The sequence below is a fragment of the Ambystoma mexicanum genome, chromosome 13 (assembly GCF_040938575.1).
Source record: "Ambystoma mexicanum isolate Mex_15411 chromosome 13, UKY_AmexF1_1, whole genome shotgun sequence".
Classification (NCBI taxonomy): Eukaryota; Metazoa; Chordata; class Amphibia; order Caudata; family Ambystomatidae; genus Ambystoma; species Ambystoma mexicanum.
Genome location: NC_090938.1, coordinates 300092581 through 300164669, shown reverse-complemented (window position 1 = coordinate 300164669; position 72089 = coordinate 300092581).

Genomic DNA, 72089 nt, shown 5'->3' with positions numbered 1-72089 from the left:
TGAGATGGGATATCCAACTCCTTCCCATTCCAATCCTGAGCCACTTCCGATAGCAGAGATGTGATATCTCAATGCTTATACCAAACCTGAGACCCTTCCTATAACATGAGATGTGATATCCAAATCATTCCCATTCCAATCCTGAGACCCTTCCGATAGCATGAGATGTGATATCTCAATGCTTCTAATACCAAACCTGAGATCCTTCCTATAGCATATGTGATATCCAACTCCTTCCCATTCCAAACATGAGACCCTTCCTATAGCAAGAATGTAATATCCAACTCCTACTCATTCCAATCCTGAGACCATTCCTATAGCATGAGATGTGATATATCAATGCTTCTAATACCAAACCTGAGATCCTTCCTATGACATGAGATGTGATATCCAAATCCTTCCCATTCCAATCCTGAGACCCTTCCGATAGCATGAGATGTGATATCTCAATGCTTCTAATACCAAATCTGAGATCCTTCCTATAGCATGAGATGTGATATCCAACTTCTTCCCATTCCAATCCTGAGACCCTTCCTATAGCATGAGATGTGATAACTCAATGCTTATACCAAACCTGAGACCCTTCCTATAGCATGAGATGTGATATCCAACTTCTTCCCATTCCAATCCTGAGACCCTTCTTATAACATGAGATGTGATGTCTCAATGCTTCTAATACCAAACCTGAGATCTTTCCTATAACATGAGATGTGATATCCAACTCCTTCCCATTCCAATTCTGAGACCCTTCCTATAGCATGAGATATGATATCCAAGTCCTTCCCATTCCAATCCTGAGACCCTTCCTATAACATGAGATGTGATATCCAACTCCTTCCCATTCCAACCTGAGACCCTTCCTATAGCATGAGATGGGATATCCAACTCCTTCCAAATCCAATACTGATACCCTTCCGATAGCATGAGATGTGATATCCCAAAGCTTCTACCAAACCTGAGACCCATACTATGGCATGAGATGTGATATCAAACTCCTTCCCCTTCCAAACCTGAGACCCTCCCTTTAGCATGAGATGTGATATCCAACTCCTTCCCATTCCAATCCTGAGACCCTTCTGATAGCATGAGATGTGATATCTCAATGCCTCTAATACCAAACCTGAGATCCTACCTCTAACATGAAATGTGATATCCAACTCCTTCCCTTTACAAACCTGAGACCCTGCCTATAGCATGAGATGTGATATCCAAGTCCTTCCCATTCCAATCCTGAGACCCTTCCTATAGCATGTGATGTGATATCTCAATGCTTATACCAAACCTGAGACCCTTCCTATGGCATGAGATGTCATATACAACTCCTTCCCATTCCAATCCTGAGACCCTTCCTATAGTATGAGATGTGATATCTCAATGCTTATACCAAACCTGAGACCCTTCCTATAGCATGAGATGTGATATCCAACTTATTCCCATTCCAATCCTGAGACCCTTCCTATAACATGAGATTTGATGTCTCAATGCTTCTAATACCAAACCTGAGATCTTTCCTATAACATGAGATGTGATATCCAACTCCTTCCTATTCCAATTCTGAGACCCTTCCTATAGCATGAGATATGATATCCAAGTCCTTCCCATTCCAATCCTGAAACCCTTCCTATAACATGAGATGTGATATCCAACTCCTTCCCATTCCAACCTGAGACCCTTCCTATAGCATGAGATGGGATATCCAACTCCTTCCAAATCCAATACTGATACCCTTCCGATAGCATGAGATGTGATATCCCAATGCTTCTACCAAACCTGAGACCCATACTATGGCATGAGATGTGATATCAAACTCCTTCCCCTTCCAAACCTGAGACCCTCCCTTTAGCACGAGATGTGATATCCAACTCCTTCCCATTCCAATCCTGAGACCCTTCTGATAGCATGAGATGTGATATCTCAATGCCTCTAATACCAAAACTGAGATCCTACCTCTAACATGAAATGTGATATCCAACTCCTTCCCTTTCCAAACCTGAGACCCTGCCTATAGCATGAGATGTGATATCCAAATCCTTCCCATTCCAATCCTGAGACCCTTCCTATAGCATGTGATGTGATATCTCAATGCTTATACCAAACCTGAGACCCTTCCTATGGCATGAGACGTCATATACAACTCCTTCCCATTCCAATCCTGAGACCCTTCCTATAGCATGAGATGTGATATCCAACTTCTTCCCATTCCAATCCTGAGACCCTTCCTATAACATGAGATTTGATGTCTCAATGCTTCTAATACCAAACCTGAGATCTTTCCTATAACATGAGATGTGATATCCAACTCCTTCCCATTCTAATTCTGACACCCTTCCTATAGCATGAGATGTGATATCTCAATGCTTATACCAAACCTGAGACCCTTCCTATAGCTTGAGATGTGATATCCAACTCCTTCCCATTCCAATCCTGAGACCCTTCCTATAGCATGAGATGTGATATCTCAATGCTTCTAATACCAAACCTGAGACCCTTCCTATAGCTTGAGATGTGATATCCAACTCCTTCCCCTTCCAAACCTGAGAGCCTTCCCATAGCATGAGATATGATATCCAAGTCCTTCCCATTCCAATCCTGAGACCCTTCCTATAACATGAGATGTGATATCCAACTCCTTCCCATTCCAACCTGAGACCCTTCCTATAGCATGATGGGATATCCAACTCCTTCCAAATCCAATACTGATACCCTTCCGATAGCATGAGATGTGATATCCCAATGCTTCTACCAAACATGAGACCCATACTATGGCATGAGATGTGATATCAAACTTCTTCCCATTCCAATCCTGAGACCCTTGCTATAGCTTGAGATGTGTTATCCAACTCCTTCCCATTCCAATTCTGAGACCCTTCCTATACCATGAGACTTGATATCTCAATGCTTCTAATACCAAACCTGAGACCCGTCCTATAACATGAGATGTGATATCCAAATCCTTCCCCTTCCAAACCTGAGACCCTTCATATATCATGAGATGTGATATCCAACTCCTTCCCATTCCAATCCTGAGACCCTTCCGATATCATGAGATTTGTTATCTCAATGCTTCTAATATCAAACTTGAGACCCTCCCTATAGCATGAGATTTGACATCCAAGTCCTTCCCATTCCAATCCTGAGACCCTTCCGATAGCAGAGATGTGATATCTCAATGCTTATACCAAACCTGAGACCCTTCCTATGGCCTGAGATGTCATATACAACTCCTTCCCATTCCAATCCTGAGACCCTTCCTATAGCATGAGATGTGATATCTCAATGCTTATACCAAATCTGAGACCCTTCCTATAGCATGAGATGTGTTATCCAACTCCTTCTCATTCCAATCCTGAGACCCTTCCTATAGCATGAGAAGTGATATCTCCATGCGTATACCAAACCTGAGACCCTTCCTATAGCATGAGATGTGATATCCAAATCCGTCCCATTCCAATCTTGAGACCCTTCCTATAGCATGAGATGTGATATCTCAATGCTTATACCAAACCTGAGAGCCTACCTATAGCATGAGATGTGATGTCCAAGTCCATCCCATTCCAATCCTTAGACCCTTCCTACAGCATGCGATGTGATATCTCAATGATTCTAATACCAAATCAGAGACCCGTCCTATAACATGAGATGGGATATCCAACTCCTTCCCATTCCAATCCGGAGCCACTTCCGATAGCAGAGATGTGATATCTCAATGCTATACCAAACCTGAGACCCTTCCTATAACATGAGATGTGATATCCAAATCATTCCCATTCCAATCCTGAGACCCTTCCGATAGCATGAGATGTGACATCTCAATGCTTCTAATACCAAACCTGAGATCCTTCCTATAGCATATGTGATATCCAACTCCTTCCCATTCCAAACATGAGACCCTTCCTATAGCAAGAATGTAATATCCAACTCCTACCCATTCCAATCCTGAGACCATTCCTATAGCATGAGATGTGATATCTCAATGCTTATACCAAACCTGAGACTCTTCCTATAGCATGAGATGTGATATCCAACTCCTTCCCCTTCCAAACCTGAGAGCCTTCCTATAGCATGAGATATGATATCCAAGTCCTTCCCATTCCAATCCTGAGACCCTTCCTATAACATGAGATGTGATATCCAACTCCTTTCCCTTCCAAACCTGAGAGCCTTCCTATAGCATGAGATATGATATCCAAGGCCTTCCCATTCCAATCCTGAGACCCTTCCTATAACATGAGATGGGATATCCAACTCCTTCCAAATCCAATACTGATACCCTTCCGATAGCATGAGATGTGATATCCCAATGCTTCTACCAAACCTGAGACCCATACTATGGCATGAGATGTGATATCCAACTCCTTCCCATTCCAATCCTGAGACACTTCCTATAGCATGAGATGTGATATCTCACTGCTTATACCAAACCTGAGACCCTTCCTATAGCATGAGATGTGATATCTCAATGCCTCTTATACCAAACCTGAGATCCTTCCTCTAACATGAAATGTGATATCCAACTCCTTCCCCTTCCAAACCTGAGAGCCTTCCTATAGCATGAGATATGATATCCAAGTCCTTCCCATTCCAATCCTGAGACCCTTCCTATAACATGAGATGTGATATCCAACTCCTTCCCATTCCAACCTGAGACCCTTCCTATAGCATGAGATGGGATATCCAACTCCTTCCAAATCCAATACTGATACCCTTCCGATAGCATGAGATGTGATATCCCAATGCTTCTACCAAACCTGAGACCCATACTATGGCATGAGATGTGATATCAAACTCCTTCCCATTCCAATCCTGAGACCCTTACTATAGCTTGAGTTGTGATATCCAACTCCTTCCCATTCCAATTCTGAGACCCTTCCTATACCATGAGACTTGATATCTCAATGCTTCTAATACCAAACCTGAGACCCGTCCTATAACATGAGATGTGATATCCAAATCCTTCCCCTTCCAAACCTTAGACCCTTCCTTTATCATGAGATGTGATATCCAACTCCTTCCCATTCCAATCCTGAGACCCTTCCGATATCATGAGATGTCATATCTCAATGCGTCTAATATCAAACTTCAGACCCTCCCTATAGCATGAGATGTGATATCCAAGTCCTTCCCATTCCAATCCTGAGACCCTTCCTATAGCATGAGAAGTGATATCTCAATGCTTCTAATACCAAACCTGAGACCCGTCCTATAACATGAGATGTGATATCCAACTCCTTCCCATTCCAACCTGAGACCCTTCCTATAGCATGATGGGATATCCAACTCCTTCCAAATCCAATACTGATACCCTTCCGATAGTATGAGATGTGATATCCCAATGCTTCTACCAAACATGAGACCCATACTATGGCATGAGATGTGATATCAAACTTCTTCCCATTCCAATCCTGAGACCCTTGCTATAGCTTGAGATGTGTTATCCAACTCCTTCCCATTCCAATTCTGAGACCCTTCCTATACCATGAGACTTGATATCTCAATGCTTCTAATACCAAACCTGAGACCCGTCCTATAACATGAGATGTGATATCCAAATCCTTCCCCTTCCAAACCTGAGACCCTTCATATATCATGAGATGTGATATCCAACTCCTTCCCATTCCAATCCTGAGACCCTTCCGATATCATGAGATTTGTTATCTCAATGCTTCTAATATCAAACTTGAGACCCTCCCTATAGCATGAGATTTGACATCCAAGTCCTTCCCATTCCAATCCTGAGACCCTTCCGATAGCAGAGATGTGATATCTCAATGCTTATACCAAACCTGAGACCCTTCCTATGGCCTGAGATGTCATATACAACTCCTTCCCATTCCAATCCTGAGACCCTTCCTATAGCATGAGATGTGATATCTCAATGCTTATACCAAATCTGAGACCCTTCCTATAGCATGAGATGTGATATCCAACTCCTTCTCATTCCAATCCTGAGACCCTTCCTATAGCATGAGAAGTGATATCTCCGTGCGTATACCAAACCTGAGACCCTTCCTATAGCATGAGATGTGATATCCAAATCCGTCCCATTCCAATCTTGAGACCCTTCCTATAGCATGAGATGTGATATCTCAATGCTTATACCAAACCTGAGAGCCTACCTATAGCATGAGATGTGATGTCCAAGTCCATTCCATTCCAATCCTTAGACCCTTCCTACAGCATGCGATGTGATATCTCAATGATTCTAATACCAAACCAGAGACCCGTCCTATAACATGAGATGGGATATCCAACTCCTTCCCATTCCAATCCTGAGCCACTTCCGATAGCAGAGATGTGATATCTCAATGCTTATACCAAACCTGAGACCCTTCCTATGGCCTGAGATGTCATATACAACTCCTTCCCATTCCAATCCTGAGACCCTTCCTATAGCATGAGATGTGATATCTCAATGCTTATACCAAATCTGAGACCCTTCCTATAGCATGAGATGTGATATCCAACTCCTTCTCATTCCAATCCTGAGACCCTTCCTATAGCTTGAGATGTGTTATCCAACTCCTTCCCATTTCAATTCTGAGACCCTTCCTATACCATGAGACTTGATATCTCAATGCTTCTAATACCAAACCCGAGACCCGTCCTATAACATGAGATGTGATATCCAAATCCTTCCCCTTCCAAACCTTAGACCCTTCCTATATCATGAGATGTGATATCCAACTCCTTCCCATTCCAATGTGAGACTATTCCGATATCATGAGATTTGTTATCTCAATGCTTCTAATATCAAACTTGAGACCCTCCCTTATAGCATGAGATGTGACATCCAAGTCCTTCCCATTCCAATCCTGAGACCCTTCCGATAGCAGAGATGTGATATCTCAATGCTTATACCAAACCTGAGACCCTTCCTATGGCCTGAGATGTCATATACAACTCCTTCCCATTCCAATCCTGAGACCCTTCCTATAGCATGAGATGTGATATCTCAATGCTTATACCAAATCTGAGACCCTTCCTATAGCATGAGATGTGATATCCAACTCCTTCCCATTCCAATCCTGAGACCCTTCCTATGGCATGAGAAGTGATATCTCCATGCGTATACAAAACCTGAGACCCTTCCTATAGCATGAGATGTGATATCCAAATCCGTCCCATTCCAATCCTGAGACCCTTCCTATAGCATGAGATGTGATATCTCAATGCTTATACCAAACCTGAAAGCCTACCTATAGCATGAGATGTGATGTCCAAGTCCATCCCATTCCAATCCTTAGACCCTTCCTACAGCATGCGATGTGATCTCTCAATGATTCTAATACCAAACCAGAGACCCGTCCTATAACATGAGATGGGATATCCAACTCCTTCCCATTCCAATCCTGAGCCACTTCCGATAGCAGAGATGTGATATCTCAATGCTTATACCAAACCTGAGACCCTTCCTATAACATGAGATGTGATATCCAAATCATTCCCATTCCAATCCTGAGACCCTTCCGATAGCATGAGATGTGATATCTCAATGCTTCTAATACCAAACCTGAGATCCTTCCTATAACATGAGATGTGATATCCAAATCCTTCCCCTTCCAAACCTGAGACCCTCCCTTTAGCATGAGATGTGAAATCCAACTCCTTCCCATTCCAATCCTGAGACCCTTCTGATAGCATGAGATGTGATATCTCAATGCCTCTAAAACGAATCCTGAGACCCTTCCTATAACATGAGATGTGATATCCAACTCCTTCCCATTTCAACCTGAGACCCTTCCTATAGCATGAGATGGGATATCCAACTCCTTCCAAATCCAATTCTGATACCCTTCCGATAGCATGAGATGTGATATCCCAATGCTTCTACCAAACCTGAGACCCTTCCTTTAGCATGAGATGTGATATCCAACTCCATCCCATTCCAATCCTGAGACCCTTCTTATAGCATGAGATGTGATATCTCAATGCTTCTAATAACAAGGCTGAGATCCTTCCTATAACATGTGATGTGATATCCAAATCCTTCCCCTTCCAAACCTGAGACCCTCCCTTTAGCATGAGATGTGAAATCCAACTCCTTCCCATTCCAATCCTGAGACTCTTATGATAGCATGAGATGTGATATCTCAATGCCTCTAATACCAAACCTGAGATACTTCCGATAGCATGAGATGTGATATCTCAATGCTTCTAATACCAAACCTGAGATCCTTCCTATAACATGAGATGTGATATCCAAATCCTTCCCCTTCCAAACCTGAGACCCTCCCTTTAGCATGAGATGTGATATCCAACTCCTTCCCATTCCAATCCTGAGACCCTTCTGATAGCATGAGATGTGATATCTCAATGCCTCTAATACCAAACCTGAGATCCTACCTCTAACATGAAATGTGATATCCAACTCCTTCCCTTTCCAAACCTGAGACCCTGCCTATAGCATGAGATGTGATATCCAAGTCCTTCCCATTCCAATCCTGAGACCCTTCCTATAGCATGTGATGTGATATCTCAATGCTTATACCAAACCTGAGACCCTTCCTATGGCATGAGATTTCATATACAACTCCTTCCCATTCCAATGCTGAGAGCCTTCCTATAGCATGAGATGTGATATGTCAATGCTTATACCAAACCTGAGACCCTTCATATAGCATGAGATGTGATATCCAACTTCTTCCCATTCCAATCCTGAGACCCTTCCTATAACATGAGATTTGATGTCTCAATGCTTCTAATACCAAACCTGAGATCTTTCCTATAACATGAGATGTGATATCCAACTCCTTCCCATTCCAATTCTGAGACCCTTCCTATAGCATGAGATGTGATATCTCAATGCTTATACCAAACCTGAGACCCTTCCTATAGCTTGAGATGTGATATCCAACTCCTTCCCATTCCAATCCTGAGACCCTTCCTATAGCATGAGATGTGATATCTCAATGCTTCTAATACCAAACCTGAGACCCTTCCTATAGCTTGAGATGTGATATCCAACTCCTTCCCCTTCCAAACCTGAGAGCCTTCCCATAGCATGAGATATGATATCCAAGTCCTTCCCATTCCAATCCTGAGACCCTTCCTATAACATGAGATGTGATATCCAACTCCTTCCCATTCCAACCTGAGACCCTTCCTATAGCATGATGGGATATCCAACTCCTTCCAAATCCAATACTGATACCCTTCCGATAGCATGAGATGTGATATCCCAATGCTTCTACCAAACCTGAGACCCATACTATGGCATGAGATGTGATATCAAACTTCTTCCCATTCCAATCCTGAGACCCTTCCTATAGCTTGAGATGTGTTATCCAACTCCTTCCCATTTCAATTCTGAGACCCTTCCTATACCATGAGACTTGATATCTCAATGCTTCTAATACCAAACCCGAGACCCGTCCTATAACATGAGATGTGATATCCAAATCCTTCCCCTTCCAAACCTTAGACCCTTCCTATATCATGAGATGTGATATCCAACTCCTTCCCATTCCAATGTGAGACTATTCTGATATCATGAGATTTGTTATCTCAATGCTTCTAATATCAAACTTGAGACCCTCCCTTATAGCATGAGATGTGACATCCAAGTCCTTCCCATTCCAATCCTGAGACCCTTCCGATAGCAGAGATGTGATATCTCAATGCTTATACCAAACCTGAGACCATTCCTATGGCCTGAGATGTCATATACAACTCCTTCCCATTCCAATCCTGAGACCCTTCCTATAGCATGAGATGTGATATCTCAATGCTTATACCAAATCTGAGACCCTTCCTATAGCATGAGATGTGATATCCAACTCCTTCCCATTCCAATCCTGAGACCCTTCCCATGGCATGAGAAGTGATATCTCCATGCGTATACAAAACCTGAGACCCTTCCTATAGCATGAGATGTGATATCCAAATCCGTCCCATTCCAATCCTGAGACCCTTCCTATAGCATGAGATGTGATATCTCAATGCTTATACCAAACCTGAAAGCCTACCTATAGCATGAGATGTGATGTCCAAGTCCATCCCATTCCAATCCTTAGACCCTTCCTACAGCATGCGATGTGATCTCTCAATGATTCTAATACCAAACCAGAGACCCGTCCTATAACATGAGATGGGATATCCAACTCCTTCCCATTCCAATCCTGAGCCACCTCCGATAGCAGAGATGTGATATCTCAATGCTTATACCAAACCTGAGACCCTTCCTATAACATGAGATGTGATATCCAAATCATTCCCATTCCAATCCTGAGACCCTTCCGATAGCATGAGATGTGATATCTCAATGCTTCTAATACCAAACCTGAGATCCTTCCTATAGCATATGTGATATCCAACTCCTTCCCATTCCAAACATGAGACCCTTCCTATAGCAAGAATGTAATATCCAACTCCTACTCATTCCAATCCTGAGACCATTCCTATAGCATGAGATGTGATATATCAATGCTTCTAATACCAAACCTGAGATCCTTCCTATGACATGAGATGTGATATCCAAATCCTTCCCATTCCAATCCTGAGACCCTTCCGATAGCATGAGATGTGATATCTCAATGCTTCTAATACCAAATCTGAGATCCTTCCTATAGCATGAGATGTGATATCCAACTTCTTCCCATTCCAATCCTGAGACCCTTCCTATAGCATGAGATGTGATAACTCAATGCTTATACCAAACCTGAGACCCTTCCTATAGCATGAGATGTGATATCCAACTTCTTCCCATTCCAATCCTGAGACCCTTCTTATAACATGAGATGTGATGTCTCAATGCTTCTAATACCAAACCTGAGATCTTTCCTATAACATGAGATGTGATATCCAACTCCTTCCCATTCCAATTCTGAGACCCTTCCTATAGCATGAGATATGATATCCAAGTCCTTCCCATTCCAATCCTGAGACCCTTCCTATAACATGAGATGTGATATCCAACTCCTTCCCATTCCAACCTGAGACCCTTCCTATAGCATGAGATGGGATATCCAACTCCTTCCAAATCCAATACTGATACCCTTCCGATAGCATGAGATGTGATATCCCAAAGCTTCTACCAAACCTGAGACCCATACTATGGCATGAGATGTGATATCAAACTCCTTCCCCTTCCAAACCTGAGACCCTCCCTTTAGCATGAGATGTGATATCCAACTCCTTCCCATTCCAATCCTGAGACCCTTCTGATAGCATGAGATGTGATATCTCAATGCCTCTAATACCAAACCTGAGATCCTACCTCTAACATGAAATGTGATATCCAACTCCTTCCCTTTACAAACCTTAGACCCTTCCTTTATCATGAGATGTGATATCCAACTCCTTCCCATTCCAATCCTGAGACCCTTCCGATATCATGAGATGTCATATCTCAATGCGTCTAATATCAAACTTCAGACCCTCCCTATAGCATGAGATGTGATATCCAACTCCTTCCCATTCCAATTCTGAGACCCTTCCTATACCATGAGACTTGATATCTCAATGCTTCTAATACCAAACCTGAGACCCGTCCTATAACATGAGATGTGATATCCAAATCCTTCCCCTTCCAAACCTTAGACCCTTCCTTTATCATGAGATGTGATATCCAACTCCTTCCCATTCCAATCCTGAGACCCTTCCGATATCATGAGATGTCATATCTCAATGCGTCTAATATCAAACTTCAGACCCTCCCTATAGCATGAGATGTGATATCCAAGTCCTTCCCATTCCAATCCTGAGACCCTTCCTATAGCATGAGAAGTGATATCTCAATGCTTCTAATACCAAACCTGAGACCCGTCCTATAACATGAGATGTGATATCCAACTCCTTCCCATTCCAACCTGAGACCCTTCCTATAGCATGATGGGATATCCAACTCCTTCCAAATCCAATACTGATACCCTTCCGATAGTATGAGATGTGATATCCCAATGCTTCTACCAAACATGAGACCCATACTATGGCATGAGATGTGATATCAAACTCCTTCCCCTTCCAAACCTGAGACCCTCCCTTTAGCATGAGATGTGATATCCAACTCCTTCCCATTCCAATCCTGAGACCCTTCTGATAGCATGAGATGTGATATCTCAATGCCTCTAATACCAAAACTGAGATCCTACCTCTAACATGAAATGTGATATCCAACTCCTTCCCTTTCCAAACCTGAGACCCTGCCTATAGCATGAGATGTGATATCCAAATCCTTCCCATTCCAATCCTGAGACCCTTCCTATAGCATGTGATGTGATATCTCAATGCTTATACCAAACCTGAGACCCTTCCTATGGCATGAGACGTCATATACAACTCCTTCCCATTCCAATCCTGAGACCCTTCCTATAGCATGAGATGTGATATCCAACTTCTTCCCATTCCAATCCTGAGACCCTTCCTATAACATGAGATTTGATGTCTCAATGCTTCTAATACCAAACCTGAGATCTTTCCTATAACATGAGATGTGATATCCAACTCCTTCCCATTCTAATTCTGACACCCTTCCTATAGCATGAGATGTGATATCTCAATGCTTATACCAAACCTGAGACCCTTCCTATAGCTTGAGATGTGATATCCAACTCCTTCCCATTCCAATCCTGAGACCCTTCCTATAGCATGAGATGTGATATCTCAATGCTTCTAATACCAAACCTGAGACCCTTCCTATAGCTTGAGATGTGATATCCAACTCCTTCCCCTTCCAAACCTGAGAGCCTTCCCATAGCATGAGATATGATATCCAAGTCCTTCCCATTCCAATCCTGAGACCCTTCCTATAACATGAGATGTGATATCCAACTCCTTCCCATTCCAACCTGAGACCCTTCCTATAGCATGATGGGATATCCAACTCCTTCCAAATCCAATACTGATACCCTTCCGATAGCATGAGATGTGATATCCCAATGCTTCTACCAAACATGAGACCCATACTATGGCATGAGATGTGATATCAAACTTCTTCCCATTCCAATCCTGAGACCCTTGCTATAGCTTGAGATGTGTTATCCAACTCCTTCCCATTCCAATTCTGAGACCCTTCCTATACCATGAGACTTGATATCTCAATGCTTCTAATACCAAACCTGAGACCCGTCCTATAACATGAGATGTGATATCCAAATCCTTCCCCTTCCAAACCTGAGACCCTTCATATATCATGAGATGTGATATCCAACTCCTTCCCATTCCAATCCTGAGACCCTTCCGATATCATGAGATTTGTTATCTCAATGCTTCTAATATCAAACTTGAGACCCTCCCTATAGCATGAGATTTGACATCCAAGTCCTTCCCATTCCAATCCTGAGACCCTTCCGATAGCAGAGATGTGATATCTCAATGCTTATACCAAACCTGAGACCCTTCCTATGGCCTGAGATGTCATATACAACTCCTTCCCATTCCAATCCTGAGACCCTTCCTATAGCATGAGATGTGATATCTCAATGCTTATACCAAATCTGAGACCCTTCCTATAGCATGAGATGTGTTATCCAACTCCTTCTCATTCCAATCCTGAGACCCTTCCTATAGCATGAGAAGTGATATCTCCATGCGTATACCAAACCTGAGACCCTTCCTATAGCATGAGATGTGATATCCAAATCCGTCCCATTCCAATCTTGAGACCCTTCCTATAGCATGAGATGTGATATCTCAATGCTTATACCAAACCTGAGAGCCTACCTATAGCATGAGATGTGATGTCCAAGTCCATCCCATTCCAATCCTTAGACCCTTCCTACAGCATGCGATGTGATATCTCAATGATTCTAATACCAAATCAGAGACCCGTCCTATAACATGAGATGGGATATCCAACTCCTTCCCATTCCAATCCGGAGCCACTTCCGATAGCAGAGATGTGATATCTCAATGCTATACCAAACCTGAGACCCTTCCTATAACATGAGATGTGATATCCAAATCATTCCCATTCCAATCCTGAGACCCTTCCGATAGCATGAGATGTGACATCTCAATGCTTCTAATACCAAACCTGAGATCCTTCCTATAGCATATGTGATATCCAACTCCTTCCCATTCCAAACATGAGACCCTTCCTATAGCAAGAATGTAATATCCAACTCCTACCCATTCCAATCCTGAGACCATTCCTATAGCATGAGATGTGATATCTCAATGCTTATACCAAACCTGAGACTCTTCCTATAGCATGAGATGTGATATCCAACTCCTTCCCCTTCCAAACCTGAGAGCCTTCCTATAGCATGAGATATGATATCCAAGTCCTTCCCATTCCAATCCTGAGACCCTTCCTATAACATGAGATGTGATATCCAACTCCTTTCCCTTCCAAACCTGAGAGCCTTCCTATAGCATGAGATATGATATCCAAGGCCTTCCCATTCCAATCCTGAGACCCTTCCTATAACATGAGATGGGATATCCAACTCCTTCCAAATCCAATACTGATACCCTTCCGATAGCATGAGATGTGATATCCCAATGCTTCTACCAAACCTGAGACCCATACTATGGCATGAGATGTGATATCCAACTCCTTCCCATTCCAAACCTGAGACACTTCCTATAGCATGAGATGTGATATCTCACTGCTTATACCAAACCTGAGACCCTTCCTATAGCATGAGATGTGATATCTCAATGCCTCTTATACCAAACCTGAGATCCTTCCTCTAACATGAAATGTGATATCCAACTCCTTCCCCTTCCAAACCTGAGAGCCTTCCTATAGCATGAGATATGATATCCAAGTCCTTCCCATTCCAATCCTGAGACCCTTCCTATAACATGAGATGTGATATCCAACTCCTTCCCATTCCAACCTGAGACCCTTCCTATAGCATGAGATGGGATATCCAACTCCTTCCAAATCCAATACTGATACCCTTCCGATAGCATGAGATGTGATATCCCAATGCTTCTACCAAACCTGAGACCCATACTATGGCATGAGATGTGATATCAAACTCCTTCCCATTCCAATCCTGAGACCCTTACTATAGCTTGAGTTGTGATATCCAACTCCTTCCCATTCCAATTCTGAGACCCTTCCTATACCATGAGACTTGATATCTCAATGCTTCTAATACCAAACCTGAGACCCGTCCTATAACATGAGATGTGATATCCAAATCCTTCCCCTTCCAAACCTTAGACCCTTCCTTTATCATGAGATGTGATATCCAACTCCTTCCCATTCCAATCCTGAGACCCTTCCGATATCATGAGATGTCATATCTCAATGCGTCTAATATCAAACTTCAGACCCTCCCTATAGCATGAGATGTGATATCCAAGTCCTTCCCATTCCAATCCTGAGACCCTTCCTATAGCATGAGAAGTGATATCTCAATGCTTCTAATACCAAACCTGAGACCCGTCCTATAACATGAGATGTGATATCCAACTCCTTCCCATTCCAACCTGTGACCCTTCCTATAGCATGATGGGATATCCAACTCCTTCCAAATCCAATACTGATACCCTTCCGATAGTATGAGATGTGATATCCCAATGCTTCTACCAAACATGAGACCCATACTATGGCATGAGATGTGATATCAAACTTCTTCCCATTCCAATCCTGAGACCCTTGCTATAGCTTGAGATGTGTTATCCAACTCCTTCCCATTCCAATTCTGAGACCCTTCCTATACCATGAGACTTGATATCTCAATGCTTCTAATACCAAACCTGAGACCCGTCCTATAACATGAGATGTGATATCCAAATCCTTCCCCTTCCAAACCTGAGACCCTTCATATATCATGAGATGTGATATCCAACTCCTTCCCATTCCAATCCTGAGACCCTTCCGATATCATGAGATTTGTTATCTCAATGCTTCTAATATCAAACTTGAGACCCTCCCTTATAGCATGAGATGTGACATCCAAGTCCTTCCCATTCCAATCCTGAGACCCTTCCGATAGCAGAGATGTGATATCTCAATGCTTATACCAAACCTGAGACCCTTCCTATGGCCTGAGATGTCATATACAACTCCTTCCCATTCCAATCCTGAGACCCTTCCTATAGCATGAGATGTGATATCTCAATGCTTATACCAAATCTGAGACCCTTCCTATAGCATGAGATGTGATATCCAACTCCTTCCCATTCCAATCCTGAGACCCTTCCTATGGCATGAGAAGTGATATCTCCATGCGTATACAAAACCTGAGACCCTTCCTATAGCATGAGATGTGATATCCAAATCCGTCCCATTCCAATCCTGAGACCCTTCCTATAGCATGAGATGTGATATCTCAATGCTTATACCAAACCTGAAAGCCTACCTATAGCATGAGATGTGATGTCCAAGTCCATCCCATTCCAATCCTTAGACCCTTCCTACAGCATGCGATGTGATCTCTCAATGATTCTAATACCAAACCAGAGACCCGTCCTATAACATGAGATGGGATATCCAACTCCTTCCCATTCCAATCCTGAGCCACTTCCGATAGCAGAGATGTGATATCTCAATGCTTATACCAAACCTGAGACCCTTCCTATAACATGAGATGTGATATCCAAATCATTCCCATTCCAATCCTGAGACCCTTCCGATAGCATGAGATGTGATATCTCAATGCTTCTAATACCAAACCTGAGATCCTTCCTATAGCATATGTGATATCCAACTCCTTCCCATTCCAAACATGAGACCCTTCCTATAGCAAGAATGTAATATCCAACTCCTACTCATTCCAATCCTGAGACCATTCCTATAGCATGAGATGTGATATATCAATGCTTCTAATACCAAACCTGAGATCCTTCCTATGACATGAGATGTGATATCCAAATCCTTCCCATTCCAATCCTGAGACCCTTCCGATAGCATGAGATGTGATATCTCAATGCTTCTAATACCAAATCTGAGATCCTTCCTATAGCATGAGATGTGATATCCAACTTCTTCCCATTCCAATCCTGAGACCCTTCCTATAGCATGAGATGTGATAACTCAATGCTTATACCAAACCTGAGACCCTTCCTATAGCATGAGATGTGATATCCAACTTCTTCCCATTCCAATCCTGAGACCCTTCTTATAACATGAGATGTGATGTCTCAATGCTTCTAATACCAAACCTGAGATCTTTCCTATAACATGAGATGTGATATCCAACTCCTTCCCATTCCAATTCTGAGACCCTTCCTATAGCATGAGATATGATATCCAAGTCCTTCCCATTCCAATCCTGAGACCCTTCCTATAACATGAGATGTGATATCCAACTCCTTCCCATTCCAACCTGAGACCCTTCCGATAGCATGAGATGGGATATCCAACTCCTTCCAAATCCAATACTGATACCCTTCCGATAGCATGAGATGTGATATCCCAAAGCTTCTACCAAACCTGAGACCCATACTATGGCATGAGATGTGATATCAAACTCCTTCCCCTTCCAAACCTGAGACCCTCCCTTTAGCATGAGATGTGATATCCAACTCCTTCCCATTCCAATCCTGAGACCCTTCTGATAGCATGAGATGTGATATCTCAATGCCTCTAATACCAAACCTGAGATCCTACCTCTAACATGAAATGTGATATCCAACTCCTTCCCTTTACAAACCTGAGACCCTGCCTATAGCATGAGATGTGATATCCAAGTCCTTCCCATTCCAATCCTGAGACCCTTCCTATAGCATGTGATGTGATATCTCAATGCTTATACCAAACCTGAGACCCTTCCTATGGCATGAGATGTCATATACAACTCCTTCCCATTCCAATCCTGAGACCCTTCCTATAGTATGAGATGTGATATCTCAATGCTTATACCAAACCTGAGACCCTTCCTATAGCATGAGATGTGATATCCAACTTATTCCCATTCCAATCCTGAGACCCTTCCTATAACATGAGATTTGATGTCTCAATGCTTCTAATACCAAACCTGAGATCTTTCCTATAACATGAGATGTGATATCCAACTCCTTCCTATTCCAATTCTGAGACCCTTCCTATAGCATGAGATATGATATCCAAGTCCTTCCCATTCCAATCCTGAAACCCTTCCTATAACATGAGATGTGATATCCAACTCCTTCCCATTCCAACCTGAGACCCTTCCTATAGCATGAGATGGGATATCCAACTCCTTCCAAATCCAATACTGATACCCTTCCGATAGCATGAGATGTGATATCCCAATGCTTCTACCAAACCTGAGACCCATACTATGGCATGAGATGTGATATCAAACTCCTTCCCCTTCCAAACCTGAGACCCTCCCTTTAGCATGAGATGTGATATCCAACTCCTTCCCATTCCAATCCTGAGACCCTTCCTATAGCATGTGATGTGATATCTCAATGCTTATACCAAACCTGAGACCCTTCCTATGGCATGAGACGTCATATACAACTCCTTCCCATTCCAATCCTGAGACCCTTCCTATAGCATGAGATGTGATATCCAACTTCTTCCCATTCCAATCCTGAGACCCTTCCTATAACATGAGATTTGATGTCTCAATGCTTCTAATACCAAACCTGAGATCTTTCCTATAACATGAGATGTGATATCCAACTCCTTCCCATTCTAATTCTGACACCCTTCCTATAGCATGAGATGTGATATCTCAATGCTTATACCAAACCTGAGACCCTTCCTATAGCTTGAGATGTGATATCCAACTCCTTCCCATTCCAATCCTGAGACCCTTCCTATAGCATGAGATGTGATATCTCAATGCTTCTAATACCAAACCTGAGACCCTTCCTATAGCTTGAGATGTGATATCCAACTCCTTCCCCTTCCAAACCTGAGAGCCTTCCCATAGCATGAGATATGATATCCAAGTCCTTCCCATTCCAATCCTGAGACCCTTCCTATAACATGAGATGTGATATCCAACTCCTTCCCATTCCAACCTGAGACCCTTCCTATAGCATGATGGGATATCCAACTCCTTCCAAATCCAATACTGATACCCTTCCGATAGCATGAGATGTGATATCCCAATGCTTCTAGCAAACATGAGACCCATACTATGGCATGAGATGTGATATCAAACTTCTTCCCATTCCAATCCTGAGACCCTTGCTATAGCTTGAGATGTGTTATCCAACTCCTTCCCATTCCAATTCTGAGACCCTTCCTATACCATGAGACTTGATATCTCAATGCTTCTAATACCAAACCTGAGACCCGTCCTATAACATGAGATGTGATATCCAAATCCTTCCCCTTCCAAACCTGAGACCCTTCATATATCATGAGATGTGATATCCAACTCCTTCCCATTCCAATCCTGAGACCCTTCCGATATCATGAGATTTGTTATCTCAATGCTTCTAATATCAAACTTGAGACCCTCCCTATAGCATGAGATTTGACATCCAAGTCCTTCCCATTCCAATCCTGAGACCCTTCCGATAGCAGAGATGTGATATCTCAATGCTTATACCAAACCTGAGACCCTTCCTATGGCCTGAGATGTCATATACAACTCCTTCCCATTCCAATCCTGAGACCCTTCCTATAGCATGAGATGTGATATCTCAATGCTTATACCAAATCTGAGACCCTTCCTATAGCATGAGATGTGTTATCCAACTCCTTCTCATTCCAATCCTGAGACCCTTCCTATAGCATGAGAAGTGATATCTCCATGCGTATACCAAACCTGAGACCCTTCCTATAGCATGAGATGTGATATCCAAATCCGTCCCATTCCAATCTTGAGACCCTTCCTATAGCATGAGATGTGATATCTCAATGCTTATACCAAACCTGAGAGCCTACCTATAGCATGAGATGTGATGTCCAAGTCCATCCCATTCCAATCCTTAGACCCTTCCTACAGCATGCGATGTGATATCTCAATGATTCTAATACCAAATCAGAGACCCGTCCTATAACATGAGATGGGATATCCAACTCCTTCCCATTCCAATCCGGAGCCACTTCCGATAGCAGAGATGTGATATCTCAATGCTATACCAAACCTGAGACCCTTCCTATAACATGAGATGTGATATCCAAATCATTCCCATTCCAATCCTGAGACCCTTCCGATAGCATGAGATGTGACATCTCAATGCTTCTAATACCAAACCTGAGATCCTTCCTATAGCATATGTGATATCCAACTCCTTCCCATTCCAAACATGAGACCCTTCCTATAGCAAGAATGTAATATCCAACTCCTACCCATTCCAATCCTGAGACCATTCCTATAGCATGAGATGTGATATCTCAATGCTTATACCAAACCTGAGACTCTTCCTATAGCATGAGATGTGATATCCAACTCCTTCCCCTTCCAAACCTGAGAGCCTTCCTATAGCATGAGATATGATATCCAAGTCCTTCCCATTCCAATCCTGAGACCCTTCCTATAACATGAGATGTGATATCCAACTCCTTTCCCTTCCAAACCTGAGAGCCTTCCTATAGCATGAGATATGATATCCAAGGCCTTCCCATTCCAATCCTGAGACCCTTCCTATAACATGAGATGGGATATCCAACTCCTTCCAAATCCAATACTGATACCCTTCCGATAGCATGAGATGTGATATCCCAATGCTTCTACCAAACCTGAGACCCATACTATGGCATGAGATGTGATATCCAACTCCTTCCCATTCCAATCCTGAGACACTTCCTATAGCATGAGATGTGATATCTCACTGCTTATACCAAACCTGAGACCCTTCCTATAGCATGAGATGTGATATCTCAATGCCTCTTATACCAAACCTGAGATCCTTCCTCTAACATGAAATGTGATATCCAACTCCTTCCCCTTCCAAACCTGAGAGCCTTCCTATAGCATGAGATATGATATCCAAGTCCTTCCCATTCCAATCCTGAGACCCTTCCTATAACATGAGATGTGATATCCAACTCCTTCCCATTCCAACCTGAGACCCTTCCTATAGCATGAGATGGGATATCCAACTCCTTCCAAATCCAATACTGATACCCTTCCGATAGCATGAGATGTGATATCCCAATGCTTCTACCAAACCTGAGACCCATACTATGGCATGAGATGTGATATCAAACTCCTTCCCATTCCAATCCTGAGACCCTTACTATAGCTTGAGTTGTGATATCCAACTCCTTCCCATTCCAATTCTGAGACCCTTCCTATACCATGAGACTTGATATCTCAATGCTTCTAATACCAAACCTGAGACCCGTCCTATAACATGAGATGTGATATCCAAATCCTTCCCCTTCCAAACCTTAGACCCTTCCTTTATCATGAGATGTGATATCCAACTCCTTCCCATTCCAATCCTGAGACCCTTCCGATATCATGAGATGTCATATCTCAATGCGTCTAATATCAAACTTCAGACCCTCCCTATAGCATGAGATGTGATATCCAAGTCCTTCCCATTCCAATCCTGAGACCCTTCCTATAGCATGAGAAGTGATATCTCAATGCTTCTAATACCAAACCTGAGACCCGTCCTATAACATGAGATGTGATATCCAACTCCTTCCCATTCCAACCTGAGACCCTTCCTATAGCATGATGGGATATCCAACTCCTTCCAAATCCAATACTGATACCCTTCCGATAGTATGAGATGTGATATCCCAATGCTTCTACCAAACATGAGACCCATACTATGGCATGAGATGTGATATCAAACTTCTTCCCATTCCAATCCTGAGACCCTTGCTATAGCTTGAGATGTGTTATCCAACTCCTTCCCATTCCAATTCTGAGACCCTTCCTATACCATGAGACTTGATATCTCAATGCTTCTAATACCAAACCTGAGACCCGTCCTATAACATGAGATGTGATATCCAAATCCTTCCCCTTCCAAACCTGAGACCCTTCATATATCATGAGATGTGATATCCAACTCCTTCCCATTCCAATCCTGAGACCCTTCCGATATCATGAGATTTGTTATCTCAATGCTTCTAATATCAAACTTGAGACCCTCCCTATAGCATGAGATTTGACATCCAAGTCCTTCCCATTCCAATCCTGAGACCCTTCCGATAGCAGAGATGTGATATCTCAATGCTTATACCAAACCTGAGACCCTTCCTATGGCCTGAGATGTCATATACAACTCCTTCCCATTCCAATCCTGAGACCCTTCCTATAGCATGAGATGTGATATCTCAATGCTTATACCAAATCTGAGACCCTTCCTATAGCATGAGATGTGATATCCAACTCCTTCTCATTCCAATCCTGAGACCCTTCCTATAGCATGAGAAGTGATATCTCCGTGCGTATACCAAACCTGAGACCCTTCCTATAGCATGAGATGTGATATCCAAATCCGTCCCATTCCAATCTTGAGACCCTTCCTATAGCATGAGATGTGATATCTCAATGCTTATACCAAACCTAAGAGCCTACCTATAGCATGAGATGTGATGTCCAAGTCCATCCCATTCCAATCCTTAGACCCTTCCTACAGCATGCGATGTGATATCTCAATGATTCTAATACCAAACCAGAGACCCGTCCTATAACATGAGATGGGATATCCAACTCCTTCCCATTCCAATCCTGAGCCACTTCCGATAGCAGAGATGTGATATCTCAATGCTTATACCAAACCTGAGACCCTTCCTATAACATGAGATGTGATAGCCAAATCATTCCCATTCCAATCCTGAGACCCTTCCGATAGCATGAGATGTGACATCTCAATGCTTCTAATACCAAACCTGAGATCCTTCCTATAGCATATGAGATATCCAACTCCTTCCCATTCCAAACATGAGACCCTTCCTATAGCAAGAATGTAATATCCAACTCCTACCCATTCCAATCCTGAGACCATTCCTATAGCATGAGATGTGATATCCAACTCCTTCCCCTTCCAAACCTGAGAGCCTTCCTATAGCATGAGATATGATATCCAAGTCCTTCCCATTCCAATCCTGAGACCCTTCCTATAACATGAGATGTGATATCGAACTCCTTTCCCTTCCAAACCTGAGACCCTTCCTATAGCATGAGATGTGATATCCAACTCCTTCCCCTTCCAAACCTGAGAGCCTTCCTATAGCATGAGATATGATATCCAAGTCCTTCCCATTCCAATCCTGAGACACTTCCTATAGCATGAGATGTGATATCTCACTGCTTATACCAAACCTGAGACCCTTCCTATAGCATGAGATGTGATATCTCAATGCCTCTTACACCAAACCTGAGATCCTTCCTCTACCATGAAATGTAATATCCAACTCCTTCCCCTTCCAAACCTGAGAGCCTTCCTATAGCATGAGATATGATATCCAAGTCCTTCCCATTCCAATCCTGAGACCCTTCCTATAACATGAGATGTGATATCCAACTCCTTCCCATTCCAACCTGAGACCCTTCCTATAGCATGAGATGGGATATCCAACTCCTTCCAAATCCAATACTGATACCCTTCCGATAGCATGAGATGTGATATCCCAATGCTTCTACCAAACCTGAGACCCATACTATGGCAGGAGATGTGATATCAAACTCCTTCCCATTCCAATCCTGAGACCCTTACTATAGCTTGAGTTGTGATATCCAACTCCTTCCCATTCCAATTCTGAGACCCTTCCTATACCATGAGACTTGATATCTCAATGCTTCTAATACCAAACCTGAGACCCGTCCTATAACATGAGATGTGATATCCAAATCCTTCCCCTTCCAAACCTTAGACCCTTCCTTTATCATGAGATGTGATATCCAACTCCTTCCCATTCCAATCCTGAGACCCTTCCGATATCATGAGATGTCATATCTCAATGCTTCTAATATCAAACTTCAGACCCTCCCTATAGCATGAGATGTGATATCCAAGTCCTTCCCATTCCAATCCTGAGACCCTTCCTATAGCATGAGAAGTGATATCTCAATGCTTCTAATACCAAACCTGAGACCCGTCCTATAACATGAGATGTGATATCCAAATCCTTCCCCTTCCAAACCTTAGACCCTTCCTTTATCATGAGATGGGAATATCCAACTCCTTCCCATTCCAATCCTGAGACCCTTCCGATATCATGAGATTTGTTATCTCAATGCTTCTAATATAAAACTTGAGACCCTCCCTATAGCATGAGATGTGACATCCAAGTCCTTCCCATTCCAATCCTGAGACCCTTCCTATAGCATGAGATGTGATATCTCTATGCTTCTAATACCAAAAATGAGACCCTTCCTATAACATGAGATGTGATATCCAACTCCTTCCCATTCTAATCCTGAGACCCTTCCTATAGCATGAGATGTGATATCTCAATGCTTCTAATATCAAACTTGAGACCCTCCCTATAGCATGAGATGTGATATCCAAGTCCTTCCCATTCCAATCCTGAGACACTTCCTATAGCATGAGATGTAATATCTCAATGCTTCTAATACCAAACCTGAGACTCTTCCTATAACATGAGATGGGATATCCAACTCCTTCCGATTCCAATCCTGAGACCCTTTCGATTGCAGAGATGTGATATCTCAATGCTTATACCAAACCTGAGACCCTTCCTACGGCATGAGATGTCATATACAACTCCTTCCCATTCCAATCCTGAGACCCTTCCTTTAGCATGAGATGTGATATCTCAATGCTTATACCAAATCTGAGACCCTTCCTATAGCATGAGATGTGATATCCAATTCCTTCGCATTCCAATCCTGAGACCCTTCCTATAGCATGAGATGTGATATCTCAATGCTTATACCAAACCTGAGAGCCTACCTATAGCATGAGATGTGATATCCAAGTCCATCCCATTCCAATCCTTAGACCCTTCCTACAGCATGCGATGTGATATCTCAATGATTCTAATACCAAACCAGAGACCCTTCCTATAGCATGAGATGTGATATCTCAATGCTTATACCTAACCTGAGACCCTTCCTATAGCATGAGATGTGATATCCAACTCCTTCCCATTCCAATCCTGAGACCCTTCCTATAGCATGAGATGTGATGTCTCAATGCCTCTAATACCAAACCTGAGATCCTTCCTCTAACATGAAATGTGATATCCAACTCCTTCCCTTTCCTCCAAACCTGAGAGCCTATCTATAGCATGAGATGTGATATCCAAGTCCTTCCCATTCCAATACTTAGACCCTTCCTACAGCATGCAATATGATATCTCAATGATTCTAATAACAAACCTGAGACCCATCCTATAACATGAGATGAGATATCCAACTCCTTCCCATTCCAAACATGAGACCCTTCCTATAGCAAGAATGTAATATCCAACTCCTACCCATTCCAATCCTGAGACCATTCCTATAGCATGAGATGTGATATCTCAATGCTTATACCAAACCTGAGACTCTTCCTATAGCATGAGATGTGATATCCAACTCCTTCCCCTTCCAAACCTGAGAGCCTTCCTATAGCATGAGATATGATATCCAAGTCCTTCCCATTCCAATCCTGAGACCCTTCCTATAACATGAGATGTGATATCCAACTCCTTTCCCTTCCAAACCTGAGAGCCTTCCTATAGCATGAGATATGATATCCAAGGCCTTCCCATTCCAATCCTGAGACCCTTCCTATAGCATGAGAAGTGATATCTCAATGCTTCTAATACCAAACCTGAGACCCTTCCTATAACATGAGATGGGAATTTCCAACTCCTTTCCATTCCAATCCTGAGACCATTCCGATAGCAGAGATGTGATATCTCAATGCTTATACCACACCTGAGATCCTTCCTATAACATGAGATGTGATATCCAACTCCTTCCCATTCCAATCCTGAGACACTTCCTATAGCATGAGATGTGATATCTCACTGCTTATACCAAACCTGAGACCCTTCCTATAGCATGAGATGTGATATCCAACTCCTTCCCATTCTAATCCTGAGACCCTTCCTATAGCATGAGATGTGATATCTCAATGCTTCTAATATCAAACTTGAGACCCTCCCTATAGCATGAGATGTGATATCCAAGTCCTTCCCATTCCAATCCTGAGACACTTCCTATAGCATGAGATGTAATATCTCAATGCTTCTAATACCAAACCTGAGACTCTTCCTATAACATGAGATGGGATATCCAACTCCTTCCCATTCCAATCCTGAGACCCTTTCAATTGCAGAGATGTGATATCTCAATGCTTATACCAAACCTGAGACCCTTCCTACGGCATGAGATGTCATATACAACTCCTTCCCATTCCAATCCTGAGACCCTTCCTATAGCATGAGATGTGATATCTCAATGCTTATACCTAACCTGAGACCCTTCCTATAGCATGAGATGTGATATCCAACTCCTTCACATTCCAATCCTAAAACCCTTCCTATAGCATGAGATGTGATGTCTCAATGCCTCTAATACCAAACCTGAGATCCTTCCTCTAACATGAAATGTGATATCCAACTCCTTCCCTTTCCAAACCTGAGAGCCTATCTATAGCATGAGATGTGATATCCAAGTCCTTCCCATTCCAATACTTAGACCCTTCCTACAGCATGCAATATGATATCTCAATGATTCTAATAACAAACCTGAGACCCGTCCTATAACATGAGATGGGATATCCAACTCCTTCCCATTCCAATCCTGAGACACTTCCGATAGCAGAGATATGATATTTCAATGCTTATACCAAACCTGAGACCCTTCCTATAACATGAGATGTGATATCCAACTCCTTCCCGTTCCAAACCTGAGACCCTTCCTTTAGCATGAGATGTGATATCCAGCTCCTTCCCATTCCAATCCTGAGACATTTCCGATAGCATGAGATGTGATATCTCAATGATTCTACCAAACCTGAGACTTTTCCTTTAGCATGAGATGTGATATCTCAATGCTTCTAATATCAAACTTGAGACCCTCCCTATAGCATGAGATGTGACATCCAAGTCCTTCCCATTAAAATCCTGAGATCCTTCCGATAGCAGAGATGTGATATCTCAATGCTTATACCAAACCTGAGACCCTTCCTATGGCCTGAGATGTCATATACAACTCCTTCCCATTCCAATCCTGAGACCCTTCCTATAGCATGAGATGTGATATCTCAATACTTCTAATACCAAACCTGAGATCCTTCCGATAACATGAGATGTGATATCCAAATCCTTCCCCTTCCAAACCTGAGACCCTCCCTTTAGCATGAGATGTGATATCCAACTCCTTCCCATTCCAATCCTGAGACCCTTCTGATAGCATGAGATGTGATATCTCAATGCTTCTAATACCAAACCTGAGATCCTTCCGATAGCATGAGATGTGATATCTCAATGCTTCTAATATCAAACTTGAGACCCTCCCTATAGCATGAGATGTGACATCCAAGTCCTTCCCATTAAAATCCTGAGACCCTTCCGATAGCAGAGATGTGATATCTCAATGCTTATACCAAACCTGAGACCCTTCCTATGGCCTGAGATGTCATATACAACTCCTTCCCATTCCAATCCTGAGACCCTTCCTATAGCATGAGATGTGATATCTCAATGCTTATACCAAATCTGAGACCCTTCCTATAGCATGAGATGTGATATCCAACTCCTTCCCATTCCAATCCTGAGACCCTTCCTATAGCATGAGATGTGACGTCTCAATGCTTCTAATACCAAACCTGAGATCCTTCCTATAACATGAGATGTGATATCCAACTCCTTCCCATTCCAATCCTGAGACCCTTCCTGTAGCATGAGAAGTGCTATCTCCATGGTTATACCAAACCTGAGACCCTTCCTATAGCATGAGATGTGATATCCAAATCCTTCCCATTCCAATCCTGAGACCCTTCCTATAGCATGAGATGTGATATCTCAATGCTTATACCAAACCTGAGAGCCTACCTATAGCATGAGATGTGATATCCAAGTCCATCCCATTCCAATCCTTAGACCCTTCCTACAGCATGCGATGTGATATCTCAATGATTCTAATACCAAACCAGAGACCCGTCCTATAACATGAGATGGGATATCCAACTCCTTCCCATTCCAATCCTGAGCCACTTCCGATAGCAGAGATGTGATATCTCAATGCTTATACCAAACCTGAGACCCTTCCTATAACATAAGATGTGATATCCAACTCCTTCCCGTTCCAAACCTGAGACACTTCCTATAGCATATGTGATATCCAACTCCTTCCCATTCCAAACATGAGACCCTTCGTATAGCAAGAATTTAATATCCAACTCCTACCCATTCCAATCCTGAGACCATTCCTATAGCATGAGATGTGATATATCAATGCTTCTAATACCAAACCTGAGATCCTTCCTATGACATGAGATGTGATGTCTCAATGCTTCTAATACCAAACCTGAGATCTTTCCTATAACATGAGATGTGATATCCAACTCCTTCCCATTCCAATTCTGAGACCCTTCCAATAGCATGAGATGTGATATCTCAATGCTTATACCAAACCTGAGACCCTTCCTATAGCTTGAGATGTGATATCCAACTCCTTCCCATTCCAATCCTGAGACCCTTCCTATAGCGTGAGATGTGATATCTCAATGCCTCTAATACCAAACCTGAGATCCTTCCTCTAACATGAAATGTGATATCCAACTCCTTCCCCTTCCAAACCTGAGAGCCTTCCCATAGCATGAGATATGATATCCAAGTCCTTCCCATTCCAATCCTGAGACCCTTCCTATAAAATGAGATGTGATATCCAACTCCTTCCCATTCCAACATGAGACCCTTCCTATAGCATGAGATGGGATATCCAACTCCTTCCAAATCCAATCCTGATACCCTTCCGATAGCATGAGATGTGATATCCCAATGCTTCTACCAAACCTGAGACCCATACTATGGCATGAGATGTGATATCAAACTCCTTCCCATTCCAATACTGAGACCCTTCCTATAGCTTGAAATGTGATATCCAACTCCTTCCCATTCCAATTCTGAGACCCTTCCTATACCATGAGACTTGATATCTCAATGCTTCTAATACCAAACCTGAGACCCATCCTATAACGTGGGATGTGATATCCAAATCCTTCCCCTTCCAAACCTTACACCCTTCCTTTATCATGAGATGTGATATCCAACTCCTTCCCTTTCCAATCCTGAGACCCTTACGATATCATGAGATTTGTTATCTCAATGCTTCTAATATCAAACTTGAGACCCTTCCTATGGCCTGAGATGTCATATACAACTCCTTCCCATTAAAATCCTGAGACCCTTCCTATAGCATGAGATGTGATATCTCAATGCTTATACCAAATCTGAGACCCTTCCTATAGCATGAGATGTGATATCCAACTCCTTCCCATTCCAATCCTGAGACCCTTCCTATAGCATGAGATCTGATGTCTGAATGCTTCTAATACCAAACCTGAGATCCTTCCTATAACATGAGATGTGATATCCAACTCCTTCCCATTCCAATCCTGAGACCCTTCCTATAGCATGAGAAGTGATATCTCCATGCTTATACCAAACCTGAGACCCTTCCTATGGCCTGAGATTTCATATACAACTCCTTCCCATTCCAATCCTGAGACCCTTCCTATAGCATGAGATGTGATATCCAACTCCTTCCCATTCCAACCTGAGACCCTTCCTATAGCATGAGATGGGATATCCAACTCCTTCCCATTCCAATCCTGAGACCCTTCCTATAGCATGAGATGTGATGTCTGAATGCTTCTAATACCAAACCTGAGATCCTTCCTATAACATGAAATGTGATATCCAACTCCTTCCCCTTCCAAACCTGAGAGCCTTCCCATAGCATGAGATATGATATCCAAGTCCTTCCCATTCCAATCCTGAGACCCTTCCTATAACATGAGATGTGATATCCAACTCCTTCCCATTCCAATCCTGAGACCCTTCCTATAACATGAGATGTGATATCCAAATCCTTCCCCTTCCAAACCTTAGACCCTTCCTTTATCATGAGATGTGATATCCAAATCCTTCCCATTCCAATCCTGAGACCCTTCCGATATCATGAGATTTGTTATCTCAATGCTTCTAATATCAAACTTGAGACCCTCCCTATAGCATGAGATGTGACATCTAAGTCCTTCCCATTCCAATCCTGAGACCCATCCTATAGCATGAGATGTGATATCTCAGTGCTTCTAATACCAAACCTGAGACCCTTCCTATAACATGAGATGGGATATCCAACTCCTTCCCATTCCAATCCTGAGACCCTTCCGATAGCAGAGATGTGATATCTCAATGCTTATACCAAACCTGAGACCCTTCCTATGGCCTGAGATGTCATATACAACTCCTTCCCATTCCAATCCTGAGACCCTTCCTATAGCATGGGATGTGATATCTCAATGCTTATACCAAATCTGAGACCCTTCCTATAGCATGAGATGTGATATCCAACTCCTTCCCATTCCAATCCTGAGACCCTTCCTATAGCATGAGATGTAATATCTCAATGCTTATCCCAATCCTGAGTGCCTATCTATAGCATGAGATGTGATATCCAAGTCCATCCCATTCCAATCCTTAGACCCTTCCTACAGCATGCGATGTGATATCTCAATGATTCTAATACCAAACCAGAGACCCGTCCTATAACATGAGATGGGATATCCAACTCCTTCTCATTCCAATCCTGAGCCACTTTCAATAGTAGAGATGTGATATCTCAATGCTTATACCAAACCTGAGACCCTTCCTATAACATGAGATGTGATATGCAACTCCTTCCCGTTCCAAACCTGAGACACTTCCTATAGCATATGTGATATCCAACTCCTTCCCATTCCAAACATTAGACCCTTCCTATAGCAAGAATGTAATATCCAAGTCCTACCCATTCCAATCCTGAGACCATTCCTATAGCATGAGATGTGATATATCAATGCTTCTAATACCAAACCTGAGATCCTTCCTATGACATGAGATGTGATATCCAAATCCTTCCCATTCCAATCCTGAGACCCTTCCTATAGCAAGAGATGTGATATCCAAATCCTTCCCATTCCAATCCTGAGACCCTTCCTATAACATGAGTTGTCATATCCAATTTCTTCCCATTCCAACCTGAGACCCTTCCTATAGCATGAGAAGGGATATCCAACTCCTTCCCAATCCAATCCTGAGACCCTTCCGATAGCAGAGATGTGATATCACAATGCTTATACCAAACCTGAGACCCTTCCTATGGCATGAGATGTGATATCCAACTCCTTGCCATTCAAATCCTGAGACCCCTACTAAAGCATGAGATGTGACATCTCAATGCTTCTACCAAACCTGAGACCCTTCCTTTAGCATGAGATGTGATATCCAAATCCTTCATATTCCAATCCTGAGGCCCTTCCTATAGCATGAGATGTGATATCTCAATGCTTCTAATACCAAACCTGAGATCCTTCCTATAACATGAGATGTGATAGCCAATTCCTTCCCATTCCAAACCTGAGACCCTTCCTATTGGATGAGATGTGATCTCCAACTCCTTCCCATTCCAACCCTGAGACCCTTCCTATACCATGAGATGTGATATCTCAATGCTTCTAATACCAAACCTGGGACCCGTCCTATAACATGAGATATGATATCCAAATCCTTCCCCTTCCAAACCTGAGACCCTTCCTTTAGCATGAGATGTGATATCCAAATCCTTCCCATTCCAATCCTAAAACCCTTCCTATAGCATGAGATGTGATATCTCAATGTTTCTAATAAAAAACCTTAGACCCTTCCTATAGCAAGAGATGTGATATCCAATTCCTTCCCATTCCAATCCTGAGACCCTTCCTATAACATGAGATGTGATATCCAACTCCTTCCCATTCCAACCTGAGACCCTATAGTATGAGAAGGGATATCCAACTCCTTCCCAATCCAATCCTGAGACCCTTCCCATAGCAGAGATGTGATATCTCAATGCTTATACCAAACCTGAGACCCTTCCTATGGCATGAGATGTGATATCCAACTCCTTGCCATTCAAATCCTGAGACCCTCCCTATAACAAGAGATGTCATATCCAACTCCTTCCCATTCCAAACCTGAGACCCTTCCTTTAGCATGAGATGTGATATCCAAATCCTTCACATTCCAATCCTGAGACCCTTCCTATAGCATGAGATGTGATATCTCAATGCTTCTAATACCAAACCTGAGATCCTTCCTATAACATGAGATGTGATATCCAACTACTTCCCATTCCAAACCTGAGACCCTTCCGATAGCATGAGATGTGATATCTCAATGCTTCAAAAACCAAACATGAGAACCATCCTATAACATGAGATGTGAAATCCAAATCCCTTCCTTCCCAAACCTGAGACTCTTCCTATAGCATGAGATGTGATATCTCAATGCTTCTACCAAACCTGAAACCCTTCCTATAGCATGAGATGTGATATCCAACTCCTTCCCATTCCAATCCTGAGACCCTTCCTATAACATGAGATGTGATATCCAACTACTTCCCATTCCAAACCTGAGACCCTTCCGATAGCATGAGATGTGATATCTCAATGCTTCAAAAACCAAACATGAGAACCATCCTATAACATGAGATGTGAAATCCAAATCCCTTCCTTCCCAAACCTGAGACTCTTCCGATAGCATGAGATGTGATATCTCAATGCTTCTAATATCAAAATTGAGACCCTCCTTATAGCATGAGATGTGATATCTAAGTCCTTCCCATTCCAATCCTGAGACCCTTCCGATAGCAGAGATGTGATATCTCAATGCTTATACCAAACCTGAGACCCTTCCTATAGCATGAGATGTGATATCCAACTCCTTCCCATTCCAATCCTGAGACCCTTCCTATAGCATGAGATGTGATATCTCAATGCTTCTACCAAAACTGAGACCCTTCCTTTAGCATGAGATGTGATATCCAACTCCTTCCCATTCCAATCCTGAGACCCTTCCTATAGCATGAGATGTGATATCTCAATGCTTCTAATACCAAACCTGAGACCCTTCCTATAACATGAGATGTGATATCCAACTCATTCCCATTCCAATCCTGAGACCCTTCCTATAGCATGAGATGTGATATCTCAATGCTTCTAATACCAAACCTGAGATCCTTCCGATAGCATGAGTTGTGATATCTCAATGCTTCTAATACCAAACCTGAGATTCTTCCTATAACATGAGATGTGATATCCAAATCCTTCCCCTTCCAAACCTGAGACCCTCCCTTTAGCATGAGATGTGATATCCAACTCCTTCCCATTCCAATCCTGATACCCTTCTGATAGCATGAGATGTGATATCTCAATGCCTCTAATACCAAACCTGAGATCCTACCTCTAACATGAAATGTGATAGCCCACTCCTTCCCTTTCCAAACCTGAGAGCTTTCCTACAGCATGAGATGTGATATCCAACTCCTTCCCATTCCAATCCTGAGACCCTTCCGATAGCATGAGATGTGATATCTCAATGCTTCTAATATCAAAACTGAGACCCTCCCTATAGCATGAGATGTGATATCTAAGTCCTTCCCATTCCAATCCTGAGACCCTTCCGATAGCAGAGATGTGATATCTCAATGCTTATACCAAACCTGAGACCCTTCCTATAGCATGAGATGTGATATCCAACTCCTTCCCATTCCAATCCTGAGACCCTTCCTATAGCATGAGATGTGATATCTCAATGCTTCTACCAAAACTGAGACCCTTCCTTTAGCATGAGATGTGATATCCAACTCCTTCCCATTCCAATCCTGAGACCCTTCCTATAGCATGAGATTTGATATCTCAATGCTTCTAATACCAAACCTGAGATCCTTCCTATAACATGAGATGTGATATCCAACTCCTTCCCATTCCAATCCTGAGACCCTTCCTATAGCATGAGATGTGATATCTCAATGCTTCTAATACCAAACCTGAGATCCTTCCGATAGCATGAGTTGTGATATCTCAATGCTTCTAATACCAAACCTGAGATCCTTCCTATAACATGAGATGTGATATCCAAATCCTTCCCCTTCCAAACCTGAGACCCTCCCTTTAGCATGAGATGTGATATCCAACTCCTTCCCATTCCAATCCTGATACCCTTCTGATAGCATGAGATGTGATATCTCAATGCCTCTAATACCAAACCTGAGATCCTACCTCTAACATGAAATGTGATAGCCCACTCCTTCCCTTTCCAAACCTGAGAGCCTTCCTACAGCATGAGATGTGATATCCAACTCCTTCCCATTCCAACCTTAGACCCTTCCTATAGCATGAGATGGGATATCCAACTCCTTCCAAATCCAATCCTGATACCCTTCCGATAGCATGAGATGTGTTATCCCAATGTTTCTACAAAACCTGAGACCCATACCATGGCATGAGATGTGATATCAAACTCCTTCCCATTCCAATCCGGAGACTCATCCTATAGCTTGAGATGTGATATCCAACTCCTTCACATTCCAATCCTGAGACCCTTCCTATAGCTTGAGATGTGATATCCAACTCCTTCCCATTCCAATTCTGAGACCCGTCCTATACCATGAGACTTGATATCTCAATGCTTCTAATACCAAACCTGAGACCCTTCCTATAACATGTCGATGTGATATCCAAGTCCTTCCCATTACAATCCTGAGACCCTTCCTATAGCTTGAGATGTGATATCCAACTCCTTCCCATTCCAATTCTGAGACCCGTCCTATACCATGAGACTTGATATCTCAATGCTTCTAATGCCAAACCTGAGACCGGTCCTACACCATGAGATGTGATATACAAATCCTTCCCCTTCCAAACCTTAGACCCTTCCTATAGCATGAGATGTGATATCGCAATGCTTCTAATACCAAACCTGAGACCCTTCTTATAACGAGATGGGATATCCAACTCCTTCCCATTCCAATCCTGAGACCCTTCCGATAGCAGAGATGTGATAACTCAATGCCTATACCAAACCTGAGACCCTTCCTATGGCATGAGATGTCATATACAACTCCTTTCGATTCCAATCCTGAGACCCTTCCTAGAGCATGAGATGTGATATCCAACTCCTTCCCATTCAAATCCTGAGACCCTTCCTATAGCATGAGATGTGATATCTCAATGCTTCTAATACCAAACCTGAGATCCTTCCTATAACATGAGATGTGATATCAAACTCCTTCCCCTTCCAAACCTGAGACCCTCCCTTTAGCATGAGATGTGATATCCAAATCCTTCCCCTTCCAAACCTGAGACCCTCCCTTTAGCATGAGATGTGATATCCAACTCCTTCCCATTCCAATCCTGAGACCCTTCTGATAGCATGAGATGTGATATCTCAATGCCTCTAATACCAATCCTGAGACCCTTCCTATAACATGAGATGTGATATCCAACTCCTTCCCATTCCAACCTGAGACCCTTCCTATAGCATGAGATGGGATATCCAACTCCTTCCAAATCCAATACTGATACCCTTCCGATAGCATGAGATGTGATATCCCAATGCTTCTACCAAACCTGAGACCCATACTATGGCATGAGATGTGATATCAAACTCATTCCCATTCCAATCCTGAGACCCTTCCTATAGCTTGAGATGTGATATCCAACTCCTTCCCATTCCAATTCTGAGATCCTTCCTATACCATGAGACTTGATATCTCAATGCTTCTAATACCAAACCTGAGACCCGTCCTATAACATGAGATGTGATATCCAAATCCTTCCCCTTCCAAACCTAAGACCCTTCCTTTATCATGAGATATGATATCCAACTCCTTCCTATTCCAATCCTGAGACCCTTCCGATATCATGAGATGTGATATCTCAATGCTTCTAATATCAAACTTGAGACCCTCCCTATAGCATGAGATGTGATATCCAAGTCCTTCCCATTCCAATCCTGAGACCCTTCCTATAGCATGAGATGTGATATCTCAATGCTTCTAATACCAAACCTGAGACCCTTCCTATAACATGAGATGGGAATATCCAACTCCTTCCCATTCCAATCCTGAGACCCTTCCGATAGCAGAGATGTGATATCTGAATGCTTATACCAAACCTGAGATCCTTCCTATAACATGAGATGCGATATCCAACTCCTTCCCATTCCAATCCTGAGACACTTCCTATAGCATGAGATGTGATATCTCACTGCTTATACCAAACCTGAGACCCTTCCTATAGCATGAGTTGTGATATCCAACTCCTTCCCATTCCAATCCTGAGACCCTTCCTATAGCATGAGATGTGATATCTCAATGCTTCTAATATCAAACTTGAGACCCTCACTATAGCATGAGATGTGATATCCAAGTTCTTCCCATTCCAATCCTGAGACACTTCCTATAGCATGAGATGTGATATCTCAATGCTTCTAATACCAAACCTGAGACTCTTCCTATAACATGAGATGGGATATCCAACTCCTTCCCATTCCAATCCTGAGACCCTTCCGATAGCAGAGATGTGATATCTCAATGCTTATACCAAACCTGAGACCCTTCCTATGGCATGAGATGTCATATACAACTCCTTCCCATTATAATCCTGAGACCCTTCCTATAGCATGAGATGTGATGTCTCAATGCTTCTAATACCAAACCTGAGATCCTTCCTATAACATGAGATGTGATATCCAACTCCTTCCCATTCCAATCCAGAGACCCTTCCTATAGTATGAGATGTGATATCTCAATGCTTATACCAAACCCGAGACCCTTCCTATAGCATGAGATGTGATATCCAACTCCTTCCCATTCCAATCCTGAGACCCTTCCTATTGCATGAGATGTGATATCTCAATGCCTCTAATACCAAACCTGAGATCCTTCCTCTAACATGAAATGTGATATCCAACTCCTTTCCTTTCCAATCCTGAGAGCCTACCTATAGCATGAGATGTGATATCCAAGTCCTTCCCATTCCAATCCTTAGACCCTTCCTACAGCATGCAATATGATATCTCAATGATTCTAATAACAAACCTGATACCCGTCCTATAACATGAGATGGGATATCCAACTCCTTCCCATTCCAATCCTGAGACACTTCCGATAGCAGAGATGTGATATCTCAATGCTTATACCAAACCTGAGACCCTTCCTATAACATGAGATGTGATATCCAACTCCTTCCCGTTCCAAACCTGTGACCCTTCCTATAGCATATGTGATATCCAACTCATTCCCATTCCAAACATGAGACCCTTCCTATAGCAAGAATGTAATATCCAACTCCTTCCCATTCCAATCCTGAGACCATTCCTATAGCATGAGATGTGATATCTCAATGCTTCTAATACCAAACCTGAGATCCTTCCTATGACATGAGATGTGATATCCAATTCCTTCCCATTCCAAACCTGAGACCCTTCCTATAGCATGAGATGTGATATCCAACTCCTTCCCGTTCCAAACCTGAGACCCTCCCTTTAGCATGAGATGTGATATCCAACTCCTTCCCGTTCCAATCCTGAGACCCTTCTGATAGCATGAGATGTGATATCTCAATGCCTCTAATACCAAACCTGAGATCCTACCTCTAACATGAAATGTTATATCCAACTGCTTCCCTTTCCAAACCTGAGACCCTGCCTATAGCATGAGATGTGATATCCAAGTCCTTCCCATTCCAATCCTGAGACCCTTCCTATAGCATGTGATGTGATATCTCAATGCTTATACCAAACCTGATACCCTTCCTATGGCATGAGATGTCATATACAACTCCTTCCCATTCCAATCCTGAGACCCTTCCTATAGCATGGGATGTGATATCTCAATGCTTATACCAAACCTGAGACCCTTCCTATAGCATGAGATGTGATATCCAACTTCTTCCCATTCCAATCCTGAGACCCTTCCTATAACATGAGATGTGATGTCTCAATGCTTCTAATACCAAACCTGAGATCTTTCCTATAACATGAGATGTGATATCCAACTCCTTCCCATTCCAATTCTGAGACCCTTCCTATAGCATGAGATGTGATATATCAATGCTTATACCAAACCTGAGACCCTTCCTATAGCTTGAGATGTGATATCCAACTCCTTCCCATTCCAATCCTGAGACCCTTCCTATAGCATGAGATGTGATATCTCAATGCCTCTTATACCAAACCTGAGATCCTTCCTCTAACATGAAATGTGATATCCAACTCCTTCCCCTTCCAAACCTGAGAGCCTTCCTATAGCATGAGATATGATATCCAAGTCCTTCCCATTCCAATCCTGAGACCCTTCCTATAACATGAGATGTGATATCCAACTCCTTTCCCTTCCAAACCTGAGAGCCTTCCTATAGCATGAGATATGATATCCAAGGCCTTCCCATTCCAATCCTGAGACCCTTCCTATAACATGAGATGGGATATCCAACTCCTTCCAAATCCAATACTGATACCCTTCCGATAGCATGAGATGTGATATCCCAATGCTTCTACCAAACCTGAGACCCATACTATGGCATGAGATGTGATATCCAACTCCCTCCCATTCCAATCCTGAGACACTTCCTATAGCATGAGATGTGATATCTCACTGCTTATACCAAACCTGAGACCCTTCCTATAGCATGAGATGTGATATCTCAATGCCTCTTATACCAAACCTGAGATCCTTCCTCTAACATGAAATGTGATATCCAACTCCTTCCCCTTCCAAACCTGAGAGCCTTCCTATAGCATGAGATATGATATCCAAGTCCTTCCCATTCCAATCCTGAGAATCTTCATATAACATGAGATGTGATATCCAACTCCTTCCCATTCCAACCTGAGACCCTTCCTATAGCATGAGATGGGATATCCAACTCCTTCCAAATCCAATACTGATACCCTTCCGATAGCATGAGATGTGATATCCCAATGCTTCTACCAAACCTGAGACCCATACTATGGCATGAGATGTGATATCAAACTCCTTCCCATTCCAATCCTGAGACCCTTACTATAGCTTGAGATGTGATATCCAACTCCTTCCCATTCCAATTCTGAGACCCTTCCTATACCATGAGACTTGATATCTCAATGCTTCTAATACCAAACCTGAGACCCTTCCTATAACATGAGATGTGATATCCAAATCCTTCCCCTTCCAAACCTTAGACCCTTCCTTTATCATGAGATGTGATATCCAACTCCTTCCCATTCCAATCCTGAGACCCTTCCGATATCATGAGATGTCATATCTCAATGCTTCTAATATCAAACTTCAGACCCTCCCTATAGCATGAGATGTGATATCCAAGTCCTTCCCATTCCAATCCTGAGACCCTTCCTATAGCATGAGAAGTGATATCTCAATGCTTCTAATACCAAACCTGAGACCCGTCCTATAACATGAGATGTGATATCCAAATCCTTCCCCTTCCAAACCTTAGACCCTTCCTTTATCATGAGATGGGAATATCCAACTCCTTCCCATTCCAATCCTGAGACCATTCCGATAGCAGAGATGTGATATCTCAATGCTTATACCAAACCTGAGATCCTTCCTATAACATGAGATGTGATATCCAACTCCTTCCCATTCCAATCCTGAGACACTTCCTATAGCATGAGATGTGATATCTCACTGCTTATACCAAACCTGAGACCCTTCCTATAGCATGAGATGTGATATCCAACTCCTTCCCATTCTAATCCTGAGACCCTTCCTATAGCATGAGATGTGATATCTCAATGCTTCTAATATCAAACTTGAGACCCTCCCTATAGCATGAGATGTGATATCCAAGTCCTTCCCATTCCAATCCTGAGACACTTCCTATAGCATGAGATGTAATATCTCAATGCTTCTAATACCAAACCTGAGACTCTTCCTATAACATGAGATGGGATATCCAACTCCTTCCCATTCCAATCCTGAGACCCTTTCGATTGCAGAGATGTGATATCTCAATGCTTATACCAAACCTGAGACCCTTCCTACGGCATGAGATGTCATATACAACTCCTTCCCATTCCAATCCTGAGACCCTTCCTATAGCATGAGATGTGATATCTCAATGCTTATACCTAACCTGAGACCCTTCCTATAGCATGAGATGTGATATCCAACTCCTTCCCATTCCAATCCTGAGACCCTTCCTATAGCATGAGATGTGATGGCTCAATGCCTCTAATACCAAACCTGAGATCCTTCCTCTAACATGAAATGTGATATCCAACTCCTTCCCTTTCCAAACCTGGGAGCCTATCTATAGCATGAGATGTGATATCCAAGTCCTTCCCATTCCAATACTTAGACCCTTCCTACAGCATGCAATATGATATCTCAATGATTCTAATAACAAACCTGAGACCCGTCCTATAACATGAGATGGGATATCCAACTCCTTCCCATTCCAATCCTGAGACACTTCCGATAGCAGAGATATGATATCTCAATGCTTATACCAAACCTGAGACCCTTCCTATAACATGAGGTGTGATATCCAACTCCTTCCCGTTCCAAACCTGAGACCCTTCCTTTAGCATGAGATGTGATATCCAGCTCCTTCCCATTCCAATCCTGAGACATTTCCGATAGCATGAGATGTGATATCTCAATGATTCTACCAAACCTGAGACCCTTCCTTTAGCATGAGATGTGATATCCAACTCCATCCCATTCCAATCCTGAGACCCTTCTTATAGCATGAGATGTGATATCTCAATACTTCTAATACCAAACCTGAGATCCTTCCGATAACATGAGATGTGATATCCAAATCCTTCCCCTTCCAAACCTGAGACCCTCCCTTTAGCATGAGATGTGATATCCAACTCCTTCCCATTCCAATCCTGAGACCCTTCTGATAGCATGAGATGTGATATCTCAATGCTTCTAATACCAAACCTGAGATCCTTCCGATAGCATGAGATGTGATATCTCAATGCTTCTAATACCAAACCTGAGATCCTTCCTATAACATGAGATGTGATATCCAAATCCTTCCCCTTCCAAACCTGAGACCCTCCCTTTAGCATGAGATGTGAAATCCAACTCCTTCCCATTCCAATCCTGAGACCCTTCTGATAGCATGAGATGTGATATCTCAATGCCTCTAAAACGAATCCTGAGACCCTTCCTATAACATGAGATGTGATATCCAACTCCTTCCCATTTCAACCTGAGACCCTTCCTATAGCATGAGATGGGATATCCAACTCCTTCCAAATCCAATTCTGATACCCTTCCGATAGCATGAGATGTGATATCCCAATGCTTCTGCCAAACCTGAGACCCTTCCTTTAGCATGAGATGTGATATCCAACTCCATCCCATTCCAATCCTGAGACCCTTCTTATAGCATGAGATGTGATATCTCAATGCTTCTAATACCAAGCCTGAGATCCTTCCTATAACATGTGATGTGATATCCAAATCCTTCCCCTTCCAAACCTGAGACCCTCCCTTTAGCATGAGATGTGAAATCCAACTCCTTCCCATTCCAATCCTGAGACTCTTATGATAGCATGAGATGTGATATCTCAATGCCTCTAATACCAAACCTGAGATACTTCCGATAGCATGAGATGTGATATCTCAATGCTTCTAATACCAAACCTGAGATCCTTCCTATAACATGAGATGTGATATCCAAATCCTTCCCCTTCCAAACCTGAGACCCTCCCTTTAGCATGAGATGTGATATCCAACTCCTTTCCATTCCAATCCTGAGACCCTTCTGATAGCATGAGATGTGATATCTCAATGCCTCTAATACCAAACCTGAGATCCTACCTCTAACATGAAATGTGATATCCAACTCCTTCCCTTTCCAAACCTGAGACCCTGCCTATAGCATGAGATGTGATATCCAAGTCCTTCCCATTCCAATCCTGAGACCCTTCCTATAGCATGTGATGTGATATCTCAATGCTTATACCAAACCTGAGACCCTTCCTATGGCATGAGATTTCATATACAACTCCTTCCCATTCCAATCCTGAGAGCCTTCCTATAGCATGAGATGTGATATGTCAATGCTTATACCAAACCTGAGACCCTTCCTATAGCATGAGATGTGATATCCAACTTCTTCCCATTCCAATCCCGAGACCCTTCCTATAACATGAGATTTGATGTCTCAATGCTTCTAATACCAAACCTGAGATCTTTCCTATAACATGAGATGTGATATCCAACTCCTTCCCATTCCAATTCTGAGACCCTTCCTATAGCATGAGATGTGATATCTCAATGCTTATACCAAACCTGAGACCCTTCCTATAGCTTGAGATGTGATATCCAACTCCTTCCCATTCCAATCCTGAGACCCTTCCTATAGCATGAGATGTGATATCTCAATGCTTCTAATACCAAACCTGAGACCCTTCCTATAGCTTGAGATGTGATATCCAACTCCTTCCCCTTCCAAACCTGAGAGCCTTCCCATAGCATGAGATATGATATCCAAGTCCTTCCCATTCCAATCCTGAGACCCTTCCTATAACATGAGATGTGATATCCAACTCCTTCCCATTCCAACCTGAGACCCTTCCTATAGCATGATGGGATATCCAACTCCTTCCAAATCCAATACTGATACCCTTCCGATAGCATGAGATGTGATATCCCAATGCTTCTACCAAACCTGAGACCCATACTATGGCATGAGATGTGATATCAAACTTCTTCCCATTCCAATCCTGAGACCCTTCCTATAGCTTGAGATGTGTTATCCAACTCCTTCCCATTTCAATTCTGAGACCCTTCCTATACCATGAGACTTGATATCTCAATGCTTCTAATACCAAACCCGAGACCCGTCCTATAACATGAGATGTGATATCCAAATCCTTCCCCTTCCAAACCTTAGACCCTTCCTATATCATGAGATGTGATATCCAACTCCTTCCCATTCCAATGTGAGACTATTCCGATATCATGAGATTTGTTATCTCAATGCTTCTAATATCAAACTTGAGACCCTCCCTTATAGCATGAGATGTGACATCCAAGTCCTTCCCATTCCAATCCTGAGACCCTTCCGATAGCAGAGATGTGATATCTCAATGCTTATACCAAACCTGAGACCCTTCCTATGGCCTGAGATGTCATATACAACTCCTTCCCATTCCAATCCTGAGACCCTTCCTATAGCATGAGATGTGATATCTCAATGCTTATACCAAATCTGAGACCCTTCCTATAGCATGAGATGTGATATCCAACTCCTTCCCATTCCAATCTTGAGACCCTTCCTATAGCATGAGAAGTGATATCTCCATGCGTATACCAAACCTGAGACCCTTCCTATAGCATGAGATGTGATATCCAAATCTGTCCCATTCCAATCCTGAGACCCTTCCTATAGCATGAGATGTGATATCTCAATGCTTATACCAAACCTGAAAGCCTACCTATAGCATGAGATGTGATGTCCAAGTCCATCCCATTCCAATCCTTAGACCCTTCCTACAGCATGCGATGTGATCTCTCAATGATTCTAATACCAAACCAGAGACCCGTCCTATAACATGAGATGGGATATCCAACTCCTTCCCATTCCAATCCTGAGCCACTTCCGATAGCAGAGATGTGATATCTCAATGCTTATACCAAACCTGAGACCCTTCCTATAACATGAGATGTGATATCCAAATCATTCCCATTCCAATCCTGAGACCCTTCCGATAGCATGAGATGTGATATCTCAATGCTTCTAATACCAAACCTGAGATCCTTCCTATAGCATATGTGATATCCAACTCCTTCCCATTCCAAACATGAGACCCTTCCTATAGCAAGAATGTAATATCCAACTCCTACTCATTCCAATCCTGAGACCATTCCTATAGCATGAGATGTGATATATCAATGCTTCTAATACCAAACCTGAGATCCTTCCTATGACATGAGATGTGATATCCAAATCCTTCCCATTCCAATCCTGAGACCCTTCCGATAGCATGAGATGTGATATCTCAATGCTTCTAATACCAAATCTGAGATCCTTCCTATAGCATGAGATGTGATATCCAACTTCTTCCCATTCCAATCCTGAGACCCTTCCTATAGCATGAGATGTGATAACTCAATGCTTATACCAAACCTGAGACCATTCCTATAGCATGAGATGTGATATCCAACTTCTTCCTATTCCAATCCTGAGACCCTTCTTATAACATGAGATGTGATGTCTCAATGCTTCTAATACCAAACCTGAGATCTTTCCTATAACATGAGATGTGATATCCAACTCCTTCCCATTCCAATTCTGAGACCCTTCCTATAGCATGAGATATGATATCCAAGTCCTTCCCATTCCAATCCTGAGACCCTTCCTATAACATGAGATGTGATATCCAACTCCTTCCCATTCCAACCTGAGACCCTTCCTATAGCATGAGATGGGATATCCAACTCCTTCCAAATCCAATACTGATACCCTTCCGATAGCATGAGATGTGATATCCCAAAGCTTCTACCAAACCTGAGACCCATACTATGGCATGAGATGTGATATCAAACTCCTTCCCCTTCCAAACCTGAGACCCTCCCTTTAGCATGAGATGTGATATCCAACTCCTTCCCATTCCAATCCTGAGACCCTTCTGATAGCATGAGATGTGATATCTCAATGCCTCTAATACCAAACCTGAGATCCTACCTCTAACATGAAATGTGATATCCAACTCCTTCCCTTTACAAACCTGAGACCCTGCCTATAGCATGAGATGTGATATCCAAGTCCTTCCCATTCCAATCCTGAGACCCTTCCTATAGCATGTGATGTGATATCTCAATGCTTATACCAAACCTGAGACCCTTCCTATGGCATGAGATGTCATATACAACTCCTTCCCATTCCAATCCTGAGACCCTTCCTATAGTATGAGATGTGATATCTCAATGCTTATACCAAACCTGAGACCCTTCCTATAGCATGAGATGTGATATCCAACTTATTCCCATTCCAATCCTGAGACCCTTCCTATAACATGAGATTTGATGTCTCAATGCTTCTAATACCAAACCTGAGATCTTTCCTATAACATGAGATGTGATATCCAACTCCTTCCTATTCCAATTCTGAGACCCTTCCTATAGCATGAGATATGATATCCAAGTCCTTCCCATTCCAATCCTGAAACCCTTCCTATAACATGAGATGTGATATCCAACTCCTTCCCATTCCAACCTGAGACCCTTCCTATAGCATGAGATGGGATATCCAACTCCTTCCAAATCCAATACTGATACCCTTCCGATAGCATGAGATGTGATATCCCAATGCTTCTACCAAACCTGAGACCCATACTATGGCATGAGATGTGATATCAAACTCCTTCCCCTTCCAAACCTGAGACCCTCCCTTTAGCATGAGATGTGATATCCAACTCCTTCCCATTCCAATCCTGAGACCCTTCTGATAGCATGAGATGTGATATCTCAATGCCTCTAATACCAAAACTGAGATCCTACCTCTAACATGAAATGTGATATCCAACTCCTTCCCTTTCCAAACCTGAGACCCTGCCTATAGCATGAGATGTGATATCCAAATCCTTCCCATTCCAATCCTGAGACCCTTCCTATAGCATGTGATGTGATATCTCAATGCTTATACCAAACCTGAGACCCTTCCTATGGCATGAGACGTCATATACAACTCCTTCCCATTCCAATCCTGAGACCCTTCCTATAGCATGAGATGTGATATCCAACTTCTTCCCATTCCAATCCTGAGACCCTTCCTATAACATGAGATTTGATGTCTCAATGCTTCTAATACCAAACCTGAGATCTTTCCTATAACATGAGATGTGATATCCAACTCCTTCCCATTCCAATTCTGACACCCTTCCTATAGCATGAGATGTGATATCTCAATGCTTATACCAAACCTGAGACCCTTCCTATAGCTTGAGATGTGATATCCAACTCCTTCCCATTCCAATCCTGAGACCCTTCCTATAGCATGAGATGTGATATCTCAATGCTTCTAATACCAAACCTGAGACCCTTCCTATAGCTTGAGATGTGATATCCAACTCCTTCCCCTTCCAAACCTGAGAGCCTTCCCATAGCATGAGATATGATATCCAAGTCCTTCCCATTCCAATCCTGAGACCCTTCCTATAACATGAGATGTGATATCCAACTCCTTCCCATTCCAACCTGAGACCCTTCCTATAGCATGATGGGATATCCAACTCCTTCCAAATCCAATACTGATACCCTTCCGATAGCATGAGATGTGATATCCCAATGCTTCTACCAAACATGAGACCCATACTATGGCATGAGATGTGATATCAAACTTCTTCCCATTCCAATCCTGAGACCCTTGCTATAGCTTGAGATGTGTTATCCAACTCCTTCCCATTCCAATTCTGAGACCCTTCCTATACCATGAGACTTGATATCTCAATGCTTCTAATACCAAACCTGAGACCCGTCCTATAACATGAGATGTGATATCCAAATCCTTCCCCTTCCAAACCTGAGACCCTTCATATATCATGAGATGTGATATCCAACTCCTTCCCATTCCAATCCTGAGACCCTTCCGATATCATGAGATTTGTTATCTCAATGCTTCTAATATCAAACTTGAGACCCTCCCTATAGCATGAGATTTGACATCCAAGTCCTTCCCATTCCAATCCTGAGACCCTTCCGATAGCAGAGATGTGATATCTCAATGCTTATACCAAACCTGAGACCCTTCCTATGGCCTGAGATGTCATATACAACTCCTTCCCATTCCAATCCTGAGACCCTTCCTATAGCATGAGATGTGATATCTCAATGCTTATACCAAATCTGAGACCCTTCCTATAGCATGAGATGTGTTATCCAACTCCTTCTCATTCCAATCCTGAGACCCTTCCTATAGCATGAGAAGTGATATCTCCATGCGTATACCAAACCTGAGACCCTTCCTATAGCATGAGATGTGATATCCAAATCCGTCCCATTCCAATCTTGAGACCCTTCCTATAGCATGAGATGTGATATCTCAATGCTTATACCAAACCTGAGAGCCTACCTATAGCATGAGATGTGATGTCCAAGTCCATCCCATTCCAATCCTTAGACCCTTCCTACAGCATGCGATGTGATATCTCAATGATTCTAATACCAAACCAGAGACCCGTCCTATAACATGAGATGGGATATCCAACTCCTTCCCATTCCAATCCTGAGCCACTTCCGATAGCAGAGATGTGATATCTCAATGCTTATACCAAACCTGAGACCCTTCCTATAACATGAGATGTGATATCCAAATCATTCCCATTCCAATCCTGAGACCCTTCCGATAGCATGAGATGTGACATCTCAATGCTTCTAATACCAAACCTGAGATCCTTCCTATAGCATATGTGATATCCAACTCCTTCCCATTCCAAACATGAGACCCTTCCTATAGCAAGAATGTAATATCCAACTCCTACCCATTCCAATCCTGAGACCATTCCTATAGCATGAGATGTGATATCTCAATGCTTGTACCAAACCTGAGACTCTTCCTATAGCATGAGATGTGATATCCAACTCCTTCCCCTTCCAAACCTGAGAGCCTTCCTATAGCATGAGATATGATATCCAAGTCCTTCCCATTCCAATCCTGAGACCCTTCCTATAACATGAGATGTGATATCCAACTCCTTTCCCTTCCAAACCTGAGAGCCTTCCTATAGCATGAGATATGATATCCAAGGCCTTCCCATTCCAATCCTGAGACCCTTCCTATAACATGAGATGGGATATCCAACTCCTTCCAAATCCAATACTGATACCCTTCCGATAGCATGAGATGTGATATCCCAATGCTTCCACCAAACCTGAGACCCATACTATGGCATGAGATGTGATATCCAACTCCTTCCCATTCCAATCCTGAGACACTTCCTATAGCATGAGATGTGATATCTCACTGCTTATACCAAACCTGAGACCCTTCCTATAGCATGAGATGTGATATCTCAATGCCTCTTATACCAAACCTGAGATCCTTCCTCTAACATGAAATGTGATATCCAACTCCTTCCCCTTCCAAACCTGAGAGCCTTCCTATAGCATGAGATATGATATCCAAGTCCTTCCCATTCCAATCCTGAGACCCTTCCTATAACATGAGATGTGATATCCAACTCCTTCCCATTCCAACCTGAGACCCTTCCTATAGCATGAGATGGGATATCCAACTCCTTCCAAATCCAATACTGATACCCTTCCGATAGCATGAGATGTGATATCCCAATGCTTCTACCAAACCTGAGACCCATACTATGGCATGAGATGTGATATCAAACTCCTTCCCATTCCAATCCTGAGACCCTTACTATAGCTTGAGTTGTGATATCCAACTCCTTCCCATTCCAATTCTGAGACCCTTCCTATACCATGAGACTTGATATCTCAATGCTTCTAATACCAAACCTGAGACCCGTCCTATAACATGAGATGTGATATCCAAATCCTTCCCCTTCCAAACCCTAGACCCTTCCTTTATCATGAGATGTGATATCCAACTCCTTCCCATTCCAATCCTGAGACCCTTCCGATATCATGAGATGTCATATCTCAATGCGTCTAATATCAAACTTCAGACCCTCCCTATAGCATGAGATGTGATATCCAAGTCCTTCCCATTCCAATCCTGAGACCCTTCCTATAGCATGAGAAGTGATATCTCAATGCTTCTAATACCAAACCTGAGACCCGCCTATAACGTGAGATGTGATATCCAACTCCTTCCCATTCCAACCTGAGACCCTTCCTATAGCATGATGGGATATCCAACTCCTTCCAAATCCAATACTGATACCCTTCCGATAGTATGAGATGTGATATCCCAATGCTTCTACCAAACATGAGACCCATACTATGGCATGAGATGTGATATCAAACTTCTTCCCATTCCAATCCTGAGACCCTTGCTATAGCTTGAGATGTGTTATCCAACTCCTTCCCATTCCAATTCTGAGACCCTTCCTATACCATGAGACTTGATATCTCAATGCTTCTAATACCAAACCTGAGACCCGTCCTATAACATGAGATGTGATATCCAAATCCTTCCCCTTCCAAACCTGAGACCCTTCATATATCATGAGATGTGATATCCAACTCCTTCCCATTCCAATCCTGAGACCCTTCCGATATCATGAGATTTGTTATCTCAATGCTTCTAATATCAAACTTGAGACCCTCCCTATAGCATGAGATTTGACATCCAAGTCCTTCCCATTCCAATCCTGAGACCCTTCCGATAGCAGAGATGTGATATCTCAATGCTTATACCAAACCTGAGACCCTTCCTATGGCCTGAGATGTCATATACAACTCCTTCCCATTCCAATCCTGAGACCCTTCCTATAGCATGAGATGTGATATCTCAATGCTTATACCAAATCTGAGACCCTTCCTATAGCATGAGATGTGATATCCAACTCCTTCTCATTCCAATCCTGAGACCCTTCCTATAGCATGAGAAGTGATATCTCCATGCGTATACCAAACCTGAGACCCTTCCTATAGCATGAGATGTGATATCCAAATCCGTCCCATTCCAATCTTGAGACCCTTCCTATAGCATGAGATGTGATATCTCAATGCTTATACCAAACCTGAGAGCCTACCTATAGCATGAGATGTGATGTCCAAGTCCATCCCATTCCAATCCTTAGACCCTTCCTACAGCATGCGATGTGATATCTCAATGATTCTAATACCAAACCAGAGACCCGTCCTATAACATGAGATGGGATATCCAACTCCTTCCCATTCCAATCCTGAGCCACTTCCGATAGCAGAGATGTGATATCTCAATGCTTATACCAAACCTGAGACCCTTCCTATAACATGAGATGTGATAGCCAAATCATTCCCATTCCAATCCTGAGACCCTTCCGATAGCATGAGATGTGACATCTCAATGCTTCTAATACCAAACCTGAGATCCTTCCTATAGCATATGAGATATCCAACTCCTTCCCATTCCAAACATGAGACCCTTCATATAGCAAGAATGTAATATCCAACTCCTACCCATTCCAATCCTGAGACCATTCCTATAGCATGAGATGTGATATCTCAATGCTTATACCAAACCTGAGACTCTTCCTATAGCATGAGATGTGATATCCAACTCCTTCCCCTTCCAAACCTGAGAGCCTTCCTATAGCATGAGATATGATATCCAAGTCCTTCCCATTCCAATCCTGAGACCCTTCCTATAACATGAGATGTGATATCCAACTCCTTTCCCTTCCAAACCTGAGACCCTTCCTATAGCATGAGATATGATATCCAAGGCCTTCCCATTCCAATCCTGAGACCCTTCCTATAACATGAGATGGGATATCCAACTCCTTCCAAATCCAATACTGATACCCTTCCGATAGCATGAGATGTGATATCCCAATGCTTCTACCAAACCTGAGACCCATACTATGGCATGAGATGTGATATCCAACTCCTTCCCATTCCAATCCTGAGACACTTCCTATAGCATGAGATGTGATATCTCACTGCTTATACCAAACCTGAGACCCTTCCTATAGCATGAGATGTGATATCTCAATGCCTCTTATACCAAACCTGAGATCCTTCCTCTACCATGAAATGTGATATCCAACTCCTTCCCCTTCCAAACCTGAGAGCCTTCCTATAGCATGAGATATGATATCCAAGTCCTTCCCATTCCAATCCTGAGACCCTTCCTATAACATGAGATGTGATATCCAACTCCTTCCCATTCCAACCTGAGACCCTTCCTATAGCATGAGATGGGATATCCAACTCCTTCCAAATCCAATACTGATACCCTTCCGATAGCATGAGATGTGATATCCCAATGCTTCTACCAAACCTGAGACCCATACTATGGCATGAGATGTGATATCAAACTCCTTCCCATTCCAATCCTGAGACCCTTACTATAGCTTGAGATGTGATATCCAACTCCTTCCCATTCCAATTCTGAGACCCTTCCTATACCATGAGACTTGATATCTCAATGCTTCTAATACCAAACCTGAGACCCGTCCTATAACATGAGATGTGATATCCAAATCCTTCCCCTTCCAAACCTTAGACCCTTCCTTTATCATGAGATGTGATATCCAACTCCTTCCCATTCCAATCCTGAGACCCTTCCGATATCATGAGATGTCATATCTCAATGCTTCTAATATCAAACTTCAGACCCTCCCTATAGCATGAGATGTGATATCCAAGCACTTCCCATTCCAATCCTGAGACCCTTCCTATAGCATGAGAAGTGATATCTCAATGCTTCTAATACCAAACCTGAGACCCGTCCTATAACATGAGATGTGATATCCAAATCCTTCCCCTTCCAAACCTTAGACCCTTCCTTTATCATGAGATGGGAATATCCAACTCCTTCCCATTCCAATCCTGAGACCATTCCGATAGCAGAGATGTGATATCTCAATGCTTATACCAAACCTGAGATCCTTCCTATAACATGAGATGTGATATCCAACTCCTTCCCATTCCAATCCTGAGACACTTCCTATAGCATGAGATGTGATATCTCACTGCTTATACCAAACCTGAGACCCTTCCTATAGCATGAGATGTGATATCCAACTCCTTCCCATTCTAATCCTGAGACCCTTCCTATAGCATGAGATGTGATATCTCAAAGCTTCTAATATCAAACTTGAGACCCTCCCTATAGCATGAGATGTGATATCCAAGTCCTTCCCATTCCAATCCTGAGACACTTCCTATAGCATGAGATGTAATATCTCAATGCTTCTAATACCAAACCTGAGACTCTTCCTATAACATGAGATGGGATATCCAACTCCTTCCCATTCCAATCCTGAGACCCTTTCGATTGCAGAGATGTGATATCTCAATGCTTATACCAAACCTGAGACCCTTCCTACGGCATGAGATGTCATATACAACTCCTTCCCATTCCAATCCTGAGACCCTTCCTATAGCATGAGATGTGATATCTCAATGCTTATACCTAACCTGAGACCCTTCCTACGGCATGAGATGTGATATCCAACTCCTTCCCGTTCCAAACCTGAGACCCTTCCTTTAGCATGAGATGTGATATCCAGCTCCTTCCCATTCCAATCCTGAGACATTTCCGATAGCATGAGATGTGATATCTCAATGATTCTACCAAACCTGAGACCCTTCCTTTAGCATGAGATGTGATATCCAACTCCATCCCATTCCAATCCTGAGACCCTTCTTATAGCATGAGATGTGATATCTCAATACTTCTAATACCAAACCTGAGATCCTTCCGATAACATGAGATGTGAAATCCAAATCCTTCCCCTTCCAAACCTGAGACCCTCCCTTTAGCATGAGATGTGATATCCAACTCCTTCCCATTCCAATCCTGAGACCCTTCTGATAGCAAGAGATGTGATATCTCAATGCTTCTAATACCAAACCTGAGATCCTTCCGATAGCATGAGATGTGATATCTCAATGCTTCTAATACCAAACCTGAGATCCTTCCTATAACATGAGATGTGATATCCAAATCCTTCCCCTTCCAAACCTGAGACCCTCCCTTTAGCATGAGATGTGAAATCCAACTCCTTCCCATTCCAATCCTGAGACCCTTCTGATAGCATGAGATGTGATATCTCAATGCCTCTAAAACGAATCCTGAGACCCTTCCTATAACATGAGATGTGATATCCAACTCCTTCCCATTTCAACCTGAGACCCTTCCTATAGCATGAGATGGGATATCCAACTCCTTCCAAATCCAATTCTGATACCCTTCCGATAGCATGAGATGTGATATCCCAATGCTTCTAACAAACCTGAGACCCTTCCTTTAGCATGAGATGTGATATCCAACTCCATCCCATTCCAATCCTGAGACCCTTCCTATAGCATGAGATGTGATATCTCAATGCTTCTAATACCAAACCTGAGACCCTTCCTATAGCTTGAGATGTGATATCCAACTCCTTCCCCTTCCAAACCTGAGAGCCTTCCCATAGCATGAGATATGATATCCAAGTCCTTCCATTCCAATCCTGAGACCCTTCCTATAACATGAGATGAGATATCCAACTCCTTCCCATTCCAACCTGAGACCCTTCCTATAGCATGATGGGATATCCAAATGCTTCTACCAAACCTGAGACCCATACTATGGCATGAGATGTGATATCAAACTTCTTCCCATTCCAATCCTGAGACCCTTCCTATAGCTTGAGATGTGTTATCAAACTCCTTCCCATTTCAATTCTGAGACCCTTCCTATACCATGAGACTTGATATCTCAATGCTTCTAATACCAAACCCGAGACCCGTCCTATAACATGAGATGTGATATCCAAATCCTTCCCCTTCCAAACCTTAGACCCTTCCTATATCATGAGATGTGATATCCAACTCCTTCCCATTCCAATGTGAGACTATTCCGATATCATGAGATTTGTTATCTCAATGCTTCTAATATCAAACTTGAGACCCTCCCTTATAGCATGAGATGTGACATCCAAGTCCTTCCCATTCCAATCCTGAGACCCTTCCGATAGCAGAGATGTGATATCTCAATGCTTATACCAAACCTGAGACCCTTCCTATGGCCTGAGATGTCATATACAACTCCTTCCCATTCCAATCCTGAGACCCTTCCTATAGCATGAGATGTGATATCTCAATGCTTATACCAAATCTGAGACCCTTCCTATAGCATGAGATGTGATATCCAACTCCTTCCCATTCCAATCCTGAGACCCTTCCTATAGCATGAGAAGTGATATCTCCATGCGTATACCAAACCTGAGACCCTTCCTATAGCATGAGATGTGATATCCAAATCCGTCCCATTCCAATCCTGAGACCCTTCCTATAGCATGAGATGTGATATCTCAATGCTTATACCAAACCTGAAAGCCTACCTATAGCATGAGATGTGATGTCCAAGTCCATCCCATTCCAATCCTTAGACCCTTCCTACAGCATGCGATGTGATCTCTCAATGATTCTAATACCAAACCAGAGACCCGTCCTATAACATGAGATGGGATATCCAACTCCTTCCCATTCCAATCCTGAGCCACTTCCGATAGCAGAGATGTGATATCTCAATGCTTATACCAAACCTGAGACCCTTCCTATAACATGAGATGTGATATCCAAATCATTCCCATTCCAATCCTGAGACCCTTCCGATAGCATGAGATGTGATATCTCAATGCTTCTAATACCAAACCTGAGATCCTTCCTATAGCATATGTGATATCCAACTCCTTCCCATTCCAAACATGAGACCCTTCCTATAGCAAGAATGTAATATCCAACTCCTACTCATTCCAATCCTGAGACCATTCCTATAGCATGAGATGTGATATATCAATGCTTCTAATACCAAACCTGAGATCCTTCCTATGACATGAGATGTGATATCCAAATCCTTCCCATTCCAATCCTGAGACCCTTCCGATAGCATGAGATGTGATATCTCAATGCTTCTAATACCAAATCTGAGATCCTTCCTATAGCATGAGATGTGATATCCAACTTCTTCCCATTCCAATCCTGAGACCCTTCCTATAGCATGAGATGTGATATCTCAATGCTTATACCAAACCTGAGACCCTTCCTATAGCATGAGATGTGATATCCAACTTCTTCCCATTCCAATCCTGAGACCCTTCCTATAACATGAGATGTGATGTCTCAATGCTTCTAATACCAAACCTGAGATCTTTCCTATAACATGAGATGTGATATCCAACTCCTTCCCATTCCAATTCTGAGACCCTTCCTATAGCATGAGATATGATATCCAAGTCCTTCCCATTCCAATCCTGAGACCCTTCCTATAACATGAGATGTGATATCCAACTCCTTCCCATTCCAACCTGAGACCCTTCCTATAGCATGAGATGGGATATCCAACTCCTTCCAAATCCAATACTGATACCCTTCCGATAGCATGAGATGTGATATCCCAAAGCTTCTACCAAACCTGAGACCCATACTATGGCATGAGATGTGATATCAAACTCCTTCCCCTTCCAAACCTGAGACCCTCCCTTTAGCATGAGATGTGATATCCAACTCCTTCCCATTCCAATCCTGAGACCCTTCTGATAGCATGAGATGTGATATCTCAATGCCTCTAATACCAAACCTGAGATCCTACCTCTAACATGAAATGTGATATCCAACTCCTTCCCTTTACAAACCTGAGACCCTGCCTATAGCATGAGATGTGATATCCAAGTCCTTCCCATTCCAATCCTGAGACCCTTCCTATAGCATGTGATGTGATATCTCAATGCTTATACCAAACCTGAGACCCTTCCTATGGCATGAGATGTCATATACAACTCCTTCCCATTCCAATCCTGAGACCCTTCCTATAGTATGAGATGTGATATCTCAATGCTTATACCAAACCTGAGACCCTTCCTATAGCATGAGATGTGATATCCAACTTATTCCCATTCCAATCCTGAGACCCTTCCTATAACATGAGATTTGATGTCTCAATGCTTCTAATACCAAACCTGAGATCTTTCCTATAACATGAGATGTGATATCCAACTCCTTCCTATTCCAATTCTGAGACCCTTCCTATAGCATGAGATATGATATCCAAGTCCTTCCCATTCCAATCCTGAAACCCTTCCTATAACATGAGATGTGATATCCAACTCCTTCCCATTCCAACCTGAGACCCTTCCTATAGCATGAGATGGGATATCCAACTCCTTCCAAATCCAATACTGATACCCTTCCGATAGCATGAGATGTGATATCCCAATGCTTCTACCAAACCTGAGACCCATACTATGGCATGAGATGTGATATCAAACTCCTTCCCCTTCCAAACCTGAGACCCTCCCTTTAGCATGAGATGTGATATCCAACTCCTTCCCATTCCAATCCTGAGACCCTTCTGATAGCATGAGATGTGATATCTCAATGCCTCTAATACCAAAACAGAGATCCTACCTCTAACATGAAATGTGATATCCAACTCCTTCCCTTTCCAAACCTGAGACCCTGCCTATAGCATGAGATGTGATATCCAAGTCCTTCCCATTCCAATCCTGAGACCCTTCCTATAGCATGTGATGTGATATCTCAATGCTTATACCAAACCTGAGACCCTGCCTATAGCATGAGATGTGATATCCAAGTCCTTCCCATTCCAATCCTGAGACCCTTCCTATAGCATGAGATGTGATATCCAACTTCTTCCCATTCCAATCCTGAGACCCTTCCTATAACATGAGATTTGATTTCTCAATGCTTCTAATACCAAACCTGAGATCTTTCCTATAACATGAGATGTGATATCCAACTCCTTCCCATTCCAATTCTGACACCCTTCCTATAGCATGAGATGTGATATCTCAATGCTTATACCAAACCTGAGACCCTTCCTATAGCTTGAGATGTGATATCCAACTCCTTCCCATTCCAATCCTGAGACCCTTCCTATAGCATGAGATGTGATATCTCAATGCTTCTAATACCAAACCTGAGACCCTTCCTATAGCTTGAGATGTGATATCCAACTCCTTCCCCTTCCAAACCTGAGAGCCTTCCCATAGCATGAGATATGATATCCAAGTCCTTCCCATTCCAATCCTGAGACCCTTCCTATAGCATGATGGGATATCCAACTCCTTCCAAATCCAATACTGATACCCTTCCGATAGCATGAGATGTGATATCCCAATGCTTCTACCAAACATGAGACCCATACTATGGCATGAGATGTGATATCAAACTTCTTCCCATTCCAATCCTGAGACCCTTGCTATAGCTTGAGATGTGTTATCCAACTCCTTCCCATTCCAATTCTGAGACCCTTCCTATACCATGAGACTTGATATCTCAATGCTTCTAATACCAAACCTGAGACCCGTCCTATAACATGAGATGTGATATCCAAATCCTTCCCCTTCCAAACCTGAGACCCTTCATATATCATGAGATGTGATATCCAACTCCTTCCCATTCCAATCCTGAGACCCTTCCGATATCATGAGATTTGTTATCTCAATGCTTCTAATATCAAACTTGAGACCCTCCCTATAGCATGAGATTTGACATCCAAGTCCTTCCCATTCCAATCCTGAGACCCTTCCGATAGCAGAGATGTGATATCTCAATGCTTATACCAAACCTGAGACCCTTCCTATGGCCTGAGATGTCATATACAACTCCTTCCCATTCCAATCCTGAGACCCTTCCTATAGCATGAGATGTGATATCTCAATGCTTATACCAAATCTGAGACCCTTCCTATAGCATGAGATGTGATATCCAACTCCTTCTCATTCCAATCCTGAGACCCTTCCTATAGCATGAGAAGTGATATCTCCATGCGTATACCAAACCTGAGACCCTTCCTATAGCATGAGATGTGATATCCAAATCCGTCCCATTCCAATCTTGAGACCCTTCCTATAGCATGAGATGTGATATCTCAATGCTTATACCAAACCTGAGAGCCTACCTATAGCATGAGATGTGATGTCCAAGTCCATCCCATTCCAATCCTTAGACCCTTCCTACAGCATGCGATGTGATATCTCAATGATTCTAATACCAAACCAGAGACCCGTCCTATAACATGAGATGGGATATCCAACTCCTTCCCATTCCAATCCTGAGCCACTTCCGATAGCAGAGATGTGATATCCCAATGCTTATACCAAACCTGAGACCCTTCCTATAACATGAGATGTGATATCCAAATCATTCCCATTCCAATCCTGAGACCCTTCCGATAGCATGAGATGTGACATCTCAATGCTTCTAATACCAAACCTGAGATCCTTCCTATAGCATATGTGATATCCAACTCCTTCCCATTCCAAACATGAGACCCTTCCTATAGCAAGAATGTAATATCCAACTCCTACCCATTCCAATCCTGAGACCATTCCTATAGCATGAGATGTGATATCTCAATGCTTATACCAAACCTGAGACTCTTCCTATAGCATGAGATGTGATATCCAACTCCTTCCCCTTCCAAACCTGAGAGCCTTCCGATAGCATGAGATATGATATCCAAGTCCTTCCCATTCCAATCCTGAGACCCTTCCTATAACATGAGATGTGATATCCAACTCCTTTCCCTTCCAAACCTGAGAGCCTTCCTATAGCATGAGATATGATATCCAAGGCCTTCCCATTCCAATCCTGAGACCCTTCCTATAACATGAGATGGGATATCCAACTCCTTCCAAATCCAATACTGATACCCTTCCGATAGCATGAGATGTGATATCCCAATGCTTCTACCAAACCTGAGACCCATACTATGGCATGAGATGTGATATCCAACTCCTTCCCATTCCAATCCTGAGACACTTCCTATAGCATGAGATGTGATATCTCACTGCTTATACCAAACCTGAGACCCTTCCTATAGCATGAGATGTGATATCTCAATGCCTCTTATACCAAACCTGAGATCCTTCCTCTAACATGAAATGTGATATCCAACTCCTTCCCCTTCCAAACCTGAGAGCCTTCCTATAGCATGAGATATGATATCCAAGTCCTTCCCATTCCAATCCTGAGACCCTTGCTATAACATGAGATGTGATATCCAACTCCTTCCCATTCCAACCTGAGACCCTTCCTATAGCATGAGATGGGATATCCAACTCCTTCCAAATCCAATACTGATACCCTTCCGATAGCATGAGATGTGATATCCCAATGCTTCTACCAAACCTGAGACCCATACTATGGCAGGAGATGTGATATCAAACTCCTTCCCATTCCAATCCTGAGACCCTTACTATAGCTTGAGTTGTGATATCCAACTCCTTCCCATTCCAATTCTGAGACCCTTCCTATACCATGAGACTTGATATCTCAATGCTTCTAATACCAAACCTGAGACCCGTCCTATAACATGAGATGTGATATCCAAATCCTTCCCCTTCCAAACCTTAGACCCTTCCTTTATCATGAGATGTGATATCCAACTCCTTCCCATTCCAATCCTGAGACCCTTCCGATATCATGAGATGTCATATCTCAATGCTTCTAATATCAAACTTCAGACCCTCCCTATAGCATGAGATGTGATATCCAAGTCCTTCCCATTCCAATCCTGAGACCCTTCCTATAGCATGAGAAGTGATATCTCAATGCTTCTAATACCAAACCTGAGACCCGTCCTATAACATGAGATGTGATATCCAAATCCTTCCCCTTCCAAACCTTAGACCCTTCCTTTATCATGAGATGGGAATATCCAACTCCTTCCCATTCCAATCCTGAGACCATTCCGATAGCAGAGATGTGATATCTCAATGCTTATACCAAACCTGAGATCCTTCCTATAACATGAGATGTGATATCCAACTCCTTCCCATTCCAATCCTGAGACACTTCCTATAGCATGAGATGTGATATCTCACTGCTTATACCAAACCTGAGACCCTTCCTATAGCATGAGATGTGATATCCAACTCCTTCCCATTCTAATCCTGAGACCCTTCCTATAGCATGAGATGTGATATCTCAATGCTTCTAATATCAAACTTGAGACCCTCCCTATAGCATGAGATGTGATATCCAAGTCCTTCCCATTCCAATCCTGAGACACTTCCTATAGCATGAGATGTAATATCTCAATGCTTCTAATACCAAACCTGAGACTCTTCCTATAACATGAGATGGGATATCCAACTCCTTCCGATTCCAATCCTGAGACCCTTTCGATTGCAGAGATGTGATATCTCAATGCTTATACCAAACCTGAGACCCTTCCTACGGCATGAGATGTCATATACAACTCCTTCCCATTCCAATCCTGAGACCCTTCCTATAGCATGAGATGTGATATCTCAATGCTTATACCTAACCTGAGACCCTTCCTATAGCATGAGATGTGATATCCAACTCCTTCCCATTCCAATCCTGAGACCCTTCCTATAGCATGAGATGTGATGTCTCAATGCCTCTAATACCAAACCTGAGATCCTTCCTCTAACATGAAATGTGATATCCAACTCCTTCCCTTTCCTCCAAACCTGAGAGCCTATCTATAGCATGAGATGTGATATCCAAGTCCTTCCCATTCCAATACTTAGACCCTTCCTACAGCATGCAATATGATATCTCAATGATTCTAATAACAAACCTGAGACCCATCCTATAACATGAGATGGGATATCCAACTCCTTCCCATTCCAATCCTGAGACACTTCCGATAGCAGAGATATGATATCTCAATGCTTATACCAAACATGAGACCCTTCCTATAACATGAGATGTGATATCCAACTCCTTCCCGTTCCAAACCTGAGACCCTTCCTTTAGCATGAGATGTGATATCCAACTCCTTCCCATTCCAATCCTGAGACCCTTCCTATAGCATGAGATGTGATATCTCAATGCTTCTAATACCAAACCTGAGACCCTTCCTATAGCTTGAGATGTGATATCCAACTCCTTCCCCTTCCAAACCTGAGAGCCTTCCCATAGCATGAGATATGATATCCAAGTCCTTCCCATTCCAATCCTGAGACCCTTCCTATAACATGAGATGTGATATCCAACTCCTTCCCATTCCAACCTGAGACCCTTCCTATAGCATGATGGGATATCCAACTCCTTCCAAATCCAATACTGATACCCTTCCGATAGCATGAGATGTGATATCCCAATGCTTCTACCAAACATGAGACCCATACTATGGCATGAGATGTGATATCAAACTTCTTCCCATTCCAATCCTGAGACCCTTGCTATAGCTTGAGATGTGTTATCCAACTCCTTCCCATTCCAATTCTGAGACCCTTCCTATACCATGAGACTTGATATCTCAATGCTTCTAATACCAAACCTGATACCCGTCCTATAACATGAGATGTGATATCCAAATCCTTCCCCTTCCAAACCTGAGACCCTTCATATATCATGAGATGTGATATCCAACTCCTTCCCATTCCAATCCTGAGACCCTTCCGATATCATGAGATTTGTTATCTCAATGCTTCTAATATCAAACTTGAGACCCTCCCTATAGCATGAGATTTGACATCCAAGTCCTTCCCATTCCAATCCTGAGACCCTTCCGATAGCAGAGATGTGATATCTCAATGCTTATACCAAACCTGAGACCCTTCCTATGGCCTGAGATGTCATATACAACTCCTTCCCATTCCAATCCTGAGACCCTTCCTATAGCATGAGATGTGATATCTCAATGCTTATACCAAATCTGAGACCCTTCCTATAGCATGAGATGTGATATCCAACTCCTTCTCATTCCAATCCTGAGACCCTTCCTATAGCATGAGAAGTGATATCTCCATGCGTATACCAAACCTGAGACCCTTCCTATAGCATGAGATGTGATATCCAAATCCGTCCCATTCCAATCTTGAGACCCTTCCTATAGCATGAGATGTGATATCTCAATGCTTATACCAAACCTGAGAGCCTACCTATAGCATGAGATGTGATGTCCAAGTCCATCCCATTCCAATCCTTAGACCCTTCCTACAGCATGCGATGTGATATCTCAATGATTCTAATACCAAACCAGAGACCCGTCCTATAACATGAGATGGGATATCCAACTCCTTCCCATTCCAATCCTGAGCCACTTCCGATAGCAGAGATGTGATATCTCAATGCTTATACCAAACCTTATACCCTTCCTATAACATGAGATGTGATATCCAAATCATTCCCATTCCAATCCTGAGACCCTTCCGATAGCATGAGATGTGACATCTCAATGCTTCTAATACCAAACCTGAGATCCTTCCTATAGCATATGAGATATCCAACTCCTTCCCATTCCAAACATGAGACCCTTCCTATAGCAAGAATGTAATATCCAACTCCTACCCATTCTAATCCTGAGACCATTCCTATAGCATGAGATGTGATATCTCAATGCTTATACCAAACCTGAGACTCTTCCTATAGCATGGGATGTGATATCCAACTCCTTCCCCTTCCAAACCTGAGAGCCTTCCTATAGCATGAGATATGATATCCAAGTCCTTCCCATTCCAATCCTGAGACCCTTCCTATAACATGAGATGTGATATCCAACTCCTTTCCCTTCCAAACCTGAGAGCCTTCCTATAGCATGAGATATGATATCCAAGGCCTTCCCATTCCAATCCTGAGACCCTTCCTATAACATGAGATGGGATATCCAACTCCTTCCAAATCCAATACTGATACCCTTCCGATAGCATGAGATGTGATATCCCAATGCTTCTACCAAACCTGAGACCCATACTATGGCATGAGATGTGATATCCAACTCCTTCCCATTCCAATCCTGAGACACTTCCTATAGCATGAGATGTGATATCTCACTGCTTATACCAAACCTGAGACCCTTCCTATAGCATGAGATGTGATATCTCAATGCCTCTTATACCAAACCTGAGATCCTTCCTCTACCATGAAATGTGATATCCAACTCCTTCCCCTTCCAAACCTGAGAGCCTTCCTATAGCATGAGATATGATATCCAAGTCCTTCCCATTCCAATCCTGAGACCCTTCCTATAACATGAGATGTGATATCCAACTCCTTCCCATTCCAACCTGAGACCCTTCCTATAGCATGAGATGAGATATCCAACTCCTTCCAAATCCAATACTGATACCCTTCCGATAGCATGAGATGTGATATCCCAATGCTTCTACCAAACCTGAGACCCATACTATGGCATGAGATGTGATATCAAACTCCTTCCCATTCCAATCCTGAGACCCTTACTATACCATAAGACTTGATATCTCAATGCTTCTAATACCAAACCTGAGACCCGTCCTATAACATGAGATGTGATATCCAAATCCTTCCCCTTCCAAACCTTAGACCCTTCCTTTATCATGAGATGTGATATCCAACTCCTTCCCATTCCAATCCTGAGACCCTTCCGATATCATGAGATGTCATATCTCAATGCTTCTAATATCAAACTTCAGACCCTCCCTATAGCATGAGATGTGATATCCAAGTCCTTCCCATTCCAATACTGAGACCCTTCCTATCTCATGAGAAGTGATATCTCAATGCTTCTAATACCAAACCTGAGACCCGTCCTATAACATGAGATGTGATATCCAAATCCTTCCCCTTCCAAACCTTAGACCCTTCCTTTATCATGAGATGGGAATATCCAACTCCTTCCCATTCCAATCCTGAGACCATTCCGATAGCAGAGATGTGATATCTCAATGCTTATACCAAACCTGAGATCCTTCCTATAACATGAGATGTGATATCCAACTCCTTCCCATTCCAATCCTGAGACACTTCCTATAGCATGAGATGTGATATCTCACTGCTTATACCAAACCTGAGACCCTTCCTATAGCATGAGATGTGATATCCAACTCCTTCCCATTCTAATCCTGAGACCCTTCCTATAGCATGAGATGTGATATCTCAATGCTTCTAATATCAAACTTGAGACCCTCCCTATAGCATGAGATGTGATATCCAAGTCCTTCCCATTCCAATCCTGAGACACTTCCTATAGCATGAGATGTAATATCTCAATGCTTCTAATACCAAACCTGAGACTCTTCCTATAACATGAGATGGGATATCCAACTCCTTCCGATTCCAATCCTGAGACCCTTTCGATTGCAGAGATGTGATATCTCAATGCTTATATCAAACCTGAGACCCTTCCTACGGCATGAGATGTCATATACAACTCCTTCCCATTCCAATCCTGAGACCCTTCCTATAGCATGAGATGTGATATCTCAATGCTTATACCTAACCTGAGACCCTTCCTATAGCATGAGATGTGATATCCAACTCCTTCCCATTCCAATCCTGAGACCCTTCCTATAGCATGAGATGTGATGTCTCAATGCTTCTAATACCAAACCTGAGATCTTTCCTATAACATGAGATGTGATATCCAACTCCTTCCCATTCCAATTCTGAGACCCTTCCTATAGCATGAGATATGATATCCACGTCCTTCCCATTCCAATCCTGAGACCCTTCCTATAACATGAGATGTGATATCCAACTCCTTCCCATTCCAACCTGAGACCCTTCCTATAGCATGAGATGGGATATCCAACTCCTTCCAAATCCAATACTGATACCCTTCCGATAGCATGAGATGTGATATCCCAAAGCTTCTACCAAACCTGAGACCCATACTATGGCATGAGATGTGATATCAAACTCCTTCCCCTTCCAAACCTGAGACCCTCCCTTTAGCATGAGATGTGATATCCAACTCCTTCCCATTCCAATCCTGAGACCCTTCTGATAGCATGAGATGTGATATCTCAATGCCTCTAATACCAAACCTGAGATCCTACCTCTAACATGAAATGTGATATCCAACTCCTTCCCTTTACAAACCTGAGACCCTGCCTATAGCATGAGATGTGATATCCAAGTCCTTCCCATTCCAATCCTGAGACCCTTCCTATAGCATGTGATGTGATATCTCAATGCTTATACCAAACCTGAGACCCTTCCTATGGCATGAGATGTCATATACAACTCCTTCCCATTCCAATCCTGAGACCCTTCCTATAGTATGAGATGTGATATCTCAATGCTTATACCAAACCTGAGACCCTTCCTATAGCATGAGATGTGATATCCAACTTATTCCCATTCCAATCCTGAGACCCTTCCTATAACATGAGATTTGATGTCTCAATGCTTCTAATACCAAACCTGAGATCTTTCCTATAACATGAGATGTGATATCCAACTCCTTCCTATTCCAATTCTGAGACCCTTCCTATAGCATGAGATATGATATCCAAGTCCTTCCCATTCCAATCCTGAAACCCTTCCTATAACATGAGATATGATATCCAACTCCTTCCCATTCCAACCTGAGACCCTTCCTATAGCATGAGAAGGGATATCCAACTCCTTCCAAATCCAATACTGATACCCTTCCGATAGCATGAGATGTGATATCCCAATGCTTCTACCAAACCTGAGAACCATACTATGGCATGAGATGTGATATCAAACTCCTTCCCCTTCCAAACCTGAGACCCTCCCTTTAGCATGAGATGTGATATCCAACTCCTTCCCATTCCAATCCTGAGACCCTTCTGATAGCATGAGATGTGATATCTCAATGCCTCTAATACCAAAACAGAGATCCTACCTCTAACATGAAATGTGATATCCAACTCCTTCCCTTTCCAAACCTGAGACCCTGCCTATAGCATGAGATGTGATATCCAAGTCCTTCCCATTCCAATCCTGAGACCCTTCCTATAGCATGTGATGTGATATCTCAATGCTTATACCAAACCTGAGACCCTTCCTATGGCATGAGACGTCATATACAACTCCTTCCCATTCCAATCCTGAGACCCTTCCTATAGCATGAGATGTGATATCCAACTTCTTCCCATTCCAATCCTGAGACCCTTCCTATAACATGAGATTTGATGTCTCAATGCTTCTAATACCAAACCTGAGATCTTTCCTATAACATGAGATGTGATATCCAACTCCTTCCCATTCCAATTCTGACACCCTTCCTATAGCATGAGATGTGATATCTCAATGCTTATACCAAACCTGAGACCCTTCCTATAGCTTGAGATGTGATATCCAACTCCTTCCCATTCCAATCCTGAGATCCTTCCTATAGCATGAGATGTGATATCTCAATGCTTCTAATACCAAACCTGAGACCCTTCCTATAGCTCGAGATGTGATATCCAACTCCTTCCCCTTGCAAACCTGAGAGCCTTCCCATAGCATGAGATATTATATCCAAGTCCTTCCCATTCCAATCCTGAGACCCTTCCTATAACATTAGATGTGATATCCAACTCCTTCCCATTCCAACCTGAGACCCTTCCTATAGCATGATGGGATATCCAACTCCTTCCAAATCCAATACTGATACCCTTCCGATAGCATGAGATGTGATATCCCAATGCTTCTACCAAACATGAGACCCATACTATGGCATGAGATGTGATATCAAACTTCTTCCCATTCCAATCCTGAGACCCTTGCTATAGCTTGAGATGTGTTATCCAACTCCTTCCCATTCCAATTCTGAGACCCTTCCTATACCATGAGACTTGATATCTCAATGCTTCTAATACCAAACCTGAGACCCGTCCTATAACATGAGATGTGATATCCAAATCCTTCCCCTTCCAAACCTGAGACCCTTCATATATCATGAGATGTGATATCCAACTCCTTCCCATTCCAATCCTGAGACCCTTCCGATATCATGAGATTTGTTATCTCAATGCTTCTAATATCAAACTTGAGACCCTCCCTATAGCATGATATTTGACATCCAAGTCCTTCCCATTCCAATCCTGAGACCCTTCCGATAGCAGAGATGTGATATCTCAATGCTTATACCAAACCTGAGACCCTTCCTATGGCCTGAGATGTCATATACAACTCCTTCCCATTCCAATCCTGAGACCCTTCCTATAGCATGAGATGTGATATCTCAATGCTTATACCAAATCTGAGACCCTTCCTATAGCATGAGATGTGATATCCAACTCCTTCTCATTCCAATCCTGAGACCCTTCCTATAGCATGAGAAGTGATATCTCCATGCGTATACCAAACCTGAGACCCTTCCTATAGCATGAGATGTGATATCCAAATCCGTCCTATTCCAATCTTGAGACCCTTCCTATAGCATGAGATGTGATATCTCAATGCTTATACCAAACCTGAGAGCCTACCTATAGCATGAGATGTGATGTCCAAGTCCATCCCATTCCAATCCTTAGACCCTTCCTACAGCATGCGATGTGATATCTCAATGATTCTAATACCAAACCAGAGACCCGTCCTATAACATGAGATGGGATATCCAACTCCTTCCCATTCCAATCCTGAGCCACTTCCGATAGCAGAGATGTGATATCTCAATGCTTATACCAAACCTGAGACCCTTCCTATAACATGAGATGTGATATCCAAATCATTCCCATTCCAATCCTGAGACCCTTCCGATAGCATGAGATGTGACATCTCAATGCTTCTAATACCAAACCTGAGATCCTTCCTATAGCATATGTGATATCCAACTCCTTCCCATTCCAAACATGAGACCCTTCCTATAGCAAGAATGTAATATCCAACTCCTACCCATTCCAATCCTGAGACCATTCCTATAGCATGAGATGTGATATCTCAATGCTTATACCAAACCTGAGACTCTTCCTATAGCATGAGATGTGATATCCAACTCCTTCCCCTTCCAAACCTGAGAGCCTTCCTATAGCATGAGATATGATATCCAAGTCCTTCCCATTCCAATCCTGAGACCCTTCCTATAACATGAGATGTGATATCCAACTCCTTTCCCTTCCAAACCTGAGAGCCTTCCTATAGCATGAGATATGATATCCAAGGCCTTCCCATTCCAATCCTGAGACCCTTCCTATAACATGAGATGGGATATCCAACTCCTTCCAAATCCAATACTGATACCCTTCCGATAGCATGAGATGTGATATCCCAATGCTTCTACCAAACCTGAGACCCATACTATGGCATGAGATGTGATATCCAACTCCTTCCCATTCCAATCCTGAGACACTTCCTATAGCATGAGATGTGATATCTCACTGCTTATACCAAACCTGAGACCCTTCCTATAGCATGAGATGTGATATCTCAATGCCTCTTATACCAAACCTGAGATCCTTCCTCTAACATGAAATGTGATATCCAACTCCTTCCCCTTCCAAACCTGAGAGCCTTCCTATAGCATGAGATATGATATCCAAGTCCTTCCCATTCCAATCCTGAGACCCTTCCTATAACATGAGATGTGATATCCAACTCCTTCCCATTCCAACCTGAGACCCTTCCTATAGCATGAGATGGGATATCCAACTCCTTCCAAATCCAATACTGATACCCTTCCGATAGCATGAGATGTGATATCCCAATGCTTCTACCAAACCTGAGACCCATACTATGGCAGGAGATGTGATATCAAACTCCTTCCCATTCCAATCCTGAGACCCTTACTATAGCTTGAGTTGTGATATCCAACTCCTTCCCATTCCAATTCTGAGACCCTTCCTATACCATGAGACTTGATATCTCAATGCTTCTAATACCAAACCTGAGACCCGTCCTATAACATGAGATGTGATATCCAAATCCTTCCCCTTCCAAACCTTAGACCCTTCCTTTATCATGAGATGTGATATCCAACTCCTTCCCATTCCAATCCTGAGACCCTTCCGATATCATGAGATGTCATATCTCACTGCTTCTAATATCAAACTTCAGACCCTCCCTATAGCATGAGATGTGATATCCAAGTCCTTCCCATTCCAATCCTGAGACCCTTCCTATAGCATGAGAAGTGATATCTCAATGCTTCTAATACCAAACCTGAGACCCGTCCTATAACATGAGATGTGATATCCAAATCCTTCCCCTTCCAAACCTTAGACCCTTCCTTTATCATGAGATGGGAATATCCAACTCCTTCCCATTCCAATCCTGAGACCATTCCGATAGCAGAGATGTGATATCTCAATGCTTATACCAAACCTGAGATCCTTCCTATAACATGAGATGTGATATCCAACTCCTTCCCATTCCAATCCTGAGACACTTCCTATAGCATGAGATGTGATATCTCACTGCTTATACCAAACCTGAGACCCTTCCTATAGCATGAGATGGGATATCCAACTCCTTCCCATTCTAATCCTGAGACCCTTCCTATAGCATGAGATGTGATATCTCAATGCTTCTAATATCAAACTTGAGACCCTCCCTATAGCATGAGATGTGATATCCAAGTCCTTCCCATTCCAATCCTGAGACACTTCCTATAGCATGAGATGTAATATCTCAATGCTTCTAATACCAAACCTGAGACTCTTCCTATAACATGAGATGGGATATCCAACTCCTTCCGATTCCAATCCTGAGACCCTTTCGATTGCAGAGATGTGATATCTCAATGCTTATACCAAACCTGAGACCCTTCCTACGGCATGAGATGTGATATCCAACTCCTTCCCATTCCAATCCTGAGACCCTTCCTATAGCATGAGATGTGATGTCTCAATGCCTCTAATACCAAACCTGAGATCCTTCCTCTAACATGAAATGTGATATCCAACTCCTTCCCTTTCCTCCAAACCTGAGAGCCTATCTATAGCATGAGATGTGATATCCAAGTCCTTCCCATTCCAATACTTAGACCCTTCCTACAGCATGCAATATGATATCTCAATGATTCTAATAACAAACCTGAGACCCATCCTATAACATGAGATGGGATATCCAACTCCTTCCCATTCCAATCCTGAGACACTTCCGATAGCAGAGATATGATATCTCAATGCTTATACCAAACCTGAGACCCTTCCTATAGCATGAGATGTGATATCCAACTCCTTCCCATTCCAATCCTGAGACCCTTCCTATAGCATGAGATGTGATGTCTCAATGCCTCTAATACCAAACCTGAGATCCTTCCTCTAACATGAAATGTGATATCCAACTCCTTCCCTTTCCTCCAAACCTGAGAGCCTATCTATAGCATGAGATGTGATATCCAAGTCCTTCCCATTCCAATACTTAGACCCTTCCTACAGCATGCAATATGATATCTCAATGATTCTAATAACAAACCTGAGACCCATCCTATAACATGAGATGGGATATCCAACTCCTTCCCATTCCAATCCTGAGACACTTCCGATAGCAGAGATATGATATCTCAATGCTTATACCAAACCTGAGACCCTTCCTATAACATGAGATGTGATATCCAACTCCTTCCCGTTCCAAACCTGAGACCCTTCCTTTAGCATGAGATGTGATATCCAACTCCTTCCCCTTCCAATCCTGAGACCCTTCCTATAGCATGAGATGTGATATCTCAATGCTTCTAATACCAAACCTGAGACCCTTCCTATAGCTTGAGATGTGATATCCAACTCCTTCCCCTTCCAAACCTGAAAGCCTTCCCATAGCATGAGATATGATATCCAAGTCCTTCCCATTCCAATCCTGAGACCCTTCCTATAACATGAGATGTGATATCCAACTCCTTCCCATTCCAACCTGAGACCCTTCCTATAGCATGATGGGATATCCAACTCCTTCCAAATCCAATACTGATACCCTTCCGATAGCATGAGATGTGATATCCCAAAGCTTCTACCAAACCTGAGACCCATACTATGGCATGAGATGTGATATCAAACTCCTTCCCCTTCCAAACCTGAGACCCTCCCTTTAGCATGAGATGTGATATCCAACTCCTTCCCATTCCAATCCTGAGACCCTTCTGATAGCATGAGATGTGATATCTCAATGCCTCTAATACCAAACCTGAGATCCTACCTCTAACATGAAATGTGATATCCAACTCCTTCCCTTTACAAACCTGAGACCCTGCCTATAGCATGAGATGTGATATCCAAGTCCTTCCCATTCCAATCCTGAGACCCTTCCTATAGCATGTGATGTGATATCTCAATGCTTATACCAAACCTGAGACCCTTCCTATGGCATGAGATGTCACATACAACTCCTTCCCATTCCAATCCTGAGACCCTTCCTATAGTATGAGATGTGATATCTCAATGCTTATACCAAACCTGAGACCCTTCCTATAGCATGAGATGTGATATCCAACTTATTCCCATTCCAATCCTGAGACCCTTCCTATAACATGAGATTTGATGTCTCAATGCTTCTAATACCAAACCTGAGATCTTTCCTATAACATGAGATGTGATATCCAACTCCTTCCTATTCCAATTCTGAGACCCTTCCTATAGCATGAGATATGATATCCAAGTCCTTCCCATTCCAATCCTGAAACCCTTCCTATAACATGAGATGTGATATCCAACTCCTTCCCATTCCAACCTGAGACCCTTCCTATAGCATGAGATGGGATATCCAACTCCTTCCAAATCCAATACTGATACCCTTCCGATAGCATGAGATGTGATATCCCAATGCTTCTACCAAACCTGAGACCCATACTATGGCATGAGATGTGATATCAAACTCCTTCCCCTTCCAAACCTGAGACCCTCCCTTTAGCATGAGATGTGATATCCAACTCCTTCCCATTCCAATCCTGAGACCCTTCTGATAGCATGAGATGTGATATCTCAATGCCTCTAATACCAAAACAGAGATCCTACCTCTAACATGAAATGTGATATCCAACTCCTTCCCTTTCCAAACCTGAGACCCTGCCTATAGCATGAGATGTGATATCCAAGTCCTTCCCATTCCAATCCTGAGACCCTTCCTATAGCATGTGATGTGATATCTCAATGCTTATACCAAACCTGAGACCCTTCCTATGGCATGAGACGTCATATACAACTCCTTCCCATTCCAATCCTGAGACCCTTCCTATAGCATGAGATGTGATATCCAACTTCTTCCCATTCCAATCCTGAGACCCTTCCTATAACATGAGATTTGATGTCTCAATGCTTCTAATACCAAACCTGAGATCTTTCCTATAACATGAGATGTGATATCCAACTCCTTCCCATTCCAATTCTGACACCCTTCCTATAGCATGAGATGTGATATCTCAATGCTTATTCCAAACCTGAGACCCTTCCTATAGCTTGAGATGTGATATCCAACTCCTTCCCATTCCAATCCTGAGATCCTTCCTATAGCATGAGATGTGATATCTCAATGCTTCTAATACCAAACCTGAGACCCTTCCTATAGCTTGAGATGTGATATCCAACTCCTTCCCCTTCCAAACCTGAGAGCCTTCCCATAGCATGAGATATGATATCCAAGTCCTTCCCATTCCAATCCTGAGACCCTTCCTATAACATGAGATGTGATATCCAACTCCTTCCCATTCCAACCTGAGACCCTTCCTATAGCATGATGGGATATCCAACTCCTTCCAAATCCAATACTGATACCCTTCCGATAGCATGAGATGTGATATCCCAATGCTTCTACCAAACATGAGACCCATACTATGGCATGAGATGTGATATCAAACTTCTTCCCATTCCAATCCTGAGACCCTTGCTATAGCTTGAGATGTGTTATCCAACTCCTTCCCATTCCAATTCTGAGACCCTTCCTATACCATGAGACTTGATATCTCAATGCTTCTAATACCAAACCTGAGACCCGTCCTATAACATGAGATGTGATATCCAAATCCTTCCCCTTCCAAACCTGAGACCCTTCATATATCATGAGATGTGATATCCAACTCCTTCCCATTCCAATCCTGAGACCCTTCCGATATCATGAGAT